This window comes from Gobio gobio (genome assembly GCF_949357685.1).
Source record: "Gobio gobio genome assembly, chromosome: 1".
Lineage (NCBI taxonomy): Eukaryota > Metazoa > Chordata > Actinopteri > Cypriniformes > Gobionidae > Gobio > Gobio gobio.
In genome coordinates this window covers 36,381,826-36,453,914 of record NC_137097.1, presented here as the reverse complement: position 1 = coordinate 36,453,914, position 72,089 = coordinate 36,381,826, and the positions used below count along the sequence as shown (strand labels likewise).

The 72,089-nt window shown below is 39.8% G+C and overlaps 4 protein-coding genes across 5 annotated transcripts; 2 read left to right on the top strand and 2 right to left on the bottom strand.

The window, feature by feature from the left end:
- Window positions 1–613: 613 nt before the first annotated feature.
- On the top strand, window positions 614–1,514 carry LOC307121608 (NAD(P)(+)--arginine ADP-ribosyltransferase 2-like; the record flags this gene model as incomplete). Its single annotated transcript, XM_079809241.1, has 2 exons — window positions 614–664; window positions 741–1,514. 2 exons carry the CDS (start codon window positions 614–616, stop codon window positions 1,512–1,514), a joined length of 825 nt encoding a protein of 274 aa, XP_079665367.1.
- Window positions 1,515–26,393: 24,879 nt separating this feature from the next.
- Window positions 26,394–33,585, bottom strand: LOC307135296 (uncharacterized protein). Its single transcript, XM_079831616.1, has 4 exons — window positions 33,372–33,585; window positions 29,569–30,226; window positions 28,657–28,803; window positions 26,394–27,458 (listed from the first exon to the last, which is right to left on the bottom strand). The coding sequence occupies exons 2-4, from the start codon at window positions 30,169–30,171 to the stop codon at window positions 26,586–26,588; spliced, it is 1,623 nt and encodes a 540-aa protein (XP_079687742.1). The 5' UTR covers window positions 30,172–30,226; window positions 33,372–33,585; the 3' UTR covers window positions 26,394–26,585.
- On the top strand, window positions 33,586–44,081 carry rnps1 (RNA binding protein S1, serine-rich domain). 2 transcript variants are annotated; one of them, XM_079831595.1, is made up of 7 exons: window positions 33,586–33,692; window positions 34,559–34,714; window positions 39,234–39,425; window positions 39,524–39,629; window positions 42,240–42,393; window positions 43,090–43,231; window positions 43,510–44,081. In XM_079831595.1, coding segments are annotated over exons 1-7 (858 nt in total). In that variant the 5' UTR covers window positions 33,586–33,690; the 3' UTR covers window positions 43,616–44,081. The 2 variants fall into 2 exon arrangements, with proteins under 2 accessions (XP_079687721.1, XP_079687722.1); XM_079831596.1 differs by having other exon boundaries at window positions 33,612–33,692; window positions 39,240–39,425.
- Window positions 44,082–54,408: 10,327 nt separating this feature from the next.
- Window positions 54,409–68,602, bottom strand: gpr139 (G protein-coupled receptor 139; the record flags this gene model as incomplete). Its single annotated transcript, XM_079819081.1, has 2 exons — window positions 54,409–55,376; window positions 68,479–68,602. 2 exons carry the CDS (start codon window positions 68,600–68,602, stop codon window positions 54,409–54,411), a joined length of 1,092 nt encoding a protein of 363 aa, XP_079675207.1.
- Window positions 68,603–72,089: the final 3,487 nt, after the last annotated feature.

Here is a 72,089-nt window from a genome sequence, read left to right as displayed (position 1 = left end):
TTCATCAAGGCTGAGTTCGGGGATCTTTGGCTTGAAAAGTTTGGTGACCACTGATCAAGAGTGAAACCACACATAGATCAGAACTTCGTGGTAATCAGGCGATCTAAACCATGTCCATGTTTTACTCACAATCACACTATTAACACACACACAAACATTATCAGAGCTATAAATAAGGCACCTTCCTCATCTGTTAGTCTGAAGAGTCATTGTCGTCTGGGTGTGATAGACTGACTATTCTGATCTTCTCTTCTTGTCGTTGCTCCTAAAACTCCTGAAAAATAACGAAAAGAAACCACAGAATCTGACAAAAAGAGACAACAGTTTTTTTCAGGTAAGTTTGGGGTTGAAGTAAAAGATCAATTTAACACTTCCACCAGTGAACATCACAGGTTTAAGTCATTGTTTCAAAACGTTTTCTATCTGTCAGGATAGCTATTTAAACCTGTATTATGCAAGAAGTTGTGTATTATGTTAAATTGTGCAAATATATGTAAATATTCCTTTCCATTATATTTCGAGTCATGAGAATTTAGCATTTGTAAGATTCTGTTGTGTTTGTCAATGTCTTTCAGCATCTACTAGTTCATCTGAGGGATTTGACTGAATCAAGATGCTGCTGATCATTGAAGCTCTTCTTCTCATTTTAGCTGCTCTAGGACAGGTAAGCTTGTGTTCTAGTATGAATATTACAGACATGAATACTGATGATGTGATCATTATGATTCCTGTTGCTGCAGGATCACAGAGCTGCTGCTGCTGCTGCTCCAGGACAGATTATTCCATTGGATATGGCACTGGATTCTGTTGATGACCAATACAGTGTTTGTACAAAGGAAATGGCGAATATGGTGGAGACAAAACTTCTAAAGAAGGAAATCAATAATTCACCTATTTATAAAATAGCTTGGGAAAAAGGGGAAAAGGATGTCAAGGGCCCAAAAGATGATTTGACAGAGAATCATTTAATCGCCATTTATGTGTACAGTGATGCTAGTATATTTACGAAGTTCAATACTGATACCCGTCATGATAAAAAGCAGTACATAAACAAGAAATACAAATGGTACTCACTTCACTTTCTGTTAACAAATGCAATACAGATTCTTAAGAAAACACAAAAGAAATGCTATTCTACTTTTCGTGGTACCAAAGTTACATTTAAAAAGGAAGTTCTGAACAAAGAGGTTCGTTTCGGCTCATTTGCATCCTCCTCTCTTGAGCGTAAAAGAGCACGAGGTTTTGGAAATGTATCTTGTTTTGAAATCGACACTTGTGAAGGTGCTGATGTGACACAATATTCTAAGCTTCCCCGTGAGAAAGAGGTGCTGATTCCTCCATATGAGAAGTTTAAAGTCACTGTTGTCAAGACAAGAGTTGAGCAGAAAGACCTCTGGTGTGAAACTGTGTTCACTTTGAAAAGCACTGGCACAAGAAGTGACCTGAACTGTGATCTATTCAAGAAACCATCCAAGACCAATACAAAGTACTATGCGCAGAATAAAGTGCTTTGAATGTACATGATATAATCATATACATCAGTTTCAGCATTTGTCCCTCTTTGTTTAGTTCATAAATAAATGTTTCAGAAAACACAAATTGTTTAATTTCAACACAATGAAATAAAGTTATTTTTAAGTGACCCAATTCAGTGGCCTTAAAATGATGTTGTGTTTTTTTTTTATTCCTTTATACTTACATCTTACAATTTTATTGTTTGCTATCTCTGCCAGCAATAGCATATGAACTGCTAAATGACCATCTCAGCTTGCAGCGGTAAGGGTTTAGTAACACGCTAAAAAGGTTTTAGTTCTCATTAAATTTAATTTAATGAGAAGCATTTAGTTTGAAAAATATTTGTTTTAATATAAATACTATATTTACTTTTTTCATCTTTGTCATGTTAGAGATTAAGAAGAGTTAAAAAGAGTGATGTTGGAGTTTTTGTGGTTTTCACGGTTCAGACGCTTGTGGTTGTTGTGTTTGGCTTTATTCACACAAAGATCTGATGATTTTCATAGATTAATTTCAGTAAATAATTGAGAAATTCTATTAATTAAGCTTGTTCAACAAACATATTATTTGTTCAAATAGATTTATTCTAGTATGTTTAGTTCTTATATGAACTTTATTTGTGTGGGAAATCTTTTCTCACTAGTTAAGTTAGCACTAATTATTTTATACGTAGGTTGAGGCTGGTATTACTCATCTTACGCAGAGAGAAACTCAGAGTTTGTCCTACTTGAACCCACAGGGCTTCACAAGTGTTGCATTATCAGATGAGCCTGATGTGTCATGATTCATTCCGATCTATATTAATCTCACAGCAGCTAAATTATGTTTCTGAATGTGAAAAATGTCTTTGGTATGTGGTGAACATCAGTTAGGATGGCATTCCAGAGACCAGTTTATGGCAAGGCCCCTCTCTAACTGCCGGTGTGGAAGAAGATGTGCCACACTGTGATTGGACACTTGGTGAATGAACATAAACAAATGTTCAGCAACATCAGATAAGATGCCAAGACAACTGCCAGACACTTCTTACAGGGCAGGAAGGGGGACCTTCTGTACCCACCACCACCAAGGAGAGGACTTCTCATTTGTCTACAAGTTGACTTTAAAGGTGAACTATGTAGGATTTTTGCAGTAAAATATCCAGAAACCACTAGGCCAGTGTTATATATTTTGTTCAGTTGAGTACTTAGAATATCCCAAATGTTTTAAACTATTTGTAAATCGTGAGAAATTTGCTATTTTAACCAAGGAACCGGGACGTGTGAGCTATGCGTGTGAGGGAGTCGCCTGTCGATTGCGTCATATCTGCGTCACCCTCGGTCTCCGGTTTTATTCAGTGAAACACTTTACTCTCACTGCAGTGTGAACAAGTGTCATAGCAGCCGCTGAGCGAACGTCATAACTTCCTTTTCAACACACTCAGATATATCTAATACGATAAACAGAGTTGGGTTACCTCAGACTCATGACTGGAAAAGAGGAAGTAGCGCCGGCAACCGTGTCATAATAAAAGTCCCGCCAGCGACTATGCCATAATAACAGTCCCGCTCTTCAATCGCTCCTGCGGCCTTGCTCAGCTCCACAACACTCGGTCCTGCTCTGCTTCAGACTACAGTAATGTTAATAATCGCATCCATGAACATGATTTCTGCTCGAGTCCTATCCTGACTCTTTTCCACCGGCTGTGAGGTGAAGACCACATGTCCCGAGATTCTGCGCTCAAACGTGCCGTCATCAAACTACGCCTTTGTTTTGAACAGGCGACCTCTAGTGGACGGAAAAGTTACATAGTGTAGCTTTAACCACCAAACTCATTCCTAAGGTTTAGGCAAGAGCTGCCATAAAAATTCCTTCATGACCTCCTGGATGCAGCAGCAAAATAGGCCACAGAGATCTATCTAAATCCATTCATACACATGTTTGGAGGCCTTAAATGTATATAAACTGCAACACAGCCACTTCATCTTCATACAAAGCACAGTTTATGTTAATAGTTATTGACTGTAAACACAACAGTTCACAGGACAGATCCATTAACAGATAAACGAATGTGTGGACAATGACTTAACCGTTTCTTATCAAGGTCGGTCTCTATCTGTTCCATACGATGCCTTTTATATTTTAAAAGAGGTTTGGTAAAGAAATAATGCATGGGTGGGTAAAACATTAAAGACATTGTTTTGACATGCCACTTTATACTATGCAAATGAGTTCCACACTAGGGTGGGCAACATCAGGGCTACTTCGGACACCAGTGGCCAATCACGCTCCAGGATCGGAAAGGCGCCGTATTTCAATCTCCTCGTCAGAAAGGGATAAATGTGTCCCCTGGGTAGACACACCCTGGTTCTGCATTTCCAACTCGACAGTTAAGGAGAGGCTAACAGACACATCACGTCCTGAGTTTCTGACCTGACGAGGAAAGAGACTACAAGACGGTTGAGCTTTTGCGAGCAAAACCTTTTATATTGCTTTCGGCTGCACTCTTGCTGAAAGAAGGGCTCTCTCACTGAGAGATCTTATCTGACCCTTACGACTCCTCCAGCAGCACAGCCCAGTCCACCAAGGACCTCTGCATCGGCAGACATTGCCTGTCCCACACAACTACTGGATTGCAACTCTGCGCTCTTCCCACTGCACGCTACCCGCATAACCAGTGGAAGACGTCTCTACTGCCGGACCGATCACCCGACTGTGTGGAACGTAAATATAAACTTACCAAACCTCTTTCTAGAGACCTTGGCATTAGTTTATACATGCAGCATATGTTTTTCTATCCTGCTTAGATAACAGTTACCTGAGGTCAGCTTGTGACAAATAATAGGTTTATTATTTGTTTAATGATAAATAAGCATTTATTTTTCACTATTTGCTAGAACCATTAGGTGGTTTCCATAAGAAGCATTCCCATACTTCTGGAATTCTCTTCCATTGCTACATTCTGTTCAACATCATTGCATTTATCCATTCTGTGTTTGCATCATTTATTTGTTTTATTGCTTCATTCAGTACTTTTCTTTTTGGTTATTAGCTTACTATCCTTAAGAAGTGCTTATTCATTACTAGCATTATTAATCGTTGAAGTATTTACTCTTGCATATCTATTGTTAATACATTTCATTCATTTTATTACACTGTGTCTTCATTGTGTTGATGATCAAAGACTACACTGTAAAAAATCCAACTTATGTTTTGTATGACAAATTCAGCTTTTAAAGTTTACTATTTAAGATGAAAAAAGTTTGTACAACTAATTGACCCTAAGTTGAGAAAGCTCAAAAATGTTCTGCAGCTGGTTGCCTTAAACTTTTAAGTTTTCTCAACGTTTTTTTTTTTTTTACAGTGTCCAGACTCACAAATACTTCAGATAAATCAGCTGACCAACTCCCTCTAATCTACATTCATTTTGAATTATTGAACAGCTCTTTTGGGAGTGTTCTTATATTGTTAAGATACCCCTTTTCCACCAAAGCAGAGCCAGAGCTAATTCAGAGCCAGAGCTAGTCCCAGTTCATAGTTGGTTCGATTGAGGAGCCTTCTAAGAACCGGTTTGCTTTTCCACGGGCTGAGAGCCACAACAGAGCCATGTCTTACGTCACTGTATACGTCTCATCTCTCTCAGCAAAGCTAGCGAGGCAGCGGCAATGTTGCCAAGTATGTGGTTTTGCCGCGGGCTGTTTTTTCATGTCCGCGGGATGAAGCGACCCCAATTATGTGATATTTAGCCCCGGGAATGCGAATTTTAGTGCCAAAAAACACATATTTTACCCCCAAATGTGATTTTTACTGGGGAATCCCCCCCTGGAACGCGATTGGGCTTGTTTTGAGTAGCAATTGGGTGGGTTTGTTGTGAAAACCTGGCAACCCTGGGCAGCGGGAAACACACACACACCAAGCTTGCGGGAAACATAAACACACCAGGCTTGTTCGAGATGCATCGTCACTGCGCAGACCGATCCACGTATGAGTGAAAAAAACGCATGAGTGAATCAGAAGCATAAGGAGTCGTGTGCTCTCGCTGGACTCGTTATCATACGCCAATCGGTCTGCACAGCACCGCTGCGAACAAGCCTTCCATCAACAATGCAAACGCTGCGTTACTATTCATTCACATGGCTTTACGATCCTACATCGGCATCAAAACACGGCGAATCCAACGCATTCATGTAGTTCGCCGTAATTTGTATAGACGGAGATTACAAACGAGCAGCAGCTGTTAGCTCCATTAGCTGCTATTTCAAACATGGCGGATCTAAAGTTTGTGTTCGTCTTGTTGACCCCGCCCCCAGCGCCTGACGTAATCGGTTCTTACTTCTAGCCCTGTTCTAGCCCAGCAATGTTTTGGTGCTACTTAAGAACCACTTTTCCTGGCTCCGAGGTGGTGCTTTGGGTGTGGAAACACAAAGAACCGATTTGAAACTAGGCTCTGGCTCCGATCTAGCTCTGGCTCTGCTTTGGTGGAAAAGGGGTAAGATAGTATTCTTAGCTGGTGCCCCGTATCAAAAAGGGGGAGGGGTCATCTGATACACTCATAACCACACCTTAAGTGACACGTGATCTAAAAATCACTACGTCATCGGTGAATTGAGTAAAAATTACTACAGGTAGCACCACATGAAGAAACAGGTTAATTTGGGGTAATTTGTATCTCCTATCTTGATCATAAATTAGCAGAAGATTTTAGAAATGTTTCTTGTGACTAATAAAATATTTCTTGAAGCCTAACTGAAAAGTGCTGATTCCCCTAAATGAGATGTTTAATATTAAAATAAATCAGAGAAATAATACGGGGCAAAACTGTGAATCATCATTCAATGCATTTAAAATGGTATAAAATGGTATGGATAGCTTGATTAATTCTGAAAGATAATCTTTACTTAATTTCTTTCTTTACTTACAGTCATTACTAACTTACTTTCTCCTTATATTTCCTCTCAAAATCTCCACTCTTCTGACTGCAAACTTCTTTGTGTACCGAGATTTCATCTATCGTCTATGGGTGGCAGGTCTTTCTCCGTTATAGGAAGGTGGCAGTGTTGTGTACGTTCGTGTTGTTGACGTTATATGCACTTACGTGCCAATTGCCAATAAAACACAGACATATGATGCAGTTTCACTCATGACCGGGAACAAACAAACACACTTGCAGAACTCCGTTTCTGCTCCGGCAAAACAAACTGCATCCACTGCTTAACGCTGAGTTATTTGGGAAGCTGAACAAGGTTATCTTTCCCTCACAACCAGAAAAACACTTCTTTAGTGACATTGTTGATTTTGTGGTGTAAAAACAAAATGACAGCGCTGCCGACGGTAACCCGAACAAAGCTTGTGGATGTGCTCTCGCTCTGGTTGATGTGCGCACGCTCATCTAGAAAAAGTGCCCATACAAGGAATTCCACCCTTTATGACATCAAACAGGGCCATACTTGAAAAAACTTTCCGAAACTTACATGAATCCTGAAAGAGTGTATTTGGAGTGTGTCACAGGGTAAGCCTGCGACTAGGCATGGACTACACACAAACATACACAGGCACGTTGCGCTCACACACCGGTGTCATGTATTATCAGTCTGTTAGCGGACATACATTCATGTATGCATGGACCTGTGTAATATTTGATGTAACGGTGTTGTAAACTGTTTGTACGATGTCCTATAAAGAGTTACCTGAGTAAAGAGAACTAATAATCAAGTGCATCTGATAGCATAATAAAACTGTTTTCTCAGATAGAAATAAATCACCACCACAAGTATTTGCTTTACATAGTTTATTGAATACAGTATGAAATACAGATTATGCTTACCAGATTTGAGTAGTCATTGGCCAAACCTGTTTAGTTCGACAGCCAATCTATTTATAGGTGTTTGTGTCCGCCATCTTGTGGCGTGTTCCTGTGAGTGACATCATTGGAGAGTCAACTCTCAGTGGTAGGAGAGGAAGGCTTCTAAAGTGATGTTTCCTTTCAATATGTATTTTTGTTATGTATATTTGCAGATATGATTTCTCGCTTGCATGTTTATTTGTATTTAATTATTCTTGGTATTGTTTTGGTTATTTTTGATTATGTATTCCTGTGATGTATGTGCACCATGTCACCTTCTGAATGGTATGTTCCAAAGTAGGAGGAGTCAGGTCTATAAAATGACTCCAGAAAGTTAGTTGGGAGTGCAGAGATAGGAGGTGTGGAGAGGTCTAGACAGACCATGGATAGTCTGAGTCTACAACTGGAGACTCTGAGAGACTGTGAGAGAGTCTCTGAGAAAGTGCTGCTTATGTAGTGCAGTTGCACATACAGGTCAGGTTATGTTTTGTTTATAAAAATTGTTTTGACCTTATGTTTTGTTCCGTTCATATTCTGTTGCATCTGAGTTTTGATTTGTTTTGTTTTTGTTTTCTTCCCACAAATTTGGAGTGACTGTCACTGTCAACCATAATAAAAGCACTGTTAACAACAGCAACTGTTTCCTCTGTCAATGGGAGCCTCCAACCGCTCAAGGCGTTCGTAACAGTTGGTGTCAGAAGTAAAGCTTCGCAACATTTGGGGTTGGCAGTAAAGGAAACCTAACAGTTGGTGTTAACAGCGGTTAAAGTGACAGTGCCTCAAAATGCCACCAAAAACCAGGGGTCAGGTGACTACAGAGGGGGAAATGGAAGAGGATCAAGGTGCAGTGGGTGGCATTCCAGCAGAAAGTGTCCAACCTGCTGAGGTCCCAAACACCACAGGTGATGCAGCGGTGACAGCCCTGGCAGAGATGTTTCAGGCCTTCCTGCAGTACCAAAAGGAAAGGGATGAGAGGCAAGAGAGTCGGCACGACGGGAGCAGCAATACAAGGTTCTCAATCATCAGGTCACACATATGCAGATGGACGTGGAGCGTGCCAGGCAGAAAACTTCCTGTGTAGATCAGCCAGGTACACGAGGGCTAAATCATGTGCCGCCGTTGTCAAAACTACAAGACAGTGATGATGTGGAACATTTTCTGACTACATTCGAGAGCCTGGCAGAGGTGTACAGGTGGCCAAGAGAGGACTGGGCGGTGCATCTGATTCCCTTGCTTACTGGAAAAGCGAGAAGTGCTTTTGTCGCCATGGCGCCTGCCTTTACCTCTGACTACGAGAGCGTCAAACAGGTAATTCTCAAGAAATATGAGATTAATCCAGAAACGTATAGACTGAGATTTCGTTCATTGAACACAGCTGCTGATGAGTCCCCAACAGAGTTGTACATTCGCTTAAAAGACTTGTTCTCAAAGTGGGTCCAGTTGGACGTAAGTAGCAAAACAGAGATGATGGAAACCTTGGTGTTGGAGCAGTATATGAAAGTGCTGTATCCGGACGTGAGGACTTGGGTGAAGGAGAGAAATCCCAGCACTGCAGGAGAAGCAGCTGACCTGGTAGAGTCCTATATAGCAGCACGGAGGGGATCTTCTGGGACTTTTCGGTACTCTGGGGTCTTTCCGGTGGCAGGAGGTAAGTCTGTGGGGTCAGGGAGTAGTTCGTTCTCTCAAAGTCAAGCCCAAAGTTTTAAAATCACTCACCCGAAGCCAGTAGTCACACGCCAGAAATGGCCTAGAGACGATATAGTATGTTATAATTGTGGAGAGGTAGGACATACTAGCCCACATTGCCCTTTGAGAAAACCTAAATCTGCCAGTTTATGTTATGTGCCCCAATCGAGCCCTAAAGTAGTAGTGAAGCCGGATAAGGAGCCCACCATTTCAGTGTTGTTGAATGGTAAGCCGCTTACGGCATTAGTAGACACCGGGTGTACACGTACTTTAGTACAGTCAGAGTATATAGCCAGAGAGTCATGGACTGAAGAAACTGTAACGGTTTGTTGTGTGCATGGAGATAAGTCAGAATTGCCTACCGCAGAGGTGTATTTGGAGGTTAACAAGCAGTCATTTTTGATGAACGTAGGTGTTACCACAAACCTGCCCTATCCGGTGTTGCTAGGCACTGATATGCCCATATTAGCAGACTTAGTGCAGGAGACAGCTTGGTGTGGGATAGTTACACGAGCGCAGGCTCAAAAGTTGACACAGGTAGCACAAACCGAAGATTCTGTAGATAGCACCCTTCACGAGATGCCATTCTTTCTGGAGGAAAGTCTAGATGACGAACGGCTGTCTGAGGAAGATAGATTGGACAGACGAAGGAAAAGAGTTGCAGATTTGATGGATAGCTCCGAGCAGACAAAGTTTGAGTGGGAAGAACCTGAGATTGAGGAGTCAGATTTTGTTATACCCAGGGAACTAAGGCAGCTGCAGAAAGAGGATGCTACCTTGTCTGAATGTTTTGGGAAAGTTAGCAAAGGTGCAACTGTGAGTTCATTATATGGTGAGACGTTTGTAATAAAACAAGGTCTACTTTACAGACAGAGTGAAGAGGAAGGTTTGCAGCTAGTGGTACCCAAAGCTCAGCGCAGAAAGGTGTTAGAGCTCGCCCATTCGAATCCCTGGTCAGGTCACATGGGATTCATGAGGACATTGATGAGAATTTCCAAACGCTTTTATTGGCCCGGTATGTATACCGAAGTGAAAGAGTATTGCAAGACTTGTTCTGAGTGTCAGTTAGCAGTTGGTAGAACACCTGCAAAGGCACCTCTTATTCCGATACCTGTAGTGGATACACCTTTTGAGAGGATAGGGGTGGACATTGTTGGACCTGTGGAGAGAAGTCAGAAAGGGAACCGGTTTATTTTGGTAGTTTGTGATTATGCAACCAGATACCCAGAGGCCTACCCTTTGAGAGACGTTACTGCAAAACAGATTGCAGCTGCACTTTTAAACTTCTTCTCACATGTAGGCATCCCTAAAGTAGTGTTGACTGACCAAGGCCCCAATTTTATGAGTCGCACCCTAAAACAGGTCTATCAGCTACTGGGCATTAAGAGAGTTCGTACTACTCCATATCACCCCCAGACTGATGGTCTGGTAGAAAGATTTAATCAGACTTTAAAAGGCATGTTGAAGAAGTTTGTCTCTGAAAATGGAAAAGACTGGGACAAATGGCTGCCTTACCTTTTGTTTGCGTACCGTGAAGTTCCTCAAGCCTCCACCGGGTTCTCTCCTTTTGAATTGTTGTTTGCTCACCAGATACGCGGTCCATTGGACGTTTTAAGAGACAGTTGGGAAGCCAGTGACAAGCCTACCAAGCAGAACGTTCTCTCGTACATCCTCAAAATGAGAGAGAAGTTGCAACAAGCATCCACCCGGGCACGTGAGAGCGTGCAAGAGTCACAAGTGAAGCAGAAGACATGGTATGACCAGAAGGCCAGGTCCCGAGTTTTCCAAGCAGGAGAGCAAGTTTTATTGTTACTTCCGACATCAGAGAACAAACTGTTGGCCAAATGGCAAGGTCCGTACCAAGTGAGGAAGAAAGTTGGTCCGGTAACGTATGAAATTGAAATGCCATCTAGGAATAAACCTTTACAAATTTTTCACGTCAATATGTTGAAGAAGTGGTACAGTCCATCTGCACAGCCAGAACCAGTAAGAGCGGAGGTGAAAGAGCTCTTGGTGAGGGCAGTACAGGAAGAGGATGAAGTAGAGGAGCAATACATGCCTGTTCATGAAAGTGAGTACCCTTTAAATCTTCAGCATTTGACAGCTGAACAAAGAATTCAGCTGAAAAATTGTATACCTGAGCAACTGTTCCAGGATATACCTGGGAAGACAGACTTGGTACAGCATCACATTTATTTGAAGGATGTGAAACCGATCCGACAATCAGTGTACAGAGTTCCAGAAAGGCTGTTGCCCACCATGAAGCAAGAGCTGGAAATGATGCAGAAACTGGAGGTGATAGAACCATCAGTCAGTGAGTGGAACAACCCCATTGTGCTTGTGCCCAAGAAAGATGGGTCCCTCAGATTCTGTCTGGACTTCAGAAGACTCAACTCGGTGAGCAAATTTGATCCTTACCCTATGCCCAGAGTAGACGATGTAATTGAAAAGCTTGGCAGTGCACAGTACCTTACAACTCTTGATCTGTGCAAAGGCTACTGGCAAGTACCCTTAAGTCCAGACAGTAAAGAGTTTACAGCATTCAAGACTCCGTTTGGGCACTATCAATTCCGCGTGCTTCCTTTCGGGCTTCATGGGGCTCCTGCGACTTTTCAGAGGATGATCAATCAAATCCTTAAGGGGACTGAGAGGTACGCAGCAGCATATCTGGATGACATTATTATTTACAGTAGGACATGGCAGGGTCATCTAGTGCATCTCAAGGAGGTGTTAACTCGAATAAAGAATGCTGGTCTTACTATTCGCTCAGACAAGTGCACGATAGCTAAGGAAGAGACCTGCTATCTTGGTCATGTGCTGGGGCATGGAGTCATACGCCCTCAGGTTGGGAAGGTTGAGGCCGTTAAACAGGCTGAGCGGCCTGTAACTAAGAAGCAGGTGAGGTCTTTCCTTGGCCTGGTGGGATGGTATAGACGCTTTATCCCGAACTTTTCTGAGAAAGCCGTAGCCCTTACTGAACTCACGAAGAAGAACAAACCCAACAAGCTTAATTGGACTGCAGACTGTGAGCGTGCTTTCATGGACTTGAAGGATGCTTTATGCAAAGAGTCAGTGTTACAGAGTCCAGAATTTGACAAAGTTTTTACAGTGCAGACTGATGCTTCACAGTTGGGCCTGGGGGCTGTGCTTTTGCAGGGAGAGCAAGAACATTTGAGACCCATTGCTTTTATCAGCAGGAAACTCCTTCCACGAGAGACCCGTTATTCAACTGTAGAGAAGGAATGCCTGGCTGTCAAATGGGCCTTAGACTCTTTCAGGTACTACCTTATAGGTAGGAGGTTTAAATTAGAGACTGATCATCGGGCATTGGTTTGGCTTGGCCGAATGAAAGACACGAATGCCCGTATAACACGATGGTTCCTGGCTCTGCAGCCCTTCGACTTTGAGGTTGTGTATCGGACTGGCTCTGAAAACTGCACCGCAGATTTCCTCTCCAGGACACCACAAGCGGTGTCTGGGGAAGGGGGAGGAAATGTCACAGGGTAAGCCTGCGACTAGGCATGGACTACACACAAACATACACAGGCACGTTGCGCTCACACACCGGTGTCATGTATTATCAGTCTGTTAGCGGACATACATTCATGTATGCATGGACCTGTGTAATATTTGATGTAACGGTGTTGTAAACTGTTTGTACGATGTCCTATAAAGAGTTACCTGAGTAAAGAGAACTAATAATCAAGTGCATCTGATAGCATAATAAAACTGTTTTCTCAGATAGAAATAAATCACCACCACAAGTATTTGCTTTACATAGTTTATTGAATACAGTATGAAATACAGATTATGCTTACCAGATTTGAGTAGTCATTGGCCAAACCTGTTTAGTTCGACAGCCAATCTATTTATAGGTGTTTGTGTCCGCCATCTTGTGGCGTGTTCCTGTGAGTGACATCATTGGAGAGTCAACTCTCAGTGGTAGGAGAGGAAGGCTTCTAAAGTGATGTTTCCTTTCAATATGTATTTTTGTTATGTATATTTGCAGATATGATTTCTCGCTTGCATGTTTATTTGTATTTAATTATTCTTGGTATTGTTTTGGTTATTTTTGATTATGTATTCCTGTGATGTATGTGCACCATGTCACCTTCTGAATGGTATGTTCCAAAGTAGGAGGAGTCAGGTCTATAAAATGACTCCAGAAAGTTAGTTGGGAGTGCAGAGATAGGAGGTGTGGAGAGGTCTAGACAGACCATGGATAGTCTGAGTCTACAACTGGAGACTCTGAGAGACTGTGAGAGAGTCTCTGAGAAAGTGCTGCTTATGTAGTGCAGTTGCACATACAGGTCAGGTTATGTTTTGTTTATAAAAATTGTTTTGACCTTATGTTTTGTTCCGTTCATATTCTGTTGCATCTGAGTTTTGATTTGTTTTGTTTTTGTTTTCTTCCCACAAATTTGGAGTGACTGTCACTGTCAACCATAATAAAAGCACTGTTAACCACAGCAACTGTTTCCTCTGTCAATGGGAGCCTCCAACCGCTCAAGGCGTTCGTAACAGAGTGTAACAGTTTTTGAATGTTTAACAATGTAAATAAGTCAGAAAGCACTTTAGTCCCACTTTTCTATGCTGTCTGTAATACTATGTTATAGTTCTGTTTGTATTCGACTGTTTGCACTAGTATTGCGAAATGCAACAGCAATCGCTTATGTCTTGGAGTAGGCAAATGTCTATTGTCCATTTAACTTAGGTTTGAAATGACTGTTATTCCATATTGTTATTGTGAAGGGTCCTTGAGCTTGGGAAAGGCGCAATATAAATTATTATTATTATTATTATTTACAAGTTTTAAGTCAGATGTTCAAACTGCAGAGAGAGAAATATGATGTTCTCATCAACACTTTTGTCTGTGAAGCACCGTAATAAGACATCTTTCTCATATTAAACACTTTTATGCTATCTGAGATTGAGTTCATGAGGAGATTGACCGGAGAACAGGAAGAAATACATATGAGTTGTCATTTTGCGTCATATTACTGAATAATTGTAGTGCTTGCTGTGACATGGGGTGCGTTGTTTAGCGAGGTCTGCAACAGGAGAGAGAGTCAGGAGACGTGAAGAGGACGTGATGTGAAGAGACCATATAAAACCACCTGGGAGAGGAGAAACGACAGAGAGGGACCAACTTCAGACTCGTGGCATGAATGGACTGAGAAAGCTCTGGAGAGCACTTGAGTGAAATAGAAAGTGACTGAGCTGTTGAAAGCAACACGGATATATGTTTTTGTTTGATCTGTTTATTTTTGACAATAAATACCATTTGTCTCAGTCAAGCCGAGCCTCTCTCTCGAGGTCTTCTTCCTTCCGTCCTTATCTTGAACCTTGTTACAGTGGTGCCGAAACCTGGGAAGGAAGAAGCAGCCACCACCATGCAATCTCCATCAGCTTCGCCGTTTGCGGATGTCATCTCATCCCACCAGGCATTGCTAGACATGCAAAGCGACCAGGAGCGTAATTTACAGGCAATCGTCCAGGCACCACAGGAGGACCGCAAGAGCTGGATGGACCGCGACAGCATACCAGACCATTCCACCTACCTGCCGTCGAATAAAATAGGGGCTCTGGACGACCCTGAGGTCTTCCTGTACTTGTTTGAGAAGACCGCCAAGGCAGGTGGTTGGCCACGGGAGCAATGGCCAGTGCGCCTCATACCACTTCTGTCTGGGGAGATGCAAATGGCCGCCCAACAACTGCCTGTCCAGAACCTCCTTGTGTTCAACAATCTGAAAAGGGCCATCTTACAGTGGGTTGGCCGGAGCCTAGAACAACTTTGGCAGCGTTTCCGATCACTGGATCTGGGAGAGAGTGGCCATCCTTCTTGTTGGCCCAACAGCTCCGATGCCGCAAAGGGCTGTTGGCTGAAAGAAGCAGTTTTGAGTAGATCATTGACCGGGTGGTACTGGAACAGTTCATCACTCTGCCCAGGAAGATGGCAGTGTGGGTCCAGTGCCACCGCTCGACGTTGCTGGACTCAGTCATTCAAATGGCGAAGGACCAGATGGTGGTGTGCCCAGGGGTCGGCAAAACCCTACCAGCAGTCGGTCCCTCTCTACCACTTCTCCTCTCCCAAGAGGCTTTATGCGGTCTCGCCACGCCAATTACTGAAACAGGACACAGGTGTTTGTCATTTGCACTTGACCCACTTACGCCACGCTTGTCTCCTGACTCTCTCTCATGTCGCAGACCTCGTTGAACCACGTGTTGGAAATTTTGTGGTTTTCATTGTTCAGGTGCTTGCAGTTTTGTTGTGTGGCTTTACTAACATCGCAACACTTTATGAAATTAGAAATAGCTACTAAAACCTGAGCAATAATGAGTCTCTTCTCAAGAGTTCATCCCTTTACAAAAATAATGTTGCTAGCCAGCAGAAAAATTAAAAAGATTAATTTTAGTAGTTAATAACTTAGAAATTCCAAATGTTTATTTGTTTAAATTGACTTATTCTATCTAACTTGAATTGTGTGGAAAAGCTTTAGCTTTAGTTAAGTTTTTTTAACAAATGTTTTATTTTCTTTCTTTTTTTTTGAGTGTAGGTTTTATACATAAGGTTTTATACATGAGGCCAGTGTTACACACCTTAAACAGAGAGAAGCTCAGAGTTTGTCCTGTATGAAACCACAGGCCTTCACAAGTGTTGCATTATCAGATGAGATGAACAAAGACAGCTGGAAGACACTGAGAAGATTTGACTGTTTGTATGCAGCACCAGTTTAAAGCCCAAGACCAGCCCATTTATTTCATGACTGAAGAATTTGAATAAATGAAGTGACAGTGCGCTTCTTACTATGCCATCATATTTATATATGACAAGTTTCAATAAATAAACATACTAAATTGCTTCAGCAAACTATTTGCAACCAAACTTATGAATAGACCAACTGCGTGGTTTAAAAAAAACAAAAAAAACAAAAGTCAAATAAATGAGCAGTAATATGTCAACATTGGTTGCATTAACTGAAAATATTCAGTCAGTTACTGGACAGAAATTAAAAATGCTCCTGCACCTGTCCGGGACTGTTTACCTCCTACGGGACAGTTTTTGTTTGTTTATCTTTTGAGGCGAATGAATCCCGTGAAAGTACCTCTTGTATCTCTTCTTTGTCCTCCCTAGGAAAAAAATGCTTTGTGAATTTCAGAGAGAAAAGTAATGCATCTTACCTTACTTCATGCGTAATAAATTTTTTTTTTGCTGCAATACATCTTTGTACAAGCACCTTTTCACCACTAGCCCACTCACGATTTGTTGCTTTCCGTGTGCCTATAATTGAAATATGGAAATGCCATTAAACCTAACCATTTTTGGATGCCAAAATACGGAAATTAGTTAGCATCTTAGCACTTCCAGTTCCATCAAGTCAATGGGATTTTTGAATGGGTTTATGGTTAAATGCCTGAAATAAGGTGTGTGGTGAACACAAGCTCAAGATATTTTCATGTTTTATTCTGTGATATAAAATACATCAGTAATACCCTCTTGTGAAGCTTATGATGGTGACGTTGAAGTCATTTGACTGTGGTGTAATTGGTTTATAGCCAACGTTTAGATTTGAATTTCTGCCGATGGTATTTACACAAGAATGTATGAAACTTTTTTTAGTCAGAGCTTATTTTCTGCAATAATTCCAAAACAATGGAAATATCCTACAGGGTTTTTGTAGAGGGAATCATGAAGTAAAGCTAACTTCTGGGTTGGCTTACAAAAATATGCCATTACTGCAGCACTCTGTTAGGTTAAATATTTCAAGAGGGTAAGAAAAGGTTGTGTTTAGGGGTTGGTTAGGACAATATATAAATTAAATTTAAATAAAATAATTCTGATGTGAAAATGTATAATACAAATACTGAATTGAATGGTAAATTCTCTAAAATAGTATTGTCACGAGTGCACTGGTCCTCCTTCACTGCTACACACACTCTGGACTAGATTTCCCAGTATCCCTCCTGACTCACCTGCAGTCATTCTGCCATCACCCGCACATGTCACTGATCCTCACCTCACTGATAAAAGCACTAATCTCGGATACACACATTTTATGATCTTTCTTTTTAAACGTTGCTTTTAAAGGGGTCATGAACTGGTGTTTAAAAAAAATGTATATGTTGTCTGAGGTCAACTTATGATGTTTGCGTGGTTTTTACATTCAAAAACATCATAATGAATAAGTAATATGCTATTTTATACCCTGGTTTTGAGCCTCTCTCATGGAACGCTTGGTTTTTATGGGTGTGCCGCACTGAAGACTTGGAAGTAAACGCCCACTGCTACGATTGGGTACATGAGTACATGTGAGGAATTGTTTTGAAAGCGTACAAGGTCAATATAACACTTCCATCAGTAAACGTCACAGGTCTAAAAGATTATTTCAAAAATCTATCAGAAAATACTAGTTATTTGAATTTTAACCTGTATTTGGTATTTGGTACCTGTATCTTAAAACTGTAGTTGGTGAACAGTGTAAGTGCAGCGTATTGCTATTGGAGTGATAGATTTAGTATTTGTGAAATGCTGCTGTGTTTCTGGTTCTTGCTCCTCTAGATCTACTATCATCTGAGGGATTTGAGTGAATCAAGATGATGCTGATCATTGAAGCTCTTCTTCTCATTGTAGCTGCTCTAGGACAGGTAAGCTTGTGTTTTAGTATGAATATTACAGACATGAATACTGATGATGTGATCATTATGATTCATGTTGCGGCAGGATCACAGAAATGCTGTTGAAGGAAAGATATTTCCATTGGATATGGCACTGAATTCTGTTGATGATCAATATGACGGCTGTAGAGAGAAAATGGCACTACTGGTGAAGACTAAATATCTTCAGAAGGAAATAAACAAATCAGCTAAATATATAAAAATTGAGTTGGCAATCAGGTGCATGTTTGTCAAGTTCCCAAAAGATCAATTAACAAGGGATCATTTAATCGCAATGCATGTGTACATTGAAGGTTATGTACATCAACGTTTTATTTCTGACACTCGTTACGGTAAAACACAGTACAAACACAAGACATTCAAATGGTTTTCACTTCACTTTCTGTTAACAGAAGCGATACAGATTCTGAAGAAAACACAAAACAAATGCTATTTCACATATCGTGGTACTACAGCTAATTTTGATAAGAATGTTCTGAACAGAGATTCGATTGGCTCATTTACATCCTCCTCTCTTGATCGTTATGTAGTTTTGGACCTATATCTTGTTTTGAAATCAAAACTTGTGAAAGTGCTGACTTGACAACATATTCCATAGTTCCTCAAGAGAAAGAGGTGCTGATTCCTCTATATGAAAAGTTTAAAGTCACTGATGTCAAGACAAGAGCAGATCAGCCAAATCTCTGGTGTGAGACTGTGTACACTGTGAAAAGCTCTGGAACAGAAAGTGACCTGAACTGTGCAGTGGCATTTAAGAAACTATCTAAGTACTAATTTGCTGAAAAAGGTGCTTAGAATGTATCGGTTCCACACAAGTGAAATTAAAAGAAATCTTAATCATTTTTGTCAGCAAACAAACAATTCAACAAATAATTCAATTGAATTTGTTTCAGTGCAGTTAAATAATTTTATTTTATAATTGTATTTTTACCACCATTAAAGACTAAAATTAAATATTAATAATACAATTGCAAATATTGTATACAGACACTGCACTTTTAAACAAAAACATCTGTCAGTCATCAGTCAAATTTCACGACCCCATTTGATGATACAGCTTCGCCCCCTGCTGGTCAGATCTGACAGCAACTCATAGTTTTGACTCGTTGGAAGCTAAGTTTGGCAACGCTAACGTTATAAATATTGCTACGATATCAATGCTGTTGGCTGGTGGACTATTTATACCATTGTATCTCGCCGAATGCCATAGGAATTAATAAAAAATGCCCAGCTCTGCTTCACTTGCTTCGTAACAGGTGACATCTGAAGGACAATGAGATGATTCAAACAAACCAAAATGGCTCTTTAAAGTTGCTAATTACAGTTGCATAATGTTACAATAGATGTTTTTTGTTCAGGTGGCCGAAATGTTCACCCAACAGAGAAAGGTTTTGCTTAGCAAGAACAAAAATGATCAGGAACATTGGTGGCAGCCTTGATCAAAAGTCAAGTTTGGCAACTAAAGACTTAAATTTCATCATTGTTATCTTTTGAAAACAGATACAACATACATTTTAAAGTCATGTCACTTATTTTCAATCAGACTAAATTAAGCTCTTTGCTCTGAACTGCATCAAAACTTGCGTTCTTTTTTGTGTTTACTTAACAAATCTGGGTTAAGGTAAACTATGTAACTTTTAACCAAACATTTACCAGATTTAAATATTGAGTCACCATCAACCCTTCAAATTCCCTTCCAAAATGTGTTTTGTCTTATCCTGATTCACTACCAAATGAATTAGCAAATTACAGACCCATTTCAAATCTTCCATTTATATCTAAAATACAAGACAAAGTTGTGTCCACTCAGTCATGCTCTTTCTTACAAGAAAATGATATCTATGATAAATTTTAGTCTGAATTCAGACCCCATCATAGCACAGAAACTGTGCTTGTTAAAATTACAAATGACTTAGTTTTAGCTGCTGACCAAGGCTGTATCTCATTACTAGTTTTACTTGATCTAAGTGCTGCGTTCGACACTGTAGATCATAAAATACTCTTAGATCAACTACAAAATGACTCTGGTATACAGGGACAGTCATTAAGGTGGTTTAGATAGTATGTATACCGCTACCATTTTGTTTATTTAAACTGGGGGAAATCTAAGACAATGTCAGTAAATGATGGAGTGCCGCAAGGATCTGAGTTAGACCCTCTGTTATTCTCAAAATATGCTGCCACTTGGTAATATTATAAAAAAAAAAACATGGAATTAGTTTCCACTGTTATGCTGATCATACCCTGACAACAAGATGAAATCTTATTATCCAGGTTGACAGATATAAAATATTGGATGACCTGCAATTTTCTTCTATTAAATGCAGATAAGTGTCATGGTTGGTTTAAAGAGGAAGACGAATATGAATAAAAAGTAGGTTTATTTAGATAACTCAAAGATAGTCAAAAATGCGTAACAGTATGATAAAACAGGTGGCGGGAACTAAGATGGTGAAAACAGGACACTTAATGAAAACGAAATAAGAGTCTGTGTTAATTGAACCAAAAGCACTAAATGTCTGAGACATATGCATATGCATTGGCAGTACATCCAACCGGCATCCAGCATCTTCACCTCCAAGATCGTCTGAGACCAGGCACCTGGACAGCTGCTGCAACAATCAGTTTGCATAAGCAAATAATTTCTACACAAACTGTCAGAAACCATCTCAGGGAAGCTCATCTGCATGCTCGTCGTTCTCATCAGGGTCTCGACTTGACTGCAGTTCGTTCATCCTCAACTTGAGTGGGCAAATGCTCACATTCAGTGACATCTGGCACTTTGGAGAGGTGTTCTCTTCACGGATGAATCCTGGTTTTCACTGTACAGGGCAGATGGCAGACAGCGTGTATGGCTTTGTGTGGGTGAGCGTATTGCTGATTTCAACGTTGTGGATCGAGTGGCCCATTTGATATGATATGGGCAGGCGTATGTTATGGACAACAAACACAGGTGCATTTTATTGATGGCATTTTGAATGCAAAGAGATACCGTGACGAGATCCTAAGGCCCATTGTTATGCCATTCATCCACGACCATCACCCCATGTTGCTGCATGATAATGCACGGCCCCATGTTGCAAGGATCTGTACACAATTCTTGGAAGCTGAAAACATTAGAGTTCTTGCATGGCTAGCATACTCTCCGGACATGACGCCCATTGAGCATGTTTGGGATGCTCTGGATCAGCGTATACGACAGCGTGTTCCAGTTCCTGCCAATATCCAGCAACTTCGCATGGCCATTGAAGAGGAGTGGACCAACATTCCCCAGGCCACAATCAACAACCTGATCAACTCTATGCGAAGATGTGTTGCACTAACACAGATTTAGACAGATTTGTGAACAATATATATGAGAGAAATAAGCCTTTTGTGTACATAGAAAAAGTCTTAGATCTTTGAGTTCAGCTCATGAAAAATGGGGGCAAAAACAAAAGTGTTGCATTTATAATTTTGTTCAGTGTATAAATACACAAACATGCATGTGTATATTTAAGACAAAATTGCTATATTTATATATGGGCCCACTTTATATTAGGTGGCCTTAACTACTATAGGTAGTAACATTTAAATAAATAATTTGACACAATGCACGTATTGTTTACATACACGTTTTTACATTGTACTTACATTTAAAAAAATGTTTTTTTGGATGCGATTAAACTTTGAAAAACTTTGTAGGGTTTTTGCCATTGATTATTTAAAAACAATCATGCAGAATATATTGTAGCAACTGAGGCAAATCAGATACAATTATTTGTCCAATTTAACAAATAATCTTTAAAACTCACTCTGGGGTCTATGGACACATCCCCCAAAAGACCCATAACTGATTCAAATATTTATAATTAATCATAATGAGTTATGAATAATTATTCGTATTTCCCCTTTGAGCTAATTCGCTACAATATTCAACTGATGAGTTGTCAATACAATAACAATACAATATATAGGGTATAATTTTACCACAAAATTCAACATATTGACAGAAGATGATAATTGAAAATCCACTTTTTGCTGCCTGGAGTCCAGTTGTTTCTGGGAATTGCAGTGATCCATTTGCTTCTCTTTTCTGTAGCTTTCAGCAGTCTGTAAAAATCCCTCAGATTTCTTGTCAAGTCTATTTGTACAATCAATCTCAAAGCTCTTTCTCATTAGGTGTGTTTTGTGCGTTTTTCAGCTTCGGTCGGATGATTCTCCTCTACGTCGTGCATTAAAATCCTTTAATGCATGGCTAGCCGTGGATTATCCCTTACCTCTTATGGAATTTTGAAAACTACCTTTCATGTAGTGTGTAACATAGCTCTAAGTGAATGAAAACATCCTGCAAAGTTTTAAATCTGAAAGTGCACCATATACAAAGCTATTATCTCTCAAAAGTAAGAGTCGACTCTTGAGTCAATTGAAAAAATCATTTTTCAAATGAATTGCAAGCCATTTCGTTGTGACGTCAAGACAATACCATTAGCATATTACCCGTCCACTTATTGCTTGCGCAGACACCATGGAAAACTTGAACCACCTCAAACACTGATGTGTTGTGATTCTCCATCAGTTTGTTTACTAGGTGATATAGCCATTATCAATTTAGACAATATAAACAGTCAGTTAATCATGGTGGTGCTAGCTATCGCCAAGAAAACTATCCTCACTAACTGGAAATCAATAAAATCCATACATATTGCATCCTGGAAAAACCTACTAATTGATTATATCTCAATGGAAAATGTATCCAGTTTATCCCATAATACAGTAGAATTACACCCCTTCTGGTCATCTCTCATTACTCTCCAGCAGTCATAAATCTGTTGACCTTCTTTATCTGAGACCAATCACAACAACATATCTCCACCTACACTACTATTTTAACTTAGTTTGAATATGAACCATTGAGTTTTGGGAAGGGGTGGAGGACAACATCGATGAGAAAACACTGAAAAAGGGTTTAAGAATAGGTTAATCTACGGCCATGTAAATGGTATGTTTTTTATGTGTGTGTATGTATGTGTGTGTATGTATTGTGACATCCAGGTCTGTTTCTGGTGGGGTGCAGCTGTAATACGAGTGGGTGAATGTAGGGTGGGCCTTGTGTCTCCCCGCCGTCTCCCTGAGTTATCGCTTCCACTGCCACTTGCCCTGGTTGGTTGATTTGGGCCCCGTTACCAAGGAGCATCCTCCCCTGGCACCTCGTTGGGGTGTGACGTGCTGGGGAGTTAAGTGCTGAGATGTACTTGCCCTCTTCGTTGTACTCCACCACTCCCAGTTTAGATGAAATCATTATTACTATTTATTTTTTTTTGCTATTATTATTATTATTATTATTATCATCATTGATTAATATTATTATAGTTATTATTGTTGCTAATAACATTTGTTGTCTCTTATTATTATTATTAGTCTTTATTTATTTCTATTTATTTATTTATTTATTTTTTCTTACTCATGTCTGTGGATACTATGATACTATTACTATACTATTACTATACTCTGTTGATACTATGATACTATTTTTATCGTATGCCTCCTTCCCCAACCCTAGACACAATGACATGCACACACGCACACGCACACGCACACACGCACGCACGCATGCACATGCATGCAGGCTCACAGACATATGAATGTAAATACAGGAGTTAATCAGAATGGATTGTAATGTTGGCCATCAGTATGTTTGTTTGTCCAAGTGTTCTACATTTTGGCACATGTAAATATTGTCACCCCTTCTTTTTTTCTTTCCTTCTCTCTGTCTTATATGTTATATGTTTGGTTCAGGGGGTTATGCATTTGGTACATGTAAACATTGTAACTTTCTTTATTTGCATAATAAAAAAACTGATGTGGATTCCTGTGGATACTGGATAGCATCGTGTCGAGAAGACGCTGTGCTCTACAATGCATTTATTGTGTTTCATATTGTGTAAGTATCTAGCTAACTCACGTTATTACTGTCTTACTGAAATACTACTGTAAATCAGCTGTGGGCTGCACCTAAAAACTGTGTCTATTAATGCAGATTGCAGATTGTCTGTTGTTCTTATTACTTTGAGTAAAGATAAAGGATAGAGCTACATTTGTTTTGCAAACTTTAATGTTACATCAGTCATTCACGTTAGTGCTGGGCTAATGTATGCAATGTTATTGATACAGTTCCTGCATGTGCACCGCAATACATTAGACACATACACACACGGGTTTGTTGATGCACACTTGTTAATGCTGACGGTGAGGAATTACAATTGAAACATCTCATAATGTACCTCAAACTGTTTTAATCACTGAGAAATGTCCTGCTCAAGGTTCGAGTTGAATAACTAGTTCTTCCGATGTTTCATTATCGATTCAGACTCATGCCCGTAAAATCGACAACATCTTTACTGTCTTTACAGTGTGTACAATCGCTGAGCTTTAGGAAGCCTCCGGATGGAGCTGGAGTTCAGTTATGCTAATGGTAGTTTAGCATCTGAAATACACACTGTACGTGGTAGACCAATCACAACAGACTGGGCCGCCTGACCAATCAGAGCAGAGTAGGCTCGTGGAAAGGAGGGATTTAGAGAGATTGATTCATCCATTGAGTCGTTTGAGAATCATTGAACATTGTGGTGATGTGCAGTTTATATTATGAGACAATGAAACCTGACCTTTGATGCATGTAAATGAAGCCAGCACAAGTTCTGCCAGGAAGACTTAATCGTTACTTCACTAATTACCTGCTCATCTATCCAATCATATCCTTTTCTGTAGCATAAAAGGGTAGTAATTACTCATGTCTGAGTTCGCAGATACCGTCGCTTCAGCGCCACCATCCTCCCCACCACCACCAAGATGGGACCTTTCCTCCATCCCCCCCTACACAACCAGTCGGGCCCTCCTATCATCCTCAACACTACCAGATGGGTTCTCCCCTCTACCCTGAAGACTTCAGGATGTTCTTTTCCTCCATCTACCACACCACCACCAGATGGCCCCCTTCCTTACTTCGTGGGGGTGGGGTGCGCCCCTGCCTTCGTCTTCAGGCAGGATACGCAGATTCCGTACCCTCGGAATGCAAATTACGAATGGGGCCTACGCCAAAGAACTTGATTGCTTGCTGAGCTCCTAAATAAATGTTATTGTTACAGCATTAATTCTCCCGAGTCTTTCTGGTAGAAACCTGTTGTTGGAGACCTCCAAAAACGAAATTAGGAAACTTTAAATAGCATAATAGGGGCACTTTAAAACCACTGCTATCTCTGAGGGTGCTTCTTTATTTGTGCATCCTTGTTTCCTTCCCTCGTGTCTTAGGAATTGAATCAAGTGAAATGATATATGCTCGCTTCCTTTAGTGTCACTTCAAAGCGTTGTCAATGATGACACATTGGGATTCTTGAACATTAGAGATAATTATTTATATTTTAATAGTTTCAACCTCCACAAATTTTTTTTTTTTTATATTACCAGTTATTATTAACAATGAATTATCCCCAGTTATGAACTGCTTTTTATTTGTTGTATAGTATTACAGTTCTTTTGTTTTGCTTTGATAAAATTCTGCAACTGTCCTACTACAGTTGTTGTAATTTGACACACATTTGTCTTGTACATATAAACAATAATGATAATTAGAATTATAATGATGTGAAGGGGGAGAATTTATATGTGCGTCACGTTTAGTCGATAAAACACTTCCGCAAAGGATACATAAGTGTATCCTCGCTCATGACTCCTCAGAAAGCCTCCTCACTCCTCGCGGTGCAATTAGAGTTGAGATGTCCTACAAGATGGCTGAGTTTGATCGGTTTCTGGGTCATAGGATGGAGGACAGAGGAGTGAGGAAACGAGGAGGAATATTGAGAAGCACCCTCAGTTTTTTGCCACTCAGTGGGCGTACTGTCACTACGGACGAAGGTGACGTCACATGCATATCCTCTATCACATGTCCCGCTATTGTTTGGCGACACTCCCCGACAGTATAAAGATTGCTATTCATATCAGATAAGATGAAATGGTGTTGGCTGGTATACTATATCATTGTATCTGGTTTGGATTAACATTTTGTTGTTGTTAGTGGTATAAACATTGTTTTGTGAACCTAGCCAATGCAGCCAAATGTGTTGCTATGCAAACTATTCTGTATTCTGCTATGCAATGCATTTCTGTAAAGCCAAGCTGATTTTAACGGCACCGTCATTTTTCCTTTTAGTTTGAAACTTTTTTGGTTAGACGTTCATTTGTTGTGACTTCCATCTGCTACTATGACTTTTTTGTACTGTATGTAGCAGTAACCTGTCGGTCTTTATTCACAATGTGTCCTAAACACGCACCGACGCATGACGAAAGTATTCAAGTTTCCTCCGAAATCTGTCCCCACAGCTCTAAAATACAAATAATTATACATAGGTGTACATAGTTATTTTGACTGCTTGTTCAAACTAAAGTTTCATTCTTATGCTTATTTCCAAGCATTTGATGCGAAGAAATAAAAACAGCATAAAGATCATTTCAATCTGTCACATATCTGCTTGTGCAACACAATGAATTTAGATCCTAAATCTCTAATATCTCTCATATAGCATTGCACTATCATATACTGCGTTATTCAATAAACTGTTGCTGTTTTCAGGTTTGCGTTTTCTCAACCAATTAATATTTACCACACATTTGTATTGATACTGTGGGTTGATGAAATAAAAAGATAACAGCACAAACTATGTCTACTGTGATATTTATTTCCTTTTCATATAAAAAAAAGGTAAAATTACTATATTAAATTACATAAAATGGAAAACAGGATTTTTTTTTTACTTTCTTGGTGTGAGTTTCTCTGGTAGCCTAAAAGAGTACAATAAAATAAAATAAAATGCACTGTAGCCAGAAGCATTTGGATACTGAAGTCCAGATTTCAGACGTTCTCCACCTTAATAATGTTCAGCTCAGGCTCGTGCGGTGAAACCGGAAGACTAGAGGTGTGGTTAGAAGGACTACACGCCTGGAATGATCCATCTGCACTGGTGGAGGGCATGTCTACTGATTTACCATCCATCCCTGTAAAGGAGTCTGTGTGTGGCTGTGAATACGGGAGTGTGCTGGGCGAGTATGCTTGTGTGTGGGTCTGAGTAAATGTTGGCGCTCGCGCTTGTGTGTGGGTGAACGGGGGCCCGCTGGAGGTCGGGCACTGCTGAAACCCATTCATGGTGGGTGAGCTGAGCTGATCCAGAGAAAACACCTCGATGCTCTCGAGACCAGAATCGTGGATCTCATTGTATCGCGTCTGTGCTTGGCTGCACTGAGCGTAGGCGCCCTGGCTGGTTGCGGTCTGGCTGAACGGTGCAGAGGAGGCCAGCGAACAAGACGCTGGAGCACAAGTGGACTGCAGAGGGTCGAATTTGGATGCGAGATCCTGCAGCGTGCTGAGGATCTGCTTCTGGACCTGAGTCTGCTGGGCTTGTTCTCTCTCCAGTCGACCTTGTTGATCCACCATCATTCTCAACGCCAGGCCCAAACTTCTCAGCTCTGAGCCCAACGACTGGATCTGCTCCTGCAGGCTGCTCACAGCGGTAGGGTCGAGGACGCTCCGCTGGGGAGGAGGTGAAGGCTGGTTGGTCACGTTTTGCACCCGTGCAGAGGGGGCTGCATTTTGGGATGTCACCCCGGCGGTGGCCGGGTCAGGGAGGCGGATACCGACACGGGGAGGTTGTTGAGGAGCGCGAACAGGAACACCCACTCGCTGGTGCATCCATCTCCTGTGAGGACTGGCTCCTTGGTGCAATGATCTCTGAGAAATAAAGATTTAAATAAGCCCTAATCTCTATATATATATATGGTAGGGGTGTAACGGTACAAAAAAACTGACGGTTCGGTATGCACCTTGGTTTTGAAGTCACGGTTCGGTACGGGTTTGGTACAGCCGTTTTACAAAATTGCTTTTTATTTATTTTTATTAAACAGTGGTTTACTGAAATAAAACGTGTCTGTCCTTAAATGAATTAAATTATAACTAAACGTTTCTTAAAGATAATGCTGCAAACTATATAGGGAGCCCTTACTTACACATTACTATAATATTAAAGGTTAACAACAGAGCCCAAACTATTAGCCTAAATTCAGATGCTATTTATTTTAGATATAATAATTAACACTCAAATAGCACTTATGCAAACATATGGCAGTTTTTGCATTAATTTCTAAATCTAATAATAAAATAGTTTTTTCTCCGATTCGTTGTTGAAATATAATCATTTATACACAGTGGCTGTCATTTTCATGACAGATTTATTTAAACATACATTAAATAATCAAGACATCACTAACAGGTTCAGTAGAATATAATGAATATATAGGCTAATATAGTGCAAATATTTAGTGAAAGAGTTCCTTTCTCTAGTGAACTAACCAGCTGTGGACAATGTTCTACGTGACAATGTTCTCAAGCGGTTTTATTGACCTTTCCACCATTGAAACACTGATTGAGCGATTACACAACATATGATAAGTTTCAGTAAGTTGTAATGTACCCTCAACATACCTTAAGATATTAATTCATGTTTATTCTTTAGAAACAGACGATCTCGTTCATTTGCGCGCGATCCGCATAGACGCTTCACCTGACGCGCCTTATACAGTGATCAGTCACGTTACATTTATCGTTTGAATTTCGTGATAAAATGCACTGAATAGTTAATATGTTTGTGTGTTGGAACTAGGATTGAAGAATGTTCCACACTAAAAACAAGCCGATTGTTAACTGTTAAAGATTGCATTCGGAACCGTTCGGTACACACGTGCACCGTACCGGAAAGGCCTGTACCGAAGCGGTTCGGTACGAATACGTGTACCGTTACACCCCTAATATATGTGTAAGAAAAAGTGATCAGCCAGACGCAAGCCTCAGTTATAATAATATATATATATTTTATATATATATATCTCTAATCATAATAGTACTGAATTTATGATCATGCTTCATAACTCACCATGTTTGTAGGTCTGGCTGTAGTGAGGTCGTAAGAAGCTGTCTGTGGTACCACAAGCTTTCTCCCATCAGGACCAGAGAAACAGGACGGATCTCGTCTCACCGACAACGGCACCTGCTGGCCGGTCTGAGGACCACTGTCTCTTACCTTGAAAAACACGTGGATTAAGGCAACACATATCACAAAATAAAATAAAGTAATAAACATACATACATGCCCCTTGTGTTTTTATGAAAATTAAGCACATGTCCCCTGTAATGTGCAAATTAAATTTTTAAAATTTTATTAAGTCATTTTTACTGTAAAGAAATATAAATTATAATACTTTTTTTTATAATTTAAAACAATTTAATTTAAAGGCAACAAATAATACCATGGTGCATAAATAGATAAAAATGTAAATGTTTTTTTTTTACTCATTACTGTAATATAATCTTGAAATAGTTTTTTTTTGCGAATTAGAGGACAAAATGTGCCTAATTGTCATGACAATAAAGTTACAATGCAAAACAGTAATATTGTGAAATATTATTACAATTTAAAATAATTTAAAATGATTACAATACAAATAATTTTCTAATTTAAATGGTAATGTTTTAAAATGTAATAATGTATTCATGTGATCAAAGCTGAATTTTCAGCATCATTACTCCAGTCTTCAGTGTCACATGATCCTTCAGAAATCATTCTAATATGCTGATTTAATGCTCTGGAAACATTTATTATTATCATTGTTGAAAATAAGATATTTTTGTGGAAACTATGATAAAGAGACCGTTCAAAAGAACAACATTTATTTGAAATATCAATCTACTGTAATATATTTACTTTTGATTAATTTAATGCATCTTTGCCAAATAAAAGTATTAATTTAAACGTTTGCATATTTGCATGTTAGTACAATCCACCCACCCGCGCTCTATGGAGCAAAGCCTTATCCAGGAGTCGTTTGCGAGCCACTAGCACTGGATTGGCAGGTGAGGGTGTGTGTCGTCGCCTTATATAAGAAGCACCACTCATCGCTCCCATTCCGACTCCTGAGCGTGGCCCTTGGATCCCAGCATTCTGCGTACCCTGTGCCAACGAGGTCACGCTGACAATCCGGATGTCCTCATCTTTTCCCCCACCCTGTGCCTCCCTTCTGCCTGCCGGACCCGTCCCAGAAGACTGTCCTCCTCTTGCATCCGAAGAGGAGCCAGCCTGCTGGGAAGCAGCGACTCTGGAAGCTTCTCTGAGGAGGTTCCTTAGCTGCTGATCGCTCCAGCCAACCCGCCGCATCTCAGAGCTGCCCATCTCCCTGCCTGCCGTCGTTGCTGGCACCATATGGCTGCTGTTCCCAGCCGCTCCGTCCTCCTTTCGTGCTCTCCCTTGAAACTCCTTCAGGAACAGGTAGATGGCCTGTGCAGACACCTTGATGTTCTCAAGCTCCAACACGGCTTTTATCTTACGAAAGCTCAAACCTGCCTCCCGCAGCTCCACCACCTTGCGCTTGGCAGCATCGTCCAGTCTGCCCATGGTGGAGACCACAGTACTGGCACTAAACTGGGTTGGCTCAAAGCTCAAGCAGATCCTGAAATCAATGCAAAAAAATAAATAGTTATGTTCATCCACAAATGTTTGTAGCTGCAAAAGGTTAAGGAAAATAGTCCAACGGCGTGGTACAACGAGCACACTCTGGCCCTCAAGAGAGCAGCCAACAATATGGAGCGCAGCTGGAAGAAAACAAAACTAGAGGTATTTCACATTTAGTGGAAAGAAGGCATTATTGCATACAGAAAGGCCTTAAAACTGCTAGATCTGCTTATTGTTCGACTCTCTTAGAAGAGAACAAACACAACTAGGGCAAAAGTAATGATAAATAAAGTTTCAACTTCTGACGTTTCCCAACAGCACAGCAGTAATGACTTTATGAACTTCTTTACTTGCAAGATTGATAATATTAGTGAGTAAATTATAACCATGCAACCGTCTAATGTACATGTTATGTTAACTTTTACCTCCTTTTTAACATAGATCTGAACCTAAATGGTTGTAATTAAGTTTGACCTCTTTTTAAAGACGCTCAGCCATTTATTGCAGAAGTGAAATCATCAAAAAACACAAGTTAAAGGAGTTTAATATATTTTACTAAATTCTTTTTAAATAAAGTTGTGTTAAAATTTGCAGTTGACATCACAAAAATTGAGCCCACTATATGGTTGTAAAATATTGTTTTCATGGTAATGCATTGTTCAATTTCAAAACATTAGAATTTTGAGTTTTTTCAGCTTTCGAATTATTCCTAATTTATGATGATTACTAAAATATGCGATAGGAAAAAAGGGCAATAAAAAAGCGTTCCAAATGTCCCACTATTAGGGCACTAACAATCAGCTAAGAATAAAAAACTGATTTTGTTGGATGTGGTTGATAAATATAATGCATTATAATATTGTAATAACCATGTTATTTTGTGTTTATGCCCCTGTAATAATATTGAATAAGTTGACCAGCTTCCTCTATGGCCAGCTTCATCTCATACCAGCGTGATGAATCAATCTTCAAGCAAAAGGAACTGGATGAATATTTGAATGCTACCGATCCCAATCTGAATTCTGATTTGTGATGCAGCCTGAATCATAATCACACCGTGTTCTTTGCTGGCCAGAGGAGAACTGGCCTTCCGACTGAGCCTGGTTTCTCCCAAGGGTTTTTTCTCCATTCTGTCACCTGATGAAGTTTGGGTTCCTTGCCACCGTCGCCTCTGGCATAGTTGGGGACACTTAATATTCAACAATATTATTGATCTGACAATGACATCACCGTTTTTCTGTAGAACTGCTTTATAGATTAAATTAACTAATTTAATAATGGATAACCTTTATAACGGAACTGAATCAACACTGAACTGCCTTCAGCTGGACAATGACACTAGTATTTTCTTTTATAGCTGCTGTACAGCCGAAATTAACTGTATTTGCACCATTGAATCATTTTCCTGTTATCACTGTAAAGCTGCTTTGAAACAATGTGTATTGCATTAGGTGCTATATAAATAAAGGTTGAAAGATTCAAAATTAAAGGCTTGACTTGACTTTTGCTGTAATATTAACAAAAATAAACAAAAAAGTAAAACGGATTTAGTTGATTTATTTGATCAATATGATTTTGTAGTCATTGATATGTCTATTTTTGTGTTTAGAAGGTTATTATTTATTCTTTTGAGCCTGTGTAGATAGACACACACAAATTATATATATATATGTGTGTGTGTGTGTGTGTGTGTATGTATTAGTAGTGCTGTCAAATTGATTAATCGTGATTAATCACATCCATAAAAGTTTGTTTACATCATATATGTGTGTGTGTGTGTACCCTGTATAAGTATTATTTATATTTGAATACACACAAACATGTTCATATTTAAGAACTATTTGCTTGTATATACTGTATATATATATATTTAAATAATGTATATTATATATAAATACAAATATTTTATAGGGTGAACGACGTACCTATTAATATTAAGTACCCGTTAAGCACATTACTATCTTTGAGCTCAGATTATAAAAATAAAAAATATTCATCCTCCTACTTGATGTCTTAACCAATTGATGTGTTTGTTTACTATATACCTCCTGTAATTTCAAGATATGGGTATCCATGTGTTCACACTGTCTGGTGGCCATTTTGAAAGCTGTCTGAAAACCAAAAGAGGAGCCCCTTAAATGTGCATTTTATAGATGCTTAAGCCTTTTTTTTGATAGCTATAACTTCTTACTGCAAAATTAAGAGATTAATATTTAAACTTTTGCATATTATAGCCTGGAACCTGGATGTGGGAAATAATTACAAACATGTACCCATTAAGCACAGTCAGACTTTTTGCATTTAATGATGTACATCTAAATTTAAATACTTTTTTCATTTAAAATCAAAATAAATAATTGTATTGTGTGAGAGATTAATATTTTATTTTAACATAACTTTATACAATACCCAGTGCACTAAAATGTCTCAATGTAGACTTTGGTGAGCTTTAAGTTTTTTACAATCGCTATGACAATTTTTTCAATACTTTTAACAATTTTCCTAAACTCTTAACACACTAACACACCTACATCACACAATTGCCAAAACGGTTAATTTCATGCTCAAAATCACACATTGTAAACTAAACTCCAAATCTAATTTTCAAAATACAATAATACACTAACATACTATTTCTACCAAAACACTAACACGTTCTCTACCAACAGGAACATTTGGTCAATCATAGTGCAATGTCATAAAAACACTAACACTAATGTGTACTGTACTAATATTTTTTCTCTACTTATCTTGTAATTTGAATGCCATTTTTGTTTCTCTTAAATGTAAAAAAAAAATTAAATACTACTATACTTTGTAGTATTCAATGCATTGCATACTTAAAAATAGTAAGCTAAGAAAGCATCATTCCCCCCAAAAACATGTTTCAAAACAGAAACGTTCCAAACTGTTTAGCTGGTCTACCCGTCTAATAAGTGCCCCTAAACCCTGCGAAAACAATCAAAACAGACCAGCATGACCAGCTTACCACCTTAGGCTGGTTTAAGCTTTTTTCCCAAAAGGTTTAGACCAGCTGTCATTTTCCAAAGACCACCAAGCAGGAAACAAGTTCAGATTCATGTAGCGACCCTGCGTAGGGATCTAGTGCACTCAGAACACAATAGAAATCAAGCATCTCTCACCTACTGCGACTTTGCTCTTCAGTTATTTATGTTTGAAGCGACGATATGCTCCATTATAAAGTCACATTACGATGCTCGTATCCATATCCGTAACGTGCATTTGATCATGTGCACATAACAACAATAAGTGTCGATGAAACGCACACATTCGTGTTGTACTTTATGACCATTGCATTCACAGACATATTAACACACGCCCCGCCTCCGTTCGACTGTCGCAGAGTTAGCGTCATCACGTCTGCGTCCCTCACGCTAACGTCGTTAAGACGCGACGGTTGTTGAGCTCGGCGTTGAATGTGTCGCGCGCTGCTCATTGATCATGTAAGTTTGAACGTTTATTATGATCAATATGTATAGCTTGCGACCGGTTTTGTGTCTTGTATATGGTTTTGACTGTACGCAGAGAGATACTAGCCGCGTTTCTTACTATTAATAGTCGACATTTTGCGTAATCTGGGCTAATATCGGCGGGGTTAGCATTAGCTCAGCGCTTTGAATGAAGAGAATCAATAAACGTAATTGTAAAAAAAAAAAAAAGTACAGCATCAAATGTTAAGGATTTGTACGACGTATAGGTAATAATATATCAAGTTTTATACTTTTAATGCAAGAATTTGTAAGTTTGTTTTAATGTCCTTGATGGCAAATGTTTGATATCACAGAGTATCGCTTTCTACTTTTAAAACGATTGTTTTATATTTTTTGGCTTATTCCAAGCAATCTAGTGACAATTATAGTGACACAATAACTTTTGATCTTAAGGATTGTCCATAAAAGCAATATATTTTGTTCTATAACGTTACATATCAATGCACAAATTGGCCATACAAAAAAAAAAAAAAAAAAATATATATATTTTATATTTAACGTTATAACGTACAATTGTATGCAAGTTTTTATTGCTAAAATGTGTAAAATCGTTATGAGGATGATCATAATGTAGATCAGTTAGAAGTTATCTCAGATTCGTGTATCTATGAACATTTAACATTTGTTAACAATGTCTAAGCGTCCTTTTTCCTCTCCAGCTATAGGTTTTTAATAGCATGTGCAAAAAGGTGTGATATGGCATGAAAAACACATTAAAGCTGTGAACAGAGTTAAACTGCATTACATTATTATGAATGTGACGGCTCACTAGTTTATGAGACACAGGCTATGTTAACAAAATGTCTTTCTTCGCCCAGGGCACCATCACCGACCAAGCGCAGGGAACGTTCAGAGGACAAACCCAGGGAACGAGGGAAGGAGAAGGCAGCTGGGAAAGAGGGAGCGGAGAAGGAGAGAGGCAGAGACAAGATCCGCAAGCGGCGCAGTAACTCCACCGGGAGCAGCAGCAGCAGGTCAGATGGGATGGGGTTCAGGGTCAATAACTATGTTTACATGCACTTTCTTAATGTGATTGAGACTGAAGTAATATCGCATTTATGTTGTATAGTATAATAGCAATATGTCAATCCAATTTAACAAATTATATTGCTTTTTTTTTGTTTTTCTCCAAATTACAGATAACAATTATTTTTATGTTTGTGCCCAATAATGATTTATAGAACCGGTATATATTTTTTATTTCTGTATTTGACAATTATAACTGCAGCTCTGAACTGAACAAACTGTTTTATTTAACTTTTGAAATACTGTAATTTTTGCAGTTTCACTCCCTCCTTGCATATGAAACACAACTTTTACACTTTTACATCAATAAATAGTCTGAAATAATGCAAAAATATGTTTTTAAAAAATCATGTCATTAATTCCTCACCCTCATGTCGTTCTAAACCTGTAAGATCTTCGTTCATTTTCAGAACACAAATGAAGATATTTTTGATGAAATCCGAGAGCTCTCCGACCCCTCCATAGACAGCAATTTAATGAACACTTTCAAGGTCCAGAAAGGTAGTGAAAACATTGTTAAAATAGTCCATGTGACTCAACCTTAATATAATGAAGCGATAAGCGTACCTTTTGTGCGTAATTTTTTTTTTTAACAACTTTACTCTTTACGATTTAGTTCTAGCCTGTGTCAGACTCTAATATGTGTTCTGAAGACGAACAAAGGTCTTATGGTTTTTGAACAACATGAGGGTCATTAATGACAGAATTTTCATTTTTGGGTGAACTAACTAGGGATGCTCAGTTCGATTAATTTTACTGACCAACATCTGCTGCTCATTATCTGAATATTAACCGTTACACAATTGACGAGTTGCTGTGACCCGTTAAAGGGATAGTTCACCAAAAAATGCAAATCTGATGTTTATCTGCTTACCCCCAGTGCATCCTAGATGAAGGTGACTTTGTTTCTTCAGTAGAACACAAATGAAGATTTTTAACTCCAACCGTTGCATTGTTCCAGTTGTCTAATGCATGTGAATGGGGTCAAATTCTATGAGAGGAAAAAAAACATGCACAGACAACTTCAAATTAAACCCTGCAGCTCGTGATGATACATTGACATCTTAAGACACGAAATTATCGGTTTCTGTGAGAAACCGGACATTATTTATATAATTTTTAACCTCAAATACAACACTATGTCCAACAGCCTTGAACGCGCATCACTTCCAGTAAGGGAGCTCAATGTGCATGATGTGGTGTAGAGATACGTGCAAGAGATCACTTCCGTCGCTTGTATCCCATTGAGAATACGGAGGAGAATGTGTCGCAAAGAAGTACAACACAGAAGTCGCGCATTTGAGGTTAAAAAGTATATAAATGTTTTTTTTTTTTTATTAATTGGCAGATGGTTTTGCTAGGTAAGACCTTATTCCTCAGCTGGGATCGTGCAGAGCCCTCTAAAGCCCTTTGAAAATGCATTGATTTGGACCTTTAACCTGTTGGTTGCAATTGAAGTCCATTATATGTAGAAAAATCCTGGAATGGTTTCCTCAAGCTTAATTTATTTTTGACTGAAGAAAAAGACATCGGATGAGATGGGGGTGAGTAAATTATCAGGACATTTTCATTTTCAAGTGAACTAATCCTTTAACGGTGGTCTTGCGCACAGTTCACAAAATGGCAGCATTTATCTGTGAATCCAATATTACAAAACTGATACCAGAACATTTTTTAGTAAGATGTGACGTATGCTTATTTAAATAGCAGTAAACAGGCTTGTAAACGCTTTGTTCCACTCTGACCAAAGTTGGCGATAAAGGAAGCATCACATTTTTGGGGTGCTGAAGAGTTAACGTTGTGAATGAAGTGTATCGAAATGAAGACATTTAGGCACGTCACTGAAAAGAGCCAACACATCCATAGAAATGTTTTGCAATTCACTGAAGTATCCTCGCATCTATAGATTAAAACACACCTATTGTATGTGAGTTAATTTGTGGTATGTGAATAATGGCAATTAAAAATAACCACAATTCTTAGTGAATAATCAGAATTACAACAGTTGCGTGTAACAGGAGTGTAGAGGTTTGCTCGTGTCATGTATAATCTTGCAGCGCTTTAAATCCTCACACTTCCAATACTTACAAAACCTTTCCACCTCATACCTACAAAACTATAGCAAGGAGACTCAAAAGGTAGGTATTGTTCGATAGAAAACTTTTAAAATTCTTAAACAATATATTACATTTGGACCATCTCATGCTGAGAAAGACAAAAAAAAGTGTGCTCAAGGGAAATTTTACGTATCTTTCTTATTTGACATGCAATAACTCAGGAAGGAAATAAGGTAAGAGGACAAATCTTTTTTTGTGAAATTTCCCTACATGTGATCAAATTTAGCAGTAATACCATAAAGTAATCAAAAGTTACAGCATTTGGAACCAAGGTAGCCTTTTTGTTTAGCCCTTGACAATTTGGAAGGCATTTTTAAATGTGTTCCCTCATTGAGGAATATCTTGTGATGTTCCATTTTCTAAGATCTTTGCATGTTTCATAAAGTTACAAGGGAAAACGCCACGTGAAAGCTACGTGTGATTTTTACTTGGCTGAATGTGCGCCTGTGGGGTTTTATGCGTCTTAACTCTCCATAAGAGAATATCGTTAGATCTAAGTGACGGATTATGGTGAGTTTGGGCTCTTTTTAATCACAAGAATCTGCTGTGAATAATAAAGTTATGAACGAAAATATGATCAATGCCACATCTGTATTTTATTTAAATGTGGTGCTGTGCTTCACATACAAAAACTCGCTAAAGTTCAGTCAAAGCCCAAAACAATTATGCTTGATGTATACTACTCCATAAGACCTTTCAAATGACACGGGACTATATGAGCTGTGTGATGTTTTTGACATTACAGTACATGGTACAAAAAAGTATTTCATAAATTATAAAATGACTAACGCACTACTACAGCAAATAACCCACTACTTGGAAGTTAATCAAATTGCTACATGCATTGTAAAGTTCAGACTCTAATGGTGCGTTCACACCGGACGCGATTCGCGCGAGTGATTTACATGTTAAGTCAATGCAGAGACGCGAAATGGCATTCTGCGGCGCGATTCGCGCGAATGAGGCGGCGAGATTCGTGCGATTGAGGCGGCGAGAAGGACGCGACTTGAGCGTTTTGAAAGCGCGAATCGCGCAAGTTGAAAAATCTGAACTTTGGCGGATATTTCGCGCCGCGTTAACCAATCAGGAGCTTGCTCTAGTAGTGACAACAATGAAGAGAAAATCTGTATATTAATATCTGGTTCAGACAATATGATTATCACTGTGATAACATTAAATGACATGAAACACAACCCAGTCTCTTTTTGTTAAATGCAAGTTTATGTATGATCAATAATACAAAAGTATAAGTAATGTATAACAAGCTATACATGAAATAAAGCAAACAATGCAGTCAAACATTCAAAGTCAGTGCTAGTAGGCTAACGTTACAACTGCAACATACAGTTATAGCCTAAAAATATAAAGTAATGAAACTTATCTTTGCCCTCAGCCTAAACGATTTGCCAGGGAACAAATTATAGATCCATGAGACCAAAGATCGGCCGTTACAAGACGAATTATAGCTCGAGACACACCACAGAGACATCAGAGCCAGCGGTAGACGGCAGAAGGACTGGCCGAGGAAAGGTTGCCCTCGCCGGCTTTCACGTGCGCTGAGCGCGCTGTCCGCTGGAGCTCACAGCTCCGACAACGGCAGATAAAATGTTCAAATAGGCACTGTTTATGTAAATACACCACAGATTTGAGCTTTAAACAACTACATTATCGACTGAAAAAGTCTTAAAACTACGTTTTGTCACACATTAACAGTAGATATGAACAAAAAAAAAGACATGTAAACACAGCCCATGTCAGCCATTTCTCAACGAGACGAGCTGCTGGCGGAAGCCCCGCCCATGACGCGAATTCGCATCTGTTGTGCAGTGAATGTCACGCGCGATTCGCGCGAGTAAACTCAAAATGTACACGCGTCCACCTTCGCGCGATTAGCGCGAATTGCGTCCGGTGTGAACGCCACATAAGCGTTCAAATGACACCTATTGTTATTTGTATTGATAGTTTTGAAATATATGATTATTACTTTTTTCATAGCATGGTGACGCCAGCGAGCGGTACAATTCAGTTTAGAGGGGCGACTCAGTACTCAGTAAAAGTGCACTATAAAGCTGAGTTTCTAAGCTTTAAAATGATACCTAGTGTTATCATTTATATTTGTCATATACCTTGTGTTATTCCTTTCAGTGGTTGCTTAGTAATTTTTTTATTATGCATTTTGTGTCACGTTTGGGGTGGTGGGGTGTTCCATCTGTGGTACACTTTGGATTTATAGGATTTTGTTTGTCTAATCATGCATTTTTCGACTTGTGCTGATCTGAAATAAACCATTTGTAATCTCAATCCGGCCACCACGTGGCCTAATTTGAGTAACAGAGACTCATTACTTTAGATCCAGGTCCAGTTCCAGCTCCAGCAGCAGCTCTGGATCCAGTTCGGGCTCGTCCAGCGGGTCCAGCTCTTCTTCTGGTTCTAGCCGCTCTGGTTCGTCCAGTTCCTCTCGTTCCTCTAGTTCATCCGGGTCCTCTGGGTCTCCCAGTCCGGGCCGCCGTCGCCATGACAACCGTCGCCGCTCACGATCAAAGTAGGTTCTTGGCTTTTTGCCATTCATATAAGATTAACCAGTTAATGCCTGGTTTTGCCATTGTCACTTACTGAACGTGGGTTTGCACTTTTAACCAGGTCCAAATCACAAAAACGGACTGATGAGAAGGAGAGGAAGAGGAGGAGCCCAAGTCCCAAACCCACCAAACTTTATCTGGGAAGACTCACCAGGAACGTAACCAAGGTACGGTTCAAGATCACTGTAGAGCTGCACGATTAATCTTTAACCCTTTCACATGGCGACCGTTATTTAGAACATATCACGTCATTGCTTGTCACATGATGCACCGCAGTCACAATAGTTCTGTATGACTGGCTGATCTGCCTTTATTTAATTTCCTTTCTTATTAAAAATATTCATAAATTTGTTACCTATAGCATGAAATGTCTGATATTCCGGTTGTCAAATATGGGATATTGGATGTTTTGTTGTTTAAACACCTTCTTAACGATCACGTTAGTTGAGCTAAATGTGCGATGGGCGCCGCCATTTTAGTTTGTGCCGCAGTTCAGAGAATCAGATCTCTTTGATTTACAACACGTGAAGTCATCCACTTCTCCCGAAATGCATGAAAGTTGGCCGGTGAACTGGGAGAAGAATAGAGTAAACTTTAAAGTTACTTAAAGGGTCACTTCAGTGATTTAGCATTAGACTTTGTATCAGTAGGAACCCGGTAGTATATTCAAATTATGGTACTTTCCCCCCTCATATCCCCCTGAGACGAGAGAATTGTGCATTTTATTTCTGGAAAAAAAATTTGGCCAGAGGCAAATACTACAGCCACTAGATGGAGCTGTTCCGCATGTTATCAACCCGCCCATAGGGGAGAGATCTCACTCACAGAATGTAAGACACAGACGGCCGCACGGACATTCATAATAACGGAGCGCGGTGCAGAGTAAAGTGAGTGTTGCAACTTTTCAATGAATTCCTGTGATAGTTTAGCTTCCATATGCGATCTGAAAACATGCCAGACTGGCGCTTAACGTTACCTCAGCTCTGCTCAGCTCTTCGTGTGAATGAAATCTGACCCTGCTGTCTGTGCCGTGACTCTCGTTCGGCTCACTCACACTTATTGAAAAGACACGTTCAGTTTTTAATTGTAGTGTTTATTCTCTAACTGAACAAAATTATTGTATTACTATGAAGATTAAAACGACGGTGTACGGAGTGGCCTCGTAGGGCAGCGAAGCAAGTGCATTCTGGGAGTTGTTGTCTTTCATCCACATGAGACAAAAATAAATGTTCTGTCACTTCTCAGTCTAGAAGGCACCAAATTCAAAAATAATTTTATTTCTACTGCATAAATGACCCAGTTTAAATACAAAGCTTAATGCTAAATCACTGAAGTAACCCTTTAAAACAATGTGTATCTGATATGAATAAAACTTGTTGTCTAATTATAATGGAAAGGATTATTATTGCTGCTTCTATAGACATCAGTGTGTATTTTACAAATTCTAAATTTAGTGTTTTGCTGGTACTTGCAGTATGTATATTTAAATGTCTGAAACCTAAAATAAACATTGTGTGGTTGAAAACACTGAATAGTTGTTTTATGACAAGCGCTGAACACGTCTGGCTCAGCGCCAACGCACTAAAGCACATTTGAATTTTGCAGTTGATAACATGATGCACTGAATGCTCTAATCACACTGGTGTGATTGTAAGCTCCCCGGACCAGCCACGATTAATAGCACCGGTGTGATCGTACGTGCAAAATGGTTAAAAGATTGCGATCTCAATTCAAACGACGCAGTGTTATTCCTAAATGAAAACGATTACGCTATGTCTTTTACGCCTGTTTCACATTGTCGCTGCCCATGTTAATGAATGAGAGGGTCGGCCTCACGCTTCCGATGTGAACACTCTCATTCAGTGATATGGGTAAATGCAGCGACAAACACGCTGACACTTGCAAAGTGAAACTGTTTAAATCAAAGAAATTATGGACTCTGGTTAGCCTGAAAGTACGATCATCACACTGCAACACTCAAATCTGTGTTTGCACTGCCGCTGATCTAGAGAGGACAGCTGTCATGTAAATGTACAGTAAGAAACAGCTTCAGACATTCTTTTCAACCGCACATTATCATTATTGATGTGTTACAAACATTTAAATAACAGGATACAAGTGTATGTTTGGGTATAAACATGGAATTGATCAAATCATGAGTAACTCCTCTTTTGACGTATTTTGGCACTGTATTGCTTATCGTTACGCCAGGAGGTGGCGACAAGTGAGTGTTAAAAAAAAAAGTTTGTCACTGAATCGTTCATTTTAAAGATTTATTCACAATCACTGATTCATCCAATAATGAAACAAATCTTTATGAATGAGACATTGACTTTTTAAGACTAAAGCAATGAACATTTTGTCAGAACCTCTAGTTTGCATGCTATTTTTTTAGATAAGATTCAGATCAATTTGTATCTGTAGATTTGAATTACAATACGAATATTTAAAGGCAGTTTTTTTTTCTCCTGCGGTCAGAAATCTCCACCTTAGCAGCACTTATACATCAAACTTTACATCTTTATTCTAGGGATGTGACGTTGAGGAAATTTCCCCACTGATTTTAAATCTCAAATTCTAAACGGAAAGTAAAATGCGGCTGTGCGCATTTTACTTTCAGTTTAGAATTGGCGCCATTTCAGGGGCGGGTTGCTTGAATGGTGGGTTCATTAGTTCATAAGTATTCAAGATAACATGCATTTTTAAGTGATGATATATATTCCTGAAAATTGCTACTCCTGTAATTTTTTAGTGCTTCTGTACTTGGTTTCCTATAGGAACATATTCAAGAGATCTTTTCAACGTATGGCAAGATCAAGATGATTGACATGCCTCCAGACCGTTTGCACCCTAATTTGTCAAAAGGTTATGCTTACGTGGAATATGAGTCTCCTGAGGATGCCCAGAAAGCGCTGAAACACATGGATGGAGGTATAGGGGGAAGACACTAAGTTGCATAATGTGTAGGGTTATTATTGTTAACTAAAAACCATAAAATATTTGTTACTTGAAATGAAGTGTTAACTAAAATGGGAACACTTTACAGTAAGGTCTCATATGTTAACATTAATGCATTAGTTAAAGGTACAGTAAGCGATTTCTGAGAAACGCTGTTGAAAGTGGATCAGATCAACCAGCGCAACACGCATGTAGCCAATCAGCAGTAGTGGACGTGTTCATTTGGGTTTCAAATAGCAACTGCACTTACTGCACCTTGAACAAACTGTTAATGTTATTTAATAAAAATAGTTGTCCGTTGTTTCTTCACGTTAGTTAACTAATGTTAACAGTTGCAACTTTTGATTTTAGTTTTAGTAAATGTAGATATTTACATTTAAGATTAATAAATGCTGTAGAAGTATTGTTTATTTTAAGTTCATGTTTAGTAATGTAGTTAATGAATGTAGTTAAGTGAATATTGTAGTGTTACCATTTTATATATATGACCAATGACCAATTAGATTTTTGCTAACTAATGATAGTGCATTAACTAATATTAACAAATGAGACCTTATTTTAAAGTGTTATCAAAAGCCTATAATAGTATATCACTGAATCTAAAATAAGGCTTATCACTGGAGATCAGTTCATTAGAAGGAGTTTCACACACTCTGCTGCTTTCCTCAGGTCAGATCGACGGTCAGGAAATCACAGCTACAGCTGTCCTGCCCCAGAGGATACGGCCTGCCATGAGAAGACCATCACCTCCACGCAGGATGCCTCCTCCGCCTCCCATGTGGCGCCGCACGCCACCTCGCATGAGGAGAAGGTTGGCTTTTTAACTCTATTTTAGTTTACTGGGATGTTGTGTTTTCTGTGCAGGTCGATGGGAACCAATCTATCCTATACGCTTGCAGGCTTAAATTTCATTTCAGTCCGCACTTGCACCTGTTTCCAAATGTCCGATCTGTCCTTTCACCTTGCGTTTCTGTTTATTCGTCCTCGTACTAGACAGGCTTTCTGCCTTTTATGTGTCTTATCAGGTAATTAGCGCATGCACGTCTGTGGTTTATCTTTGCCAAAGCTGACAGTTCGTCCTTTTCGCAGGTCTCGCTCTCCACGGCGACGCTCCCCGGTGAGAAGGCGATCTCGCTCCAGGTCTCCGGGTCGCAGACGGCATCGTTCCCGCTCCAGTTCCAACTCATCCCGTTAGCCGACGCTCCATTCTCACCAATGGCTTCTCGTGTCATCCCTTTCATATATTAGTTGGAGATGGCAAATAAATTGTCAATGTTTTTTCCTTTTCTCTAGTACCTCAGGATTGTACGTAAAAGCCTCGTCTTATAACATCATTGAATTTGATTTGGGGTGGATGTGCTTGGTTTTTATTGCTTCTGTGTTTGTTCACTCACTGGGATTGTGCTAGATGCTTCATTTTACTGTGATTCATTTTGTAATGTGTTTTTTTTCGAGAAACTCAGCTTTTTACTGGTTTATGTCGTGTGATTTAAAATGCATGACCTTTTTTATCCAAATGTTAGCATTTTTCATGGAATCGCTTCTGTTTGTGACATTAGGGGTTCCACAAAATTAATCTCTCAAGATCACCTTCTAATCCTGTAAAATCTGATTATCTTTAAGATTGAAGACAGAAAAATCAATAAACCAGTTTAACAACTAAAATCCTCCTTTGTCGTCATTTACTCACCGTCATGTTGTTCCATACCTGTGACTTTTTTCTTTTATTTCTTTAAAACACAAAAGGATGTTTTTCCTAAGTCTTCATATAGTTATTTTTAACCCTGCGAAGCCGGAACATTTTAGAAGGAGTTTAGAACACCAGAGATAAGTGGGAAGACCTAAAAAAAGGACGACAAGGTTGTTTCTCTTCCATACGCGAGTAACATTGGTTTTACTATGTTTCACAGAACCAAGATATGATGTTATAATGTTAGCTCTAGTAACAGGATGTGGGTGGCATTGTTTGAGCTGGTGTGTATACACTCACCTAAAGGATTATTAGGAACACCATACTAAAACTGTGTTTGACCCCCTTTCGCCTTCAGAACTGCCTTAATTCTACGTGGCATTGATTCAACAAGATGCTGAAAGCATTCTTTAGAAATGTTGGCCCATATTGATAGGATAGCATCTTGCAGTTGATGGAGATTTGTGGGATGCACATCCAGGGCACGAAGCTCCCGTTCCACCACATCCCAAAGATGCTCTATTGGGTTGAGATCTGGTGACTGTTAACCCTTTTCCACCAAGGCAGTGCTAGATCGGAGCCAAAGCCTAGTTTCAAATCGGTTCTTTGTGTTTCCATACCCAAAGCCCCAGCTCCGAGCCAGGAAAAGTGGTTCTTAAGTAGCACCAAAACATTGCTGGGCTAGAACAGGGCTAGAAGTACCGATTACGTCAGGCGCTGGGGGCGGGGTCAACAAGATGAACACAAACTGGAGATCCGCCATTTTTGAAATAGCAGCTAATGGAGCTAACAGCTGCTGCTCGTAATCTCCCTCTATACAAATTACGGCGAACTGCATGAATGCGTTGGATTCGCTGTGTTTTCGTTGTGTTTTGATGCCGATGTAGGATCGTAAAGCCATGTGAATCAATAGTAACGCAACGTTTGCATTGTTGATGGAAGGCTTGCTCGCAGCGGTGCTGTGCAGAGACCGATCGCCGTATGATAACGAGTCCAGCGAGAGCATATGACTCCTTATGCTTTTGATTCACTCGTGCGTTTTTTTTTTTATATCATACGCGGATCGGTCTGTGCAGCGCCGATGCATCTCGAACAAGCCTGGTTTGTTTGTGTTTCCCGCTGCCGCTGCCTCGCTAGCGTTGCTGAGAAAGATGAGACGTATACAGTGACGTAAGACATGGCTCTGTTGTGGCTCTCAGTATGTGGAAAAGCAAACGGTTCTTAGAAGGCTCCTCAGTCGAACCAACTATGAACTGGGATTAGCACTGGCTCTGAACTAGCACCCGGTTCATTCTGGTGGAAAAGGGGTATTTGGGGGCCATTTTAGTACAGTGAACTCATTGTCATGTTCAAGAAACCAATTTGAAATGATTCCAGCTTTGTGACATGGTGCATTATCCTGCTGGAAGTAGCCATCAAAGGATAGGTACATGGTGGTCATAAAGGGATGGACATGGTCAGAAACAATGCTCAGGTAGGCCGTGGCTTTTAAGCGATGTCCAATTGGTGCAAGAAAACATCCCCCACACCATTACACCACCACCACCACCATTTAATTATGCTAGAGACATCCACTCTTCCAATGCATGTTCTTTATTTTGGGGGCAGCGCAAATATAAACAGTGTTTCTACTCAGAAATCGCTTTCTGCACCTTTAATGGCACAATATATAAGATTTTGATCCAAAAACCACTAGAGCAGTGTTATAAGTTGTGGTCAGAATTATTGGCAGCCCTGGTAAATATGATCAAAGATTGCTGTAAAAATAAATCTGCAAATCTGTTTATCCTTTTGATATTTTATTTTAAAATATAACCTAACCTTTCATTGAAGTAAACGAATGAAAAGACGGGGGGAAATCATGATCAAATCATCAATTATGAAATAAATGCTTTTCTTCAAAACATGTTGACCATAATTATTGGCACCCCTAAAAAAATGTAGGAGTAAAATATCTCAAGTATATTCCCATTAATATTTAAATTTTTTAGCACACCAGGGTGACTATGAGCATGAAATTGTCTATGACTTCTTGTTTCACAGGAATATATATATACTCTCACCTTAAGGATTATTAGGAACACCTGTTCAATTTCTCATTAATGCATTTATCTAATCAACCAATCACAGGGCAGTTGCTTGTGGTCCTGGTCAAGACAATCTCCTGAACTCCAAACTGAATGTCAGAATGGGAAAGAAAGGTGATTTAAGCAATTTTGAGCGTGGCATGGTTGTTGGTGCCAGACGGGCCGGTCTGAGTATTTCACAATCTGCTCAGTTACTGGGATTTTCACGCACAACCATTTCTAGGGTTTACAAAGAATGGTGTGAAAAGGGAAAAACATCCAGTATGCGGCAGTCCTGTGGGCAAAAATGCCATTTTATTGACGCTAGAGATCAGAGGAGAATGGGCCGACTGACTCAAGCTGATAGAAGAGCAACTTTGACTGAAATAACCACTCATTAGCACCGTGGTATGCAGCAAAGCATTTGTGAAGCCACAACACGCACAACCTTGAGGCGGATGGGCTACAACAGCAGAAGACCCCACCGGGTACCACTCATCTCAGAATGAGAACATGGATCCATCATGCCTTGTTACCACTGTGCAGGCTGGTGGTGGTGGTGTAATGGTGTGGGGGATGTTTTCTTGCACCAATAGTGCCAATTGGGCATCGTTTAAATGCCACGGCCTACCTGAGCATTGTTTCTGACCATGTCCATCCCTTTATGACCACCATGTACCCATCCTCTGTTGGCTACTTCCAGCAGGATAATGCACCATGTCACAAAGCTCGAATCATTTCAAATTGGTTTCTTGAACATGACAATGAGTTCACTGTACTAAAATGGTCCCCACAGTCACCAGATCTCAACCCAATAGAGCATCTTTGGGATGTGGTGGAACGGGAGCTTCGTGCCCTGGATGTGCATCCCACAAATCTCCATCAACTGCAAGATGCTATCCTATCAATATGGGCCAACATTTCTAAAGAATGCTTTCAGCACCTTGTTGAATCAATGCCACGTAGAATTAAGGCAGTTCTGAAGGCGAAAGGGGGTCAAACACAGTATTAGTATGGTGTTCCTAATAATCCTTTAGGTGAGTGTGTGTGTGTATATATATATATATATATATATATATATATATATATATATATATATATATATATATATATATATATATATATATATATATATATATATATATATATATATATATATATATATATATATAATAATCCATCACAATGAATAAAACCAAAAATATATAGTTCTGATGTGCAGCAAATGATTGTTGAGCTTCACAAAATAGAAAGTGGCTGTAAGAAAATAGCTAAAGCATTGACAATTCCCCTTTCCACCATCAAGGCAATAATTAAGAAGTTCCAATTAACTAAAGATGTTATGAATCTGCCTGGAAGAGGACGTTAATGCACGAGAGGAGGAGAGTTTGAGTGGACAAAGACTCTCCAGGGATCACAGATGGAGAATCACAGAGATTAGTTGAGTCTTGTGGTCAGAAAGCCTTTAAAAAAAACTAACAACCACTAAAAATCACCACAAGTTGTTTGGGAGGGTTTTAAGAAAAATCTTCCTTGCTAATCCAAAAACAAACTCCAGCATATTCAGTTTTTAGACACTACTGGAACTTCAAAAGGGACCTGTTTTGTGGTCAGATGGAACGATAAAAAGAGCTTTTTGGCAGCAAACCCACTAGATGTATTTGGTGCAAACCGGGATAAAAAGTATCCCATGGCCACAGTTAAATATACTGCTAGATCTTTAATGTTGTGGGCCTATTTGTTTGGTCCTGGGCATCTTGTTCAGATATATAGTATCATGGATTCGATCAAATACAGCAGATAAAACATCAAAACCTGACCGCTTCTGCTAGAACTCTTATAATGGGCCGTGGTTGGATCTTCCATCAGGATAACAATCCAAAACAAACATCAAAATCAGCACACAAATGTGTCACTGAGCACAAAATGAAACTTCTGCCATGGCCGTCCCAGTCCCCTGACCTGAACCCTATAGAGGATGAGTTGCTGAACTGAAGAGAAGAAGCACCAACATGGATCTGTGAATCTGAAGGATCTGGAGAGATTCTGAATGAATGGTCTCTGATCTCTTGTCAGGTGTTCTCCAAACTTTATAGGAGAAAACACAGAGCTGGTATCTTGACAAAAGGAAGTTGCAGAAAGTATTTAATACAAGCTCCTGCTCTTGAGCTGTGTGTTGTGCTTGTCTCTCATCACTCCAGCTGCCTCGTTCCGCTCCAATGGCTTTTAGCCCCACCCTGCTTTGTACTACAGTAATGTTAATAAATCTTTAATACATGAGCTCACCCATGAATATGATTTCTGCCCGAGTCCCATCGGATTCCTTTCCACCAGCTGTAGAGGTGAAGACGACAACTCCCATGATTCCACGAAATCCAAGCATTATCAAGCTATGCCTTTGTTTTGAATAAGTGACCTCTAGCGGCAAAAATGACATATTGTGCCTTTAATTGCTTAGTTTTATGATCAGAGCTCTGTAGTTTTCAAACATATAATGTAGTGCTGGGCTGTATACCTGTTCATACTGAATACTGGTGTTTATTTTTGTTATTATATGAATTTTTATTATACTGCAATACCGGTGTATTTCGCAAGTTCGGAACTTGTATCTACTGCAGTATTTCCTCTCTCAATCAGTAGAAAATGCGGTTAACACCTGGTCATGCATGGGGAAAACGTACATTCAAATATACCGCGAAACCAGTATAATAATAAAAAAAGAACAAATAAACGTTCATCAAAAGCCTGTAGGATCATATTTGATACACACATTTGAACATGATTTTTCACAAATATTATTAACATACAAAGTTATTCTTAGGCTTACTTTATAAAAATCATTAAAGATTTTGCAGTAAAAAGACATGTATCAAACTAAAAGGTAGATGTTATTACAATTACACTAAAGGCCTTTTGCTTGCTAAAAAAAGTATCAATCAGACAACAGCATGTAGTAGATTGTGTGCAACAGGTTTGGATTATGTTGATGATTTAGAGGCTTTAGAAAGTCGTTACAGTTCAGGAGGCTGGCTCAAAAAAGATCCACACGCCATTGGGCTGAATGGGAATGTTGACAGCTTATTTTAGGAGCAGACAGGGGAAAATATGTAAATTGCATGCTAAGAGACCTTCAAAATAATTGGTCACTGGTGGGATAATAAAATACAGTGACATTTGTGCAATAAGCGCTGAAGCTGTAGCAGCCAAACCTTTGAACGGGCTGCTCAGCTGGGTTTCCGTACCACTTCATTTTATTCAGCCATTAGCATGGACATTAAAACAGTACTTTATCAACAGCTGATCCCCGGGGCTGACAAGCCCAGGCGCTCCTGTTTGGAAATGAGCTTCTGTATCTGTGGCCTGCTGGAGATTGACTCATGTGTCAAGGGTAATGAGGCATGTTGGGTGACAAGCTTGTGGCTGTCAGGCACAATAAACAATAATTAGTATTGAAAATTGGGTCTTGACAGAAAGCATCCTTTTCGGCTGCAGATGAAGTTGAATGTGAAGTGATTCACATGACATTGATTTTGTCACTGAATTTGCTTGTTCACCAGTTTTAATGTACTAATTACTTCCTTACTTAAGTGTCATTCCCAAGAGCACTATCATTATTGATTGAGAAGGTGATCTAAAATGGATTAATCTCACCAAAACTGTCCAGGCCATGTTTCACCTCAAAATCAAGAGTTAATTTTTTTAAAGAAAATAAAGCCTTTTTAGCACCATTAATTTTTTTTCAACATTCAGATTTAGCTGAATCTGTTGACCCAAATGAATGAATATTGATTGATTGATTGATTGATTGATTGATTGATTGATTGATTGATTGATTGATTGATTGATTGATTGATTGATTGATTGATTGATTGATTGATTGATTGATTGATTGATTGATTGATTGATTGATTGATTGATTGATTTACGTTATTTTGTGTTCTATTGTAGTTTGGGGGAAATTGCATTATTAGTAATACAAAAATTAAATAAATATTTTAATTAAAAATAATTATTACTGAATTAGTTTAATTATATAGATTCTTTGCATTGCACTGAGAATTTGAGAAAAATGGTGTTTGTCTTTTGTCTATATTCATCTTTTTATTTTATTTATTTTGTATTGAAATATCACTGGTGGTTTTTTTTCTTATTCTAATATAAGTCTAAGTTCATGTGTGTTTATAATCAGATATATGTCAAATTAACTTCAAACATTTAAAGTATAGGTAAAAGGTGATACATTTTTAATGATTATTGTGTTCAAGAAAATATACATCAGAATAACTTGCATGCTATTTTCCATAACATACAGTATACATTCACTGAAAATACACAAATACATTCACTTGGCCTACACATGAAGATTTATTCACGGCTGATCAGCCAAACATCTTGAAGAAAATGTAGAAAGATATTGGAAACAATGCACTTATGTTCCATATTTGATCACAGACATTCATTTCCGTACATGTATTAAAGGTTAACAGCCTCATTGACTTATATGTTTAAAGAAAATGATATGTACAATATTCTGTTGTTCAGGTATGTGCTCAAAAATAAACATGTTAGTGTCTCTTCTTAGACATAAGCAGACATGACCTTATCAAAAAAGATCAGGAAACATATTTCATATCCCCTTATTTATTATTTTTTGCATGAAGGCTGATCATGGCGTCGTGTTGATACTTTGGCAGTAATGTCCAAATATATAAGCTTTATGATTGTTCAAAGGAGGGAATTCTGGACATGAGCACATTTATTATTGATTTTTGATTGACCCTTCACATTACCATGACACACAAGTCACACTTAAACATGTATAAATGTTTTTGCATTATATTACAAAATAGCAAACAATCTAATGCAATACTTTTGGGGGCCATTGTATGACCTCACTGGTCTGAATTCTATAGTTCTTGTCCTTTTTTGCAATTTTTAGGCTACTACATAAATACATGCTCCCATAATGTAAATAATGTGTGCATGGGAGAAAATTGATTGTTACTTTATTAAACACATTCTTAGGTGCAAAAAAGATGGCAAAGATTGTAGAAACAGAAGATAAAATAGAAGATCAGTTTGGATGATATACTGTATAGACACTTTGGCAGCACCTTGACATTCTAGTCTATACTTTTCCTTAATTTGTATTCTGTACATATATAACATATGATATTACACACTTTTTGGCTACGTTTCACTGACATGACACAGATCTCACAGGTTATACAGGTTAACCTTAAAGTCACCAGTAATAGGGCTTTCTACTGACCAAGAAAAAAAAAACAGATTTGGTTAGACTTTACATTACAGGGTCCATATTAATATAATTGATTACAATAGCGAGAATAATCAATATGCATAATTACAGGCTTCTCCACAAAATAATTGCATATTAAGAAAATCTTTCATTACTGTTGCACACAATTTATATAAATCAGTTGCAAATGCATTGGCATGCTTCCTATTAGGGATTTAATGTGTTTAATTTACATTTACAACCCGGCAATACTGTGAACGTGATTTCACCGAGTACAACATATTCCTGGATCAACATCTTTGTTAATCCTGGAACAACATTCCAATCGACCAATCAGATTTGAGGGACAAGTTTAGGTGTACAAGGAGCTTCTACATCATTCCCTCTGGTTTTAGTTTAGAGGTAGGGATAGGGTTAGGACTACATTTTCAGTCAGAAATGTTGTTCCAGCATCAACAAAATATGTTGATCAAGGAACATGTCTTGCTTGGCAAAATCACGGTGACCAGATCCCTATAGGTCATTCAGATCCATTTGTTCAGTTCGTTCGCTAAATGTGTTCTTTCGGTGCCGCTTCAAGTCTCACTTGGATTCAAAACACTGACTCGTTCAGCATGTTCAGTTAGCGAAATTGGGCATAATGTACGCGTGCTATAGTCTTTAAAGACAGGAAAACGATCAAAAGTTTCAAAAGGACATTAATTAAATGCACAGAAAATATGAGTCTGTGTATGAAAGTTAACCAAAATGGAAAGATTCATTCGTTTTGTTTGCTTAAAAGATTCATTCATAAAACACTTGGGATGTGTCCTAATTTAAAGGCTGCATCCTTCAAAGAACCATTTATTAAAACCATTTAGTTGTTAAATGGGACGGTCTAGCCTACGGAGGATTGCTCATGTCGCCTAGAAACTGTGACAGGTGGCATTGATGAGTACTGGACGTTACTGGACTTTTTTGAAAACTCTGAAACAGGGTTCACAAACTGGCCCATTTCTGTATAATAAAGAGTATAAACTATATATAATCGCATCTTGGTAAGATTTGTCAACATTTGAAACTGCAATTTCTCTCCCAAAAAATCCTGTCGTCACTAGCACGCAATGAATTCTGGGGTAGGCAAGGCTGCGAAGGATCCATTTGTTGTATCCTTCATTTCACAGAAAACAACGTGTGAATTTGGAGGAGCCTTGGAATTGGAACAGCCTTTGTCGCGCCTACGGTGACGCAATCAGCCTTCGAAGGATGCAGCCTCTGAATTGGGGCGCAACATTATTTGAATGGAAGTGCATTTAATTGAACAAAAGTTGTATATGACCTGGCAAACAAGAATACTTAATATTTTTGGTCAATTTTCCTGAAGTTGAAAACCAACTTTTAGGAGTACAAGAGCATACCTTAAACTAGTCCACATGGACTAAAAGCCATATTAGACTAAAAGCCTCAATCTTTAACATGGACGCTGTAATGGAAAGTGACCATTTTCAGTTGTGTAAGAAACCACTTTTTACCACCATCATAGCTTTCAGCAGAACCACCTTCATTTCTTTGTCCTGCTGTAATAACACAGGTGAATACAGCCTTGTCTACGACAGAGAACATACATTTTTAAGTCTACCTTATCAACAAACATGTTCGCCGCTGTATTGTTTAAATATAAATGCACCACATTTAAAGCACTCCAGATGGCAGCCTGTTACTCCATGCCACTGTGAAGATAAATGAACGTGGTTTCACGCAATAGCTCACTCGGGAGAAAGCAATTGATTTTATTTGAAAAGTGTTCTCTTTTCGCTTTCTTTTTTTTCTTGAGGCTGCCCAGCAAAGGATAAATGAGCCTGTGTATGTGTGTGGTAGAAGTTACAAAGTCTTAATTATTTAGTGTTCATCACTGTGATAAAATATCCTTTCATGTACTGAGCAATGATATTGATTGGAATGATAAAGAATAATTCCTCTCTAAAGGTATTTTTTTGCCTTAATTGTACATTTAACAGTCCGTTGCACCAGAAGCTTTTTTGTTGAAGCAGAAGTCTTTGCGTTTCATCTTCATCAGACAGCGATACTGAAGCAGGTTTCCAGCACTGAGCATATCTAAAGGCTTGATTCTTTAATAAGAGCTTGTGCTGTTTGCGACCGGGCCTTGGAGACCAACAGCATATTAAACCAAAATGCCAGCGTTGTTTTTTAATGTCACAGAGGGAGGGAGTGCTGAGAAGGTGAGAGGGGAAAGGAGGTTCACAAACAGTAACATCTTGTTGGCTCCCGCTTCAAATCCTTTTTCTGCATGTAAAATGTTGCTTTGGCGTGCAATCAACTGAAAAACATGCTAGCTATAGCTAGTATTAATACAGGCAATATTATTGCAATGTCTTATAAAATTAGGGAATATTGTGTATATCCTGATAATCTTCAAAGTTTAGTTTATGAAGACAGCAAGCCATTTCAAAGGTTTCTTTAAAAAACCTTAAAATAGTTCTGAGCATTGTAGCCAATACACGTACATACACGTCTGTTGAGCGCCAAATGTGAGTATGTACTTTGTAACAATAGCTGTTCTATCCAGATCATAGGGGGTGCAAATGGAAAAAATATAAATACATTTTAGCCATATCGCCTAGCCCTAGAGACAAACAGGTCGTTTCATCACATCAATATATATATTGATCTAAAAAACGCCAAGAACGCAAGCAAGCCTTTCATAATTTCCCTTGACTTTGAGATCAAGTCTTTTTTGCATTAACATCCTGAAAGACATTGGCATGTCATCGCTTAATGACCACTCCTGCTTGTTTTGTTGCCACATTTTGGCTGCAAGATGTCTCTGAACCTGACATTGGATCTCTTATTGAGGCACTTCCTAACAAACCGATCGCCGCCTTCTGCTTGTCACCAGTCAGGAAGGACTTTTCCCAAGCTCACCTGGCTCAGAAGCCAGGGTTATATTGCCATGGCATCGCTTGAGTTGGCGATCAGGAGGATATGCAGACTGGTTTGCCGTTCTTATCATACTGGTACACTAGCATCTTGATGCAGTGCGAGTTGGCTGGTGAGATCCATGGGCTGCTGGTGATTGAGAAGTTGTGACTGGCGTAAAAAGGTGGAGGCTGCTTCCTGCATCGGAACAAGGCCTTTAGCACCATGCCGGCCATCCTGCGGAAACGCTTGCTGATGAAGCAGTACAGGAAGAAGTTGACGCCGGTGTTGAGCAGCGCGAGCATGTTCGCCACGTCCGTGACCAAGTGCAGCAATCTGGCGGGGGCAGGCGTCGCCGGCTGCTCTGTGTAAAGATGGTAAAGGATCATGAGCGTGCGAGGCGCCCACAGCACAGCAAACACAGAGGTGATCGCCAGCAGGATGGCCGTGGTCTTTCCGGTTGAGTACCCTCGGAGACGGAAGCAGCTACGGCGGCAGCGGAGCTTGCGTACGATGATGGCATTGAGCGTGAAGAAAACCGAGCAGGGGAGCAGGTAAACTGTGGCGCAGTGCACCCAAACCAATACGTGCTGCCCTGCGCTGCTGCTGCGGCCGCCGTTGCTCGCTCCCGGCAGCCCGTGCCACAGCTCCGGCCACCAGTAATACGGGATGCTGGAGATCAGGCAGCCAGCGTACACCGTCAAGATCACTTTGCGAGTTCGGGCTGGGTAGGATACGGTGTGGTAGCGCAGCGGATGGCACACGGCGATGTAGCGGTCCACGGTCAGGGGCACCGTGATCCAGATGGAGGTGTGGATGGAGGAGAACTCCAGAACCTGCACAGCTTTGTTGAGCGAGTGGGGCAGAGGCGCACCGAGAATGAAGTCCTCCAAAAGGAAGTCCACGAACACGATCAACAGCAGGACCAGGATGTCGGCTACGGCCAGGGCCAGTAGGTAGTTATAGGAAGATTTCTGTCGCCGCAGCACCAGCTGAGAAAGGATGATCACCGTGAGGATGTTTGCTGTGGAATGTGAGAAGAAGTGGACAGAGAAGGTGAGAAGAGAGAGGTAGGGGTGTGTGAGAAAGTGTTGAAGTCAGTCTTGCAGAGTGTAAGAATGAATCATACAATATTGCATTGAAATCGCAGCACCACAAATAGATAGAAAATGTAGGTTTTTCCCTTCTACTGAACACAATCACAATAATGCATGCAAAGCATGTGACTGACACATCACACATACACTCAGCTTAATATGCACTCGTTTACATTCATATGCATGTGCTCATTACAAGAATGCATTTATGCGTTCACACACATGCATTTGCATTGCACAGCCAAACACATACACACCCATGCACTGAAATTTACAGTCATGCATTCATGTTTACATGCACTCAAATGAACACGGATCAATATAAAGACATGCACATGCATTTGAACAAATTCACATGCATGTGTTCACATGCACAGTCAAATTCAAATGCACCCTCTTAAAAATCACATGCACACCCTCAAATTCATCTACATGCCCATATATTCACATGTATAAGTTCACACACATGCACTGCAATTCAAATACGTTTGAACGCATTTATTCACATCATGCGTACATTAACTATCCTGTGCATGTATTCACACACACACACACACACACACACACTCAAATTCACACTCATTCATACACATTCACATGTTCACACACGTGCACACACATTCATACACATGCAGCCATGTGTACACATTCACATATATATCAAATTCTTAAGAGATCTTGACCTTCTGAGACTTTGTCATTCAATTCGTCCCTCTTCTTCCTGCCTGCCTGTTTTCCTCCACAGCTTTCACCTCTGTCTCATTGTGACCTTCAATAAAACCTGAACAAGCAGCAGCAACATGTGCACAATTACATCCAAACGCTGGTGCTTATGCAGTGCTCTGTGTCCAGGTCACAATGACCCAGGAAATATTGCCCTAGGATACACAGACCCCCCCTAGCATCCACCCCTTCCTCTTCTAACAATTTCACCACTCTGCTTTCATCCAAACCTGTGTTGTTTGTAGGTCATGCTCAGGCAGCGTGAGATGTACGGGTATAAGAAATGACCAGCGATTGCCATGACCTCTCACTGTGATGAAAAGAGCGTGCACACAAAAGTGCTGCCTTTATTTAAGCCAAACAATTTAACACAGCAGTAGGGGACGCGTTGAGGATAAAGCCTCATTACAATAGACCTCAGGAAACATTCTGGGGTATGTTACCCTAAAAAGCAATTCACCAAAAGCTGCAGCAAATTTCTGACCGTCGCCTCACTGTAGCCAATGGGCTGCTGTGTGGAAGGATATACTGGATGAAAACTTCAAAGTGTTTTGCAGTCATTCGGGCTGCTAATAAAGATGGTATTAGATTACATATGCCAGTCAGGAGTCTGGAGAATCGCACTTCACAGTTCCAGAACATCAGCTGATTACAAATTACAAAGCTTCAAACTCACACATGGACATTTGCATAAACACTTGCTATCTCAGGCATCCTTAAGATGTATAGAAATATGGAGAGACAGACAGAGATAGGTTGGATCGAGACATTTGCATATTCTTATCATAATCAAGTTTTACCTTTTCAGAAAAAAAGCAAACCAAGCTGTCTATCTCTCTCACAGTTAAACTCACACATTTAAATGCAGAACACTGTTCCCAGAGGAAAACTTTATTGCTTATTGAGAGGAAACTAAAAGTTTTTAGTTTCATTTAAGTATACGTGGTTAGAGGAATTGCACTAGCATTCTACTCTTATTATGTTTGTAGTATAGAGTTACAGTAGGACTACAGTATGTCTTTCCTTTTGTATATCGACTTTCCAAATCCCGACTGAACAGGTAGTGATTACAGCTGTGATCTCTTTTATTTGATCACACGCTGATAAAAGTTAAGGCAGTTTACACAAACTTGATTAAACATGCAAAATCACATTTTTAGATAGTTGCATTCCACTGAATGCAATGAGGTCATGTGACAACAATGTAGCTCATAGATAGCCTATGGAGTGCAACAGTTGGGTTCTGGAAGTAAAAACTCTTTTAGAGTGTTTTTTTTTCTTCTACCCAAATCCTGGGTTGAGCCTTTTGGGTCATTTTTTTTGGGGTTATTTTTTCAATGTTAGGCTAGTTTTTGTGTTACCCAGCTCCAGATGTAACAACGCAGTGTTTGGGTGGTTTTTGTTTTACCCAGATCCTGGGCCAATTGTAACAACCCCGTGTTTGGGTAGTGTTTGTGTTACCCAGCTCTTGGGTCAGATGTAACAACCCAGTGTTTGGGTAGTTTTTGTGTTACCCAGCTTCTGGGCCAATTGTAACAACCCAGTGTTTGGGTAGTGTTTGTGTTACCCAGCTCTTGGGTCAGATGTAACAACCCAGTGTTTGGGTAGTTTTTGTGTTACCCAGCTCCTGGGCCAATTGTAACAACCCCGTGTTTGGGTAGTGTTTGTGTTACCCAGCTCTTGGGTCAGATGTAACAACCCAGTGTTTGGGTAGTTTTTGTGTTACCCAGCTCCTGGGCCAATTGTAACAACCCAGTGTTTGGGTAGTGTTTGTGTTACCCAGCTCTTGGGTCAGATGTAACAACCCAGTGTTTGGGTAGTTTTTGTGTTACCCAGCTCCTGGGCCAATTGTAACAACCCAGTGTTTGGGTAGTGTTTGTGTTACCCAGCTCTTGGGTCAGAAGTAACAACCCAGTGTTCGGGTGGTTTTTGTGTTACCCAGCTCCTGGGTCAGACGTAACAACCCAGTTTTGGGTAGTTTTTGTGTTACCCAGCTCCTGGGCCAATTGTAACATCCCGTGTTTGGGTAGTGTTTGTGTTACCCAGCTCTTGGGTCAGATGTAACAACCCACTGTTTTCGGGTGGATTTTGTGTTACCCAGCTCCTGGGTCAGACGTAACAACCCAGAGTTTGGGTAGTGTTTGTGTTACCCAGCTCTTGGGTCAGAAGTAACAACCCACTGTTTTCGGGTGGATTTTGTGTTACCCAACTCCTGGGTCAGACGTAACAACCCAGTGTTTGGGTAGTTTTTGTGTTACCCAGCTCCTGGGTCAGATGTAACAACCCAGTGTTTGGGTGGTTTTTGTATTACCCAGCTCTTGGGTCAGACGTATCAACCCAGTGTTTGGGTAATTTTTGTGTAACCCAGCTCCTGGGTCAGACATAACAACCTAGTGTTTGGGTAGTTTTTGTGTTACCCAGCTCCTGGGCCAATTGTAACAACCCAGTGTTTGGGTAGTGTTTGTGTTACCCAGCTCTTGGGTCAGATGTAACATCCCAGTGTTCGGGTGGTTTTTGTGTTACCCAGCTCCTGGGTCAGATGTAACAACCCAGTGTTTGGGTAGTTTTTGTGTTACCCAGCTCCTCGGTCAGATGTAACAACCAAGTTTTTGGGTGGTTTTTGTATTACCCAGCTCCTGGGTCAGACGTAACAACCCAGTGTTTGGGTAGTTTTTGTGTTACCCAGCTCTTGGGTCAGATGTAACAACCCAGTGTTCGGGTGGTTTTTGTGTTACCCAGCTCCTGGGCCAATTGTAATAACCCAGTGTTCGGGTAGTGTTTGTGTTACCCAGCTCTTGGGTCAGATGTAACAACCCACTGTTCGGGTGGTTTTTGTGTTACCCAGCTCGTGGGTCAGACGTAACAACCCAGTGTTTGGGTAGTTTTTGTGTTACCCAGCTCCTGGGCCAATTGTAACAACCCCGTGTTTGGGTAGTGTTTGTGTTACCCAGCTCTTGGGTCAGATGTAACAACCCAGTGTTTTAGGGTGGTTTTTGTGTTACCCAGCTCCTGGGTCAGACGTAACAACCCAGTGTTTGGGTAGTTTTTGTGTTACCCAGCTCTTGGGTCAGATGTAACAACCCAGTGTTCGGGTGGTTTTTGTGTTACCCAGCTCCAGGGTTAGATGTAACAACCCAGTGTTTGGGCAGTTTTTGTGTTACCCAGCTCCTGGGTCAGATGTATCAACCCAGTGTTTGGGTAGTGTTTGTGTTACCCAGCTCTTGGGTCAGATGTAACAACCCCGTGTTTGGGTAGTGTTTGTGTTACCCAGCTATTGGGTCAGATGTAACAACCCAGTGTTTTCGGGTGGTTTTTGTGTTACCCAGCTCCTGGGTCAGATGTAACAACCCAGTGTTTGGGTAGTGTTTGTGTTACCCAGCTCCTGGGTCAGATGTAACAACCAAGTTTTTGGGTGGTTTTTGTATTACCCAGCTCCTGGGTCAGACGTAACAACCCAGTGTTTGGGTAGTTTTTGTGTTACCCAGCTCCTGGGTCAGATGTAACAACCCAGTGTTTGGGTGGTTTTTGTATTACCCAGCTCCTGGGTCAGACGTATCAACCCAGTGTTTGGGTAATTTTTGTGTAACCCAGCTCCTGGGTCAGACATAACAACCCAGTGTTTGGGTAGTTTATGTGTTACCCAGCTCCTGGGCCAATTGTAACAACCCAGTGTTTGGGTAGTGTTTGTGTTACCCAGCTCTTGGGTCAGATGTAACATCCCAGTGTTCGGGTGGTTTTTGTGTTACCCAGCTCCTGGGTCAGATGTAACAACCCAGTGTTTGGGTAGTTTTTGTGTTACCCAGCTCCTCGGTCAGATGTAACAACCAAGTTTTTGGGTGGTTTTTGTATTACCCAGCTCCTGGGTCAGACGTAACAACCCAGTGTTTGGGTAGTTTTTGTGTTACCCAGCTCTTGGGTCAGATGTAACAACCCAGTGTTCGGGTGGTTTTTGTGTTACCCAGCTTCTGGGCCAATTGTAATAACCCAGTGTTTGGGTAGTGTTTGTGTTACCCAGCTCTTGGGTCAGATGTAACAACCCACTGGTTGGGTAGTTTTTGTGTTACCCAGCTCCTGGGCCAATTGTAACAACCCCGTGTTTGGGTAGTGTTTGTGTTACCCAGCTCTTGGGTCAGATGTAACAACCCAGTGTTTTAGGGTGGTTTTTGTGTTACCCAGCTCCTGGGTCAGACGTAACAACCCAGTGTTTGGGTAGTTTTTGTGTTACCCAGCTCTTGGGTCAGATTTAACAACCCAGTGTTCGGGTGGTTTTTGTGTTACCCAGCTCCTGGGTTAGATGTAACAACCCAGTGTTTGGGTAGTTTTTGTGTTACCCAGCTCCTGGGTCAGATGTAACAACCCAGTGTTTGGGTAGTGTTTGTGTTACCCAGCTCTTGGGTCAGATGTAACAACCCCGTGTTTGGGTAGTGTTTGTGTTACCCAGCTCCTGGGTCAGATGTAACAACCGTGTTTGGGTAGTGTTTGTGTTACCCAGCTCTTGGGTCAGATGTAACAACCCAGTGTTTTCGGGTGGTTTTTGTGTTACCCAGCTCCTGGGTCAGATGCAACAACCCAGTGTTTGGGTAGTGTTTGTGTTACCCAGCTCCTGGGTCAGATGTAACAACCGTGTTTGGGTAGTGTTTGTGTTACCCAGCTCTTGGGTCAGATGTAACAACCCAGTGTTTTCGGGTGGTTTTTGTGTTACCCAGCTCCTGGGTCAGATTTAACAACCCAGTGTTTGGGTAGTGTTTGTGTTACCCAGCTCCTGGGTCAGATGTAACAACCGAGTTTTTGGGTGGTTTTTGTATTACCCAGCTCCTGGGTCAGACGTAACAACCCAGTGTTTGGGTAGTTTTTGTTTTACCCAGTTCCTGGGCCAGACGTAACAACCCAGTGTTTGGGTAGTTTTTGTTTTACCCAGTTCCTGGGCCAGACGTAACAATCGAGTGTCACATCTTTGTCTTCGTTTAGCAAATACCTGATGCCTTGCATAACATTTTATGATTTTATTTAAAATGATAAAGAATGTAAATACTTTTAATTAATTGTATAAATATATTTTACTTCTAATATTTGTTAAATGTAGCTTAAATGTAGAAAATATGTATTGAAAACCATATAAAATATGCTATACTGTGAAAATGATTGAATGCGTATAAACCTTTAAAGAGAGCCTTACTGTGAACAAGAAAGAGAAAATCCTGAGATTCAACGAACAAATGTCTCCTTTTGGTGGCATTGCTTTCTAAAGAAACAATAGAGATCTCATTTTAGATTTGTCTTTCCTACAGGCTACACAAAACAAGCTTTCCAGTGTCAAACTCACTTTTTTTGTGGATCACTAACAGGATAATGAAGGTTATTTTTGTGTCTGAGTTCAGCCTGAACTGTATTATAGCAGATAGGTAAATATTTGGAGTTCCTCTTCACCATGCTATATATTGTTTTGTTTTTTTGTTGTTTTTTTGTTTGTTTTGTTTTTTGTCATAGTAATGGACATTTTCTAATACATTACATGACAAATTTATTTCTCATGTGCATCTAATTCTGTAGTTTTTCTATATTATCAGTTTAAGATTTTTAAAGATTTTTTCTTGCCCTAAACGTGTAATGTTGAGTGTTAATTCAATTTAAGTTAAATTTTACAGTTAAATTAGACAGTTTATTTCAGTGAGTCTTTAAATTATTGGTCCTTTTCAGACTGTGAATCTCTATGTCCTTGGCTGTGTGGATTGGTTTGTCTTGCAGACGTCAGATGTGTGTTCATGTGTATCAGAGTGTCACTAAGACTCCAGTCCAAAATTAAATCCAGATTCACCAAATCCCAGTTTTACTTTCCTTATCTGTGTTATTCTTCCTTTTCATACTCCACTGTCCATTGTTGTTTGTGGATTTCGCTTTCACTGGATTAATCTCTCCAGATGCCCCGCTGAGAATGTACTTTATTTAGACAAACAAAAGGAATCCACTGCGGCCTGGAGGTTGTACATTTCCTGACATTTCCATTTAGCTGTGGTCAACATCGTAAGCATATTGATTTCACTTGACTCCTGTCTTTGTGCAGGTCTCACTCTACTGGGCCAAGAACAGGAGCAAGCCTTTTTAATGGCTCTGTTTGCTTTGAATCCACATGTGTTTGTGTCAGAATGGAATACTAGGGTATTGCTTACACTATATATACTGCATTATGCATGCTTTTCTCTTTTATAAAGTAGTATTACTTACTACCCTTTATGCCTACTGGCATTGAGGGGAGCAACAAAAGTCCTCAACTCCTGTCTGTTCTGGGCCAGCTTCTGGATGGTACCCCAAGTGTGGTTCAGGTATAGGGTAGTATATTATTTGGTATATTAAGTAGTATATGGTAGTATATTAGGTGAAGCTTGTTTCCGCCACGGAATAAAACCATTTAAAAGATAATTGTGACTTTTTAGATTTAAACTCGCAATTGATATTAAGACTGATAAAAGACTTTATATCATGCAATTCTGACTTCTTTTCTCAGCATTGCGAGATATAAAATCCAATTCTGACGGATAAAAAGACTGACTTTTTTCTCCAAATTACGAGTTTATATCTCACAATTCTGACTTTATTTCTCACAATTGCGACTTTATATTGTGTAATTGCGAGAGAAAAAAAAGTCAGAATTATGAGATAAAAAGTCACAATTACCTTAAACTGTGCAAATGCATACTGTAAACTGCAAAAACTCAAAAGAAACAATGCTGATGATATCTCTATTTAAAATCTCATTTGTTTTTCCTGGAAAGCATTTAGGCCCCGTTTACACCTGGTATTAAGATACGTTTTGGTCGATCGGATCACAAGTTGATGGCGCTAAATACAGGTGTAAACGGGGTCTGAAATGTTTTGAGCTTGTCCACTTTCGACCACTTCCAGAGATAGTTGAAATCTCACTCAACCATATTGCTTTCATAGTGTAAACGCTCATCTTGGTAAATGTGTTCAAACAGCCACAAAAGACTGTCTACTCTCCAACTACTGCGTAAACATTATTTGAAGCACGCTAGCCAGACGGAATTTAAACTTTGTTGGCTGGACACCCAAGTTTGGTTTGAAGACGAAAAACAAGCACAATGTTCTCTCACCATTCCTGATTTCTAACACAAATTCACTCACAGCGTTCGGCTGGTCTTGTGGATATCAGACCAAAAACAAAAGCTGCTGCTCTGAGTGTGTTTTTCCGTCATCTCCGGTCTCCGTTAGATCGAAAGATCTGAAAAAGCCCATACATTTACCCGCCCATAGACCCTCCCATCAAAGACAGATTCAGGACAGAAGTAGTTGAAAGTGGAAAAAAGAGACGGATTAAAACACCAGGTGTAAACGAGCATGTCTCCCTCGTCTAATTGCGATCCGATTTAACAAAATGCATTTTAATATAGCAGGTGTAAACAAGGCCTTAGATTATATTGATAGCAAATGGAGACTTTTGCTAAAGTCCCCTGCTTCTCGGATGTTTCTCCTGTGAATGAGATTCCAGTAATCTCACGTGTATCTCCTAGAGATCTCAGCGGTGTCTCAAATTGTGCTCAGATTTGACAAAATAAAGTTTTTCCTGTGGGTTCAGCAACTCTCAGGTTTCCTGACTTTCTGATGGTCCTGACACGAACATGAAAATGCTCACAAGCACTTTTCCTCACGGAGGCGGTGAGCTCTCAGAGAGCCCCGGATCATTTACCTAAATTGAAAATCATTGGCTCCACCTCTTAAGTGGCAAATAACACCACCAGGGTAATGTAGAGCCGGCGAGAGGATCGTTATCGCTGATCTGTGACCTTCCAGCAGACGCAAAATTATAGTCGCTTTCTGGATAAAAACCCTTCATCTTCAATAGAAATCACCAAAACACATAAATCAAACAGTCCTTCAAAGCTAAGCCTTCAGTCCAAGAAGGCAATGAAATAAGACCAACCTCTTCCAATTAGTGACCTTAATGAGCTTAACCTTCAGCGATCAATCGAACAGGCATGAGCTCATCTGAACACACTCGTATATCTGCGGTTTCTACTGTTTCTGGTTTAGCAGTGAAAATAGACAATCATACAATGTTCTTCAAATTTCATTAAACTTTTAATAGCAGGTTCTTACAAGTTTAACTTGGATTGGATAGTTTTCTTTAATAATGTTCATCACTTTTCCCAATTTTTTTTCCCAAAATAAAGATTCCAATAGGGTATTTTCCCCATAGAAGAACAATTTTAGGTTCCACAAAGAAACTTTCAGTGAACAGTTCTTAAAATAACCTCTTTTTTTTCTCAGTGTAAAGAACATTTGAAAAATCTAAAGAACCTTTTTACACTATAAAGAACCTTTTATGCAATGGAAAGATTGCTTGGATGTGAAAGGTTCTTATGACAATAAAGAACCTTTATTTTTAAGAGTGATGGTTTATGCAACCTGTCCCTGTTGGCATGTGTCTAATTTAAATAGCTTCTACAAAGACTGACAGCTGAACATTGACGAAAGGCGTTTGACATCAATGTCTCTTTTTTTTTTTTTAAAGCGGTCCCACTTTATATTAGGTGGCCTTAACTACTATGTACTTACATAAAAAATACACTCTAAAAAAAGGTGCTATATGGCACTAAAAGTGGTTCTTGGTCGTAATCATAGGGGAACCCCTTTTGGTGCTATAGAGCACCATATCTTAATATGTTCTGTATATGGTAGCGGTGCTATATAGCACCTCAGTCAGCGGTGCTATATAGCACCTCATCCAAAGAACCAGTGAAGAACCACTGAAGAACCACTGAAGCACCAAGATTGGTGCTATTCAGCACTTAAAGAGGTTCCCCTATATGATTACGAGCCAAGAACCACTGAAGAACCACTGAAGCACCAAGATTGGTGCTATTCAGCACTTAAAGAGGTTCTCCTATATGATTACGAGCCAAGAACCACTTTTAGTGCCATTTAGCACCTTGTTTTGTTTTTTTAAGTGTAAGTACAATGTACTTATTGTGTTCATACTGTATTGCACACACTTTTGCTGATATTGAGGTGGGATACGGGTAAAGTTAAGTACAGGTGTGGTGTTATGGGTAAGTTTAAGGGTAAAGTTAGGGACAGGTGTGGTGTTATGGGTAAGTTTAAGGGTAGGGTTTTGTGTAAGAGAAGTGTCAACAGTGTAATTATAAATGTAACTAAATTAATTACAGATGTAATTGCATGCAGATCTTTTTTTTAATTTAAAGGATTAGTTCACTTTTAAATAAACTTTAATTTACGCACCCCCATGTCTTCCAAGATGTCCATGTCTTTCTTTCTGCAATCGAAAATAAATTAAGGTTTTTGATGAAAACATTCCAGGATTTTTCTCCATATAATGGACTTCAATGGGCTCCAAACGGTTCAAGGTCCAAATGACAGTTTCAGTACAGCTTCAAAGGGCTTTAAACGATACCAGACGATGAATAAGGGTCTTATCTAGCGAAACGATCAGTTTCTGCGAGAAACCGAGCAGTATTTATGCTACTATTTTACCTCTTATCAGACGAACGTGATCATCTCTGAGCTCCGCCATAACTTCTGCTAAGTGAGGCCAAAATACGAGCGTGGTCATAGATATATCGATCTAAGATGCCTCATTCTATTGATCCGTGCAAGCGCTAATGAGGCATCTACATATACATCTATGACCACGCTCGTATTTTGACCTCACTTAGGACTGAAACTGTCATTTGGACCTTGAACAGTTTGGAGCACATTGAAGTCCATAATATGGAGAAAAATCCTGGAATGTTTCATCAAAAATCTTAATTTCTTTTCAACAATAGAAAGAAAGACATGGACATCTTGGATGACATGGGGGTGAGTAAATTATCAGCAAAAGTTTATTTAAAAGTGAACTAATCCTTTAAGTACAATGTAAAATCATGTATGTACAAAATAAGTGCATTGTATTGTAAGTACATAGTAGTTAAGGCCACCTAATATAAAGAGGATCCTAAAAGCCTACTTAATTTGCTGCTCTAAATATGCACAATTAACTGCACATTATTATTTGTATTTAACATTTTTGTTTAGTTTTGTTTCAGAAATAGCCACTACTATACTTCATCGTTAGTTGTGTTAAACTACAATATTTTTTTAAATTAGGGCTTGACATAACTTTTTTTGCTCACCAGCTACTGTGGCTAGTGGTTTTCCAAAGTTTCTAACCACTCAGCATTTTCACTGCCACAATTTTGACATCGATACCATGGGGAAGAACTGTGGAAAAACTGCCACATACATATTTTTAATATTATCTTATAATCTGGCAGCAGGTATATAGACTGCCGTCACTTGGACCGGACGCATGGATCCATTATACTGTTACACATGTGTTTACTTTCTCAACTGTTTACGTTAACTTAAAACAGAACTGACTGCGTTTGAATAAAAAAAAAAAACCTTGCCAAGACCAGCATTTTTACATTATTTTATGTGTATTTGACTGTTTAAGTCAGTAAGCAGCGAGAAAGAACTAAATTTAGTATTGAGAGGCAGCTTAATGTGCGCGCACATTGGGTGAGAGCACAAAATTTAGGGGATGAGAATGAGAAAATTATGCGCAATCCCACACCAAAATTCAAGCCCTGTAACCAACAAAATTCATCCGGAGCAAATGAAACGAGTGAGTGAGGGGAGGCGGGTTTGTGTGTCATCTCTCTGTCAGAGAGATGAGAGAGTGAGGAAGAGCAGATGGTATTGTGCATCTATTCTGCGGAAAATGAGCATTGTTTCAGATAGTTCAGTATCGACATGTAACGAAAAATCTATATTTTTGACATCATTTTTGACATAAATGTATATATTATATATAAAATTATAGTAGGAGTAGGAGTGACTGAGTTAAACGCCACTGCTGAAATACACACGTATTTGGCAGGTTGGCGGATGTTTTTGTCAAGCCCTGGTTTTAATCATTTGTATGCAATATTACAATTAATTGATTGTCTACATTGAATATTTGCATTTTTAATGTGATTAAAAATTATACATTTAAAGCATCTAAAATACACTTTCCTTTAGACATTATTAGACAAAATGTATCATATACATTCATTGTTATATAGCCTAAATGTTATTTTTTGCTACTGTAAAAACAACCTCACTCTTCATCTTCTTCCTCTTTAATCACACCTTTTTCTAGTCAGCCTCTCTCTCTCTTTCCATTCTCTTCTCATCCGCTCTCCATGCTTTTCTCACTCTCTGTGTACAATGCCTTTGAGAGGTTTCTCTTCTTCACCTCCATCTACCCAAATCACTGCCAGGTGTGATGACTTTCACAGTGTTGAATAAAGACTCCAATCTCATCTCATCACGCTTCTTGTTTGTCCCACAAACCCTTATCAGAGTCGAAATTCAAGCCGCTATTTAGCAGTCAAGCAACAGGAAGACCGGCTGCCTCCGAAAGCAAATGAAAATATTTGTGTAAACTGCTCAGGCTGAGCGCTTCGCTCAAGGGCACAGTGATTTATCTCAATCTGACAACAAATCATTCTACTGAAACTGTGCCACACACCATCCGACCTGAGAGAGGAGCTTCGATTAAATTTGCAGCACACCTGCAAATAATACCAATTGTCATATAAATGAGCAATCAACCTCCAATTGTGGTGGGACAAAACATAATTTTACTATCCAAGAGGGTGAATATTAAACGCCGGAGGCCAATTAATATGACGATGATGTCTGATATATCATCTGTCTTGCTCCCCAGGTCATTCCAGTTAGAGCCGGATCTAATCTCATCATTTGTGGAATAACAGGTATTTCTTGCTGATATATGATTATAAACCCGTGGAAATTATGTGAGACTCATTCTGTCCTCTCACCGATGACCTTTGGAAACACTGTTTTTCCACAGTTCTGATGCCAGTTGCGTCTCACGAGGTTACGGACCATTTCGTCAAGGATGTTACTAATCAAGATAAAGTGGGACCAAATACAACATTTTAAGAACGTGCTCAGCCACAAATAATTGTGAATAATGGGGGGGTGATGCACTACCCTCATCCCTATGCATTTATCAACTACAGAGACAAAAGCATGCATAAAAACATACATTGTGCATTCAAGATTTTAAGAATCTGCATGAAAAGAGGCGATGCATTTATCTCATCCCAATACAGTTCACAAATACACAAGCCATGCACTATGCACTAAATAAGAAAGAATCTGCATAAAGAACCTGTATGGATCGCCCACAAATGTGAATATTTGGGGTGATGCACTCCTCTCACACCATGCACTGTGCAATAATAATCCAGAAAATCTTTCTTGCATCTTTCTTACCAGGCAGGCCGAGGCACAGCAAGGAACTGTAGTAAATGACAGGAAACTGTCCGAGAGGGCAACCGCGAGGACTCCAGGAACTGGAGTTGGTGGACAGTACGGTGAAGATGTGGCTGTGCTCCATGGCCTCTCTGCCCTCCTTCAAACTCCAGAGAGGAGACGATCCACAGCCGGACGGCAGGACACGCAGAGGTTGAGCCGGCTGGCACGTGTGAGAGTCAGAGAATGACTGCGAGCGCGTGTGCGTGGCAGAGAGACACAGACGATGAGAGGCGATGAAGTCGGCGATGTGATGGGAAGAGAGGCAGGGATGTGAGGAAGAGTGTGTGTGTGTGTGTGTGTGAGGAGAGGTGGCGGAAGAGAGAGAGAGAGAGAGAGAGAGAGAGAGAGAGAGAGAGAGAGGAGGGGGGTGTTGAGAGCTGGTGAGAATGAAATCTGGGGAGGCATGAACGCAAAAAGGGTGAAAATAAGTGAAGAGAAAGGAGGGGGGTGTAAAGGAGAAGAACATTGGGGGAGCAAGAGGCGTTAAGTGAGGAAGAGACGATTCGCTTTGACACCACTGAGAGGTGATTTTTTTGTGGTGACACACTCGTGCGGCTGAAGGGCAACCCAGAAGTAAATGAGAGCTGTAGCATGACTCGACTAGTTCACACCAGTTAGCACGTCCGTGGGGCACATAGATGCTTAGCTGTTTGGCATTTTGTGATGTTGTGAATTTTGTTATGTTGGAGGAAATTAAAAGCAAATGCATCATATTTTTGTTTTTTATTATTAATGATTAAATAAATTATATGTTTGAAAATTATAATAACAATACTTATTATTATTATTTTTAGGGATGTTTTGATACCACTTTTTTCCAGGAGGTGTACAATACAGATTTGTTTGGTACTTGACGTTTTTTTGTGGTACTTGTACAATAATTTTTTAGTACTTGCCAATACCGATTTCTATGGAAGCCTGGTTTCCGCCACAGAATAAAAAAATTAAAAAGGTAATTGTGACTTTTTATCTTGATTTCACAGATTTGCAAGTTTACATCTCACAATTCTGACTTGATATCTCGCATTCTGACTTTATACCTCAATATTGTGAGTTTACATGACAATTGCGAGTTATAAAGTCGCAATTATCTTTTAAAGGGCACCTATTATGCCCCTTTTTACAAGATTTAAAACAAGTCTCTGATGTCCCCAGAGTGTGTATTTGAAGTTTTAGCTCAAAATACCCCCTAGATAATTTTTTTATAGCATGTTAAAATTACCACTTTTGGGGGTGAGCAGAAACGTACCGTTTTAGTGTGTGTCCCTTTAAATACAAATGAGCTATTGCGCTGACCTAAGAGGGAGGAGCTTTAAGAGCTCATTCTTTGGTGTCAGTAGTCAGGACGCACTATAAATGTCAGAAACTGCAAATTTATGCTGCATGGAGATAGAACATAGAATTTAATTACGGTTATACCCTATGTTGTCTTTTGTCCACTAAATTAATAAAAGCCTGTTGTACCGGACCCCGTCCGAATGATGGCCAAAACTTTACCAATTTTATTGTTTATTGTACTTCACACAAAATATGAAGCGTACATTTTCACTCCAGAAAATCACTGTAAGAACTTATTAAAGCACAGTGCAAGTGAGCATTAAAATATTATCCATAAACTATCTCTCTCCTTGCATTATCATCAACATACATAGCGAAGTACACAGAAGTTCAATTAACCGTAAACAAATATATACAGACCTTATGCCTTTTTGGATGGTGCTTAACAAACAGGTATATTTTATATCTGTAAATCAACTCAGATGAACTGTAATAAAGTGCATGCTCTCACCTTTATTACTGCCATATCCAGTCTCACTCTGGAGACTGTAAGCTGGATCACCAACAGTTAATAGTGATCCATCCTTGATTAAAGGTCCCATGGCATGGATTTTTTATTTTATTTTATAATGTATTCTGAGGTGTACTTATATTGTTAGTATGATTTTTACATCATAAAATGTCATAATTTAGAAATAAAAGGCATTTTTTCTATACTGATGTTTGCCCTCTGGCTGAATGCCCTGTTTCAAGAGGCGTTTCTGCTGTGAGACTTCAGTAAAAACGCCCACTGTTGTGATTGGCTGACATCTTTGCATTTGAAATGAGTATCAGATCTTGTAGCGGAGGGGGCGTGGTTTAGCGAGGTCTAAGAGGCACAAGCCTGCTGCCAGAGAGACGGATGGACCTGAGTTCACTTCTCATCAGTTCTCTCAGCACGTCTCAGTTCAGTGAACTGTTGTAGTTACTAGCATATACTTCAGGTTATTAGTTTATTTCTAGTCGGAGGGACTGTCACCCATGTCAGAAAGTTAGTAACTTTAGTAAATTATAGATCAGCACTGACTCGAGACGCGAACCGTTTAGAACGATTCAGTCCGATTTGGTGAACTGGTTCGACCGGTCACTAAAAAGAACCGGTTCAAAAGAATGATTTGTTCGCGAACCGGACATCATGAACCAGAGACGGAGAGATTGCTAACAAAGTTATATTTTAACTACTGAGTTGTGAGAGCGCTGTCAGCGCGAGATTATTGTGTTTGTATCTGAGAGTTCTGAATAAACACGAGTCCCAGTCATGCCGAGCCGTCTTCCTCTTTATTCTACCAACTTTGTAACACATGTAATGTACCATTACAGCTGTCAAAATGTACGAGTTATGAGTAAGTGTTGATTATTGCATTATTTTTAGATATTTTCCTATCATATGAAAAGCGTCAGTGACGCGCATTGAGTACACAGCGCAAACAAAGACACAACAGCAGTAATCGAATGTAATCCAGTTTATTGTGGGGATAGCTGGCTAGCCTAGCCCGGATACGCTCACGCTTACCCCCCTTCTGCTTAATCTCGTGCCACGTTTGGTGCCTCCGCTGTGGGCCAGATGCAGTACTGGAGGTCGGTGATGTTGAAGGCCAACCGGCCAGTGCAGCCCGAGCCTCGTCGTGCGTGAGGTTTATCCCTAAAGATGTGGCTCTGCCGATGTTGAGCAGAAACTCACGACTGTATGAACATTTTAGAAAAAATAGACGCGACGAGGACGTTGTAACGAAGATCCACTGGAGGCAAGTTGAAGGACCCAAGTGCAGTTTATTTACAATAAAACATAAATCTCAACATAAAACAAAGACTTGACTTGACTAGATCCAAACATAAAACAAAGACTTGACTTGGCTTGGCTTGGCTTGACTTGACAATAACGAAACTCACCAACAGCGGGTTACAACATTCAATACTTGACAAAGACACATGGCAAACATGAGGGCTTAAATACACACAGACTAATGACAAGACAAGTGACACCTGTGAACAGTGATGAGACAATGAACCAATGACATGACAACACATGAGGGCATGGGAATCACGTGACAAGACCAGGAAGTGCACGACAAGACTGTGAACATGACAAACTCAAACATAACCATGAACATAATAAACTGAAAACAGAACCAAGAACAATGAACAATGAACATGAACCAACACCAAAACACCCTGTGACAGATCCCCCCCTCTATGGGCGGCCCCTGACGCCCAAACAATACCATAACACATCAATAGCCTAACAAAGAGTC

Excerpts from the sequence above, each read along its gene's own strand:
- LOC307135296 (XM_079831616.1), bottom strand. The coding sequence starts at position 30,171 with ATGGGCAGACTGGACGATGCTGCCAAGCGCAAGGTGGTGGAGCTGCGG. Across the intron at positions 28,804-29,568 it reads CTTTGCTCCATAGAGCGCGG|GTAAGAGACAGTGGTCCTCA; the intron begins GTGGGTGGATTG and ends GTGTTTTTCAAG. Across the intron at positions 27,459-28,656 it reads CAGCCAGACCTACAAACATG|AGATCATTGCACCAAGGAGC; the intron begins GTGAGTTATGAA and ends TTTATTTCTCAG.
- rnps1 (XM_079831595.1), top strand. Across the intron at positions 39,426-39,523 it reads CGTCGCCGCTCACGATCAAA|GTCCAAATCACAAAAACGGA; the intron begins GTAGGTTCTTGG and ends ACTTTTAACCAG. Across the intron at positions 39,630-42,239 it reads TCACCAGGAACGTAACCAAG|GAACATATTCAAGAGATCTT; the intron begins GTACGGTTCAAG and ends GGTTTCCTATAG.